At 42.4% G+C, this 72,089-nt stretch overlaps 1 protein-coding gene across 2 annotated transcripts; it reads right to left on the reverse strand.

Annotated features, from left to right (window-relative positions):
* Positions 1–5,620: 5,620 nt before the first annotated feature.
* On the reverse strand, positions 5,621–37,427 carry LOC147627662 (Cytidine/deoxycytidylate deaminase family protein). Of its 2 annotated transcripts, XR_015268287.1 has the most exons (4): positions 36,878–37,427; positions 8,642–8,940; positions 7,399–8,519; positions 5,621–7,194 (listed from the first exon to the last, which is right to left on the reverse strand). XR_015268287.1 is itself a non-coding variant. In XM_086814586.1 (3 exons), exons 1-3 carry the CDS (start codon positions 37,247–37,249, stop codon positions 7,871–7,873), a joined length of 1,320 nt encoding a protein of 439 aa, XP_086670712.1. In that variant the 5' UTR covers positions 37,250–37,427; the 3' UTR covers positions 5,621–7,870. The 2 variants fall into 2 exon arrangements, 1 of the variants encoding a protein (XP_086670712.1); XM_086814586.1 differs by having other exon boundaries at positions 5,621–8,519.
* Positions 37,428–72,089: the final 34,662 nt, after the last annotated feature.

Below are 72,089 nucleotides of genomic sequence, written 5' to 3' on the forward strand. Positions count from 1 at the left end.
GTAATTTCTGCATCATTTATGAAGTCTTCTCGTCCAACATATACTCCTCTTGGATGTCTTCAATCCAATCTTTATGCACTTCCGTGATGGCAAACAATGTACAAACAAGCCCACATTCTTGAGAGTGAATCAGCCGCCATATTATCCTTTCCCTTCGTGTAGATGATTTCAAAATCATAATTTTGAAGGGTTGCCAACCACCGTCTTTACTTGAGTGAGAGATTTAGTTGTGAGAGAAAGTACTTGAGAACCCTATGGTCACTTCTCATATAAAACTTGCTTCCATAGAGATAATGATGCCACTTCTTGATTGCATGTAATATAGCACTCATCTCTTGATCATAGACATGCATCTCCTTCTCTTTGTCATCAAGCTTACGGCTCTCAAATGCAATTACCCCATGATCTCGATACAACACGGCACCAATACCTCTTCCACATGCATCCGCTCTAATAGTAAAAGTCTTGGTGAAATCCAGGAACACCAAAATTGGGACGGAAGTAAGCAACCTTTTCAACTCTTCAAAGCTTTCATGGGTTTTTGCATCCCAAAAGAATACTTCCTTCTTCAACTTATTGATTAATGGAGCCGCTATGTGAGCATACTTCTCAATGACTTCCATAGAATGAATAAATCCCCAAGAATCCCCTTAGTTGAGTGATGTTCTTAGGTATGGGCCAATTCTTCACACATTCCACCTTATTTAAGTCCACTCTTATGCCATTTTCACCCACAATGTGACCAAGATACTTCACTTGCCATGAATGTACATTTACTCTCCTTTGCACAAAATTGGTTGACTCTAAGCACATCAAAAACCTAGCGTACATGAACCAAGTTCTCCCCTTCACTCTTGCTATACACCAAAATGTCATCGAAGAAAACCAAAACAAACTTGAAGAGGTATGGCTGAAGCACTTTGTTCATTAAGGCTTGAAAAGTGGTCGGTGCATTGCATAACCCAAATGGCATCACCATGTAATGATACAATCCCCTTTCGGTTCTAAATGTTGTCTTGAACTCATCACCACTCTTCATCCTTATTTGATGGTAACCGAACTTCAAGTCAATCTTTGTGACGAACTTGGCACCCTTCAACTCATCCAATAGATCATCAATCCTTGGAATAGGATATCTATTTTTTATTGTGATCTTATTCACATCCCTATAGTCAATGCACATTCGAAAGGTACCATCCTCCTTCTTTACCAACAACATCGGTGATGCAAATGGTGATTGACTTGGTTCCACCCATCCCATATCCATTAGTTCTTGAACTTTCTTAGCCACCTCATCTTTCTCCATTTTTGACAATCTATATGGTGGCTTGTTAATGGCAGGCCTAGAGTTAAGTTAAGCTGAAGCTGTATCCCATGATAAATCTCTCGCATAGGTGGTAAACAATTTAGCATTTGGAATACATCCTTGTACTCTTCCAACAACTTTTGCATGCCATCATGTGTGACTTTGCCTTCATTGCCAATGTCAACTTCCTTGCAAAGCTGTAACACATATACCATACTTAACTTCTTGAGTTTTCTTTTGAATTGAGTGTAGTTAATAAGGTTTAGCTTTGGTATATGATTGCCCCACAAGGTGACACTTCTTCCTTCATGCATAAACTCCATGTAACCACGTTGCAAGTTCATGGTTATGCATCCAAGAGTAGAGAGCCAATCATAACCCAAGATTATATCAATTGGACTCAAGCTTTCTCTTCGATCCAAAAGCTATTGCTACATCAGTTTTACAGATTTGGCGATATATATGTATGTATACACACACATACATACATACATACATACATATATATCTATATATATGTAGATATAGCTAAAGGTACAATTAGCCAAAACTAGGGCCTTCTTAGAATTCCATGTTGGAGGTTAATTTGGACACTTGGCCAAAACTAGAAACTTGTTAGAATTCCATGTTAGAGGTTGATTTGGACACTTGGCCAAAACTAGGGACTTATTAGAAATCCATATTAGCCATTGATTTGGACACTTGGCCAAAACTAGAACCTTGTTAGAAATCCGGATTAGCCCCATTGATTTGGACACGCTAAAACTAGGGCCTTGTTAGAAATCCATGTTAGAGGTAGATTTGGACACCACCAAAACTAGTGCAGCCTTACAAACGGTTAGTTCTATAAAACTAGGAGGTGATAGAAATCAAATTTTGAGGTGGATTTGGACACTTGTCAAAAACTAAGGCCCTAGGAGATTCGGACACTTGGTCAAAACTTTGCAGAGAATTAGCATTAGAGGGAGATGTATATATGGATGGTTAGGTCCTAAAAAGTAGGGTATGATGTGTGCCCATATCAGATATAGATTTGGACACCTAGGTAAAAACTAAAGAAGTAGCATTAGATGGGAGAGGGTATGTAGAAATGGCTAGTTCACATGAGATGTTTATGAGGCAATTCATATTGTATATAGATTTGGACAATTGGCCAAATGTAGAATGAGTGGTATTGGGTGGGAGGATATATATATTCAAATGACTATGTTCATAAAACTAGGATGTGATAGAATTTCATATTAGAGAAAGATTTGGACACCTTACTATTTTTTTAGAGAGTTATGGAATTTGGAAGCAGGAATGGGATATATATAAATGTTTGGGTAATAATCCCACAAAAATGGAGTAGTCCATGTATTCGGTGGAGTTGAAGGATTTGGATACTTGGTAATGACCTTAAAAATATTCATATTGTATATAGATTTGGACAATTGACCAATTCTATATTAAGTGGTAAGTGAAAGAAGATGATATTAACGATAGATTATAATATATATTCTATTAACTAAATTTGGACACGATCTAATTTGGAAAACTAAAGTAATGTATTTTCCAATGTGTAGGGCAAATGGCATCTGAGTTTTCTCATGGAGAATGTGCCAAGTTGATCATTAATATGTGATGGTCGTTATAGGGAAGATACATGCAACCCATGAGGAAGATATGTGCCATGGAGAAACGATTTCACAATAGGTTCTCATGCCTTGTGTCTTAGAAACCTTGAGAGGTGTGATAGACATGAGTATGGAGATCTTTCCAATGATGGTAAGCCCAGATCTACTAGCACATTGTTGAATGCTTTAAAGTCTAGAAAGGCTCTTGGTCAGCATTATTCGCATGACGAATACATGGGTGTTTGTTTAACTACATTTAATGATGTTGGGATAGCAACATAAGTGTTGAACACAAATCCTGGTTCAAAATTTAAGAAGTTGCCAGAGAATTTGATGTTGCAATTGGACAATTGTGCCTCAGAGAACAAGAATCGATATTTGTTCGCCTATCTATCATTGTTGGTTACAAAATGTTAGTTACAAAAGGAGTATTTAAGATGGTCTAGTTAGGATTTATGATGGTTGGTCATTACACATGAGGATATTGATCCAATGTTTAGTAGGTTTTCTAAGAAACTAAGGACTAGCTAGACATTCACCTTTCCACATTTAATGAAAATATTCAAGAAGGATAGCCAACTACTACTCCAATCCCATTCTTGATGACAAATGTCCCATACTTCAAGGAATAAGATGTGCTAGTGGGGCAATCAAGACCATTACAATTCAGATTCTTCATGTAAGAAAAGGTTCCATTCATGCAATATAAAGTGCATCCTAAATCCATTGAATGGTTGCTAAAGGATGTTGGTATTGAATTATGAAAGAAGGATAGTGATGGTGACACAATACTATCGATAGAGATTTTATGTGTTGTTCCAATGTTTAAGTACATTAAAGATCACTTAGAGATGATAAAAGGAATTAAGGATTACATACAATATTGGAAAGTGTCCATGGTGGGGACTTCTATTAAAATCTTTGGCCAAGAACTCTAGGCACATGCAAATGATATAACTATTGATATTGATGATGAATTCTTAGGATTGGAAGAATTTGATAATCATTATTTTGCAAACCACAAAGTAAAGGACCAAAGCAAGCTTTTCAACCCGTGGTTGATGTTAGAAAGGGAGACTTTGCTCTTATTCGACCATTGAAACTAATATATCCTATATGGTTGGGTGTAGCTCAAAGTAACATAGATGTCAAATAGATCATCTGAAAGCTACAAGAGGATTTTAATAAAATATTGGACACCTGTATACAAAAAGAGAAATGTTAATGATGTTGAACTTTATAGAGATTGTTGGAACAGATTATTGATGTGTAATAAAAATGATCGTGTGCGTTGGAAACTATTAGACACGATAGTTTTTGCGTGGGTCACCAAGAAGCAAAATGTGTCACAAAAGATTAAGATTCTAGCAAATGTGTGTGCTAAGACAAAGGAGAGTTTGGCAACATCTAAGGACTGTGATGAAGACCAATGAGTTTAGATTATTAGAGTACTGGTTGGATCTATGTTGGTCACTTTTTGTTTATGAATTAGTACATATTAGTCTCCCAATATTTAGAATTTAATTATTTTTTATACTTTTCCTTTAAATTTTATGGATATTTTCTTGGCTACAGTAGAGCTTTAACGATGTTCGTAAACACTCCATATGTGTTATCATCAACCTTGAGTAACTACCATTCTCTTTCAAAATTAGTGAAATTACCAAAATTAATTTAAAGATATTAATTTGATTTTTCCAAATTCCCTATAATATAGACTTATTTGGGTGCGAAATGAAAAATGTCATTTTTTGGCTGTATCAAGTAGGTACATCAAAATACATTTTGGAAGGTGAACTTTTAGCTCCCTAGAAGTTAGGAAAATTTGTCAGAAAAAGGGATGTCCTTTCAACGCTTTGCTATATGCTATTGCTACACATCCAATGCTCCTCTATATGGATAAGTTATCATAGGATGACTTGCTACATGGAATTTCCATGGGAAATGTGGCTCAAGCCTATGCTAATGATTCTTTCTTTTTTCCTCGAAACACAATGTGGTGTGAGGGTAATTATGCAAGCTGTCACTATATGGGTTGACTACTGGACTGAACATCAACTTTATGAAATCAAAGTTGTTCTAAAAATTTATGATTGGCATAGATTACTATGGCCAGGACAAATTTTGCCACCTAATCAGATAGTCAGACATCTTGGATAACCCATTGGATGGAAGATGTCCCTCGCAGAAGAGACTCAATGAGTAATGCATCACAAAAATTGAATATCAGAAGCTGTCTACATGGCCATTGCATATACATCTTCGAATAGTGCAATCTCCCTTTGTTGCCTTGGTCTTGCAAGACGTTGACATTTTCATGTGTAAAGCCCTAGAATGCTCGTGGAAAACAAAAAAAAGACAAAAAACCCTTCGTCCTAATGAAGAAATATTTGGTTTGCTCAGCTAAGATGCATGGTGGTCTTAATATTTGCAATATCCATTATTATGTCCTCAAGGAAGGTGATGCTTCTACCTGATTTTGTGGCACCATGGGCTTGCATGTTGGGCAATATGTGTGTCTCCATGCGTATAGAAGCATATGGAATTTGGGTCACCCGTTATGATGATATAGTTCTTGGACATTTTAATGACAAAATCACAAGTTCTTCCTATGCCATTGCACTCATTCAAGACTAGAAAGCTTTGTTACATCACTTACATTGGTCAGGCACTCTGGACTATCTTCACAAGACCAAAATTGGACCATGAGAAAAAATAAAACATAATGGGTAGTACAACAATGGTAGAAGAAGTACAAGGCATCTCCAAAAACGCAAATAAGTGAAGTATACCAATGTGTGGAGTCAGGAACCTTGTCACCCCTCATACACTAATGGGGTTACATAATCATTTAACTATCACATTTGGTGATCCTATGAGATCAAACAGGGTCCACTATGCCATTGGGTGTATTTCACTGGCTTGATGTAGCAAGCAATCACGATGCCTTGTTATCATTGCTGCTGTAGTCCCAATCTACTACTTTTACCTTTGCATGGCCTGCTTTTCCGAAAAAGAATGTTTTGTGTCTCCATATGCCTCATAAATTTTAAATGTCTCTATCCCTACATATCTCATATTAAGAAGAGGGCCACACATTTCAAATCCTCACACTCCACGATAATTTTGCAGAGAGGACCAAATCCCTGTCAAAACAAGCAATGAAACACCCCCGTCTCGTAGTAAGCAGGACATCATATGGCCACACACTCCCGTTTCAATCTCATGCATATCTGTCATTATGTGGATGTATAGCTCACTGTTTTCTCGCATCACACCTACCTCCCTCCCTGTCAAAACAAGCAATGAAACATCCCTCTGTCTCGTATTAAGCTGGGCATGTATGACCACAGACTACCATTTCAATCTCATGCATATCCGTCATTATGCGTACGCATAGCTCACTGTTTCGCACATCACATCTACATCCCTCCTTGTCTCAATGTGAAGCCAATGTGACAAGACCATTAACTACCCCATGAAGATCCTTAGTATATGTGATGTGTACAGATCTTTACAAGAAGCCCTTCTTTGTCAATCTGGGGAAGAAGTCACAATATATGGCTATTATATATAAGAGGGTCTCTTTATACTTGAGTGATGGCAGTGCATCAAGAGGTAAGCTCATCAATGTATACAGTGTGGGAGAAAGTGGGGGATTAATGTACAAGAAAGTGGGCATCCCTGCTTTGCTCCAAATAGTGCCATGCATTACCTCTAAGAATCCTTGCTCTGTGGGTACCAAACTAATAACCTACTCATATACTGTTTTTGTAGAATGACCTCTTTGACCTGTAATTGAGCCTACCGATGAAACTTGCTCATAGGTCTGTGTCAAATGCTTTGCCAAAGTCGACAAAGCAGCATTAACCTCTCCTTCCTATATTTGGTTGCCGCAATAATGAGTAAGGGTGAAGATGTTGTCTTGTGTTGAGTGGGCTTGCCAGAAAGCCTTCCTGGCCCGTGGCTTGTGCCCCTTTTTTCTCTCTGATTAGGTATGCCTCTAAGACTGATCCAAAAATCTTAGCCATCAAATATGGTGCTGTACTTCTGTGAATGCAATGGGTTCCCTGCCTCATGGACAGGTATAATGGTATTCTCTGACCAGGATTTGGGGAATCTTTGCGAGTGGCTTCATTGAAGAGCTCTGCAAGATATGGTGCAAGAGACCGGCAGCCATAAGTTAAGTTCAGATGGTAGTCCTTCATAATCCTTTACCTTCCATTTTTGAGGATGTCTTGGTAACTGACCCTGTGATGAATCGATCCTCGTCTATGTGCAGAAATAAAGAAAATTGGACAAACTCAAGACCAAAAATAGTAAAATGCTAAAAGGTTCATAAAGCAAGGCCATTTGAAGTATACATAGAAAGCCGTGTAAGGGGAGATATCTTGATTGCCCTCAGAAAATAACTCTTGTGCCTGGAGCAACACTTTTAATGCAGTTGCAAAACTAGCTTAAGTAAACATAAGTTACCTCATCAACAAGTGGCTAAAATGCTGCCAGTAGCTGTTGTCGAGACGTGACTTAGAAACCTGACTTGCTAAGGCCAAGACCCAGTTACCCTTCCTGATTCAGCTGCACTTGTGATCACGGAGTCAAATGATTTGGACCCACTGCACAATTTGAATGAGGAAAGGTACTTACTTACAACTCCATCAACCGACGATCATTGTGGATGTCAGTTACATGCAAATATTCCACAGCTCACGCTTAGCTTTTGGCACTGCCCAATTGGAGCCATAAAAGGTAGTATTCCCTACTGCTCATGATTATTGCAAATGCTAAATTCATGCAAAAATGGCATCAATTCACTCTTAACCTGTCCACCAATTAAGCTCAACCGATCTCTGAATATTGGCAGGTTGAAGAGAGTATACATGTAGTAATAGCAACAAAAGCAGTAATCAGCAGTAACCGCCACTCCATGATTGAAGATGCCAGTATATCATTTTCGAAAATAGGCTTCAATTATCACATCATGTCCCGACATCTTTGAGCTTACCCTTTCCAAGGGCAGCATGTCTTTGTCGATGGTAAAACCCGGACCACCTTTAGTATGTCCATAAAGGGTAGGTGAGATATCCACTACGAGTTTCTGTAGCACCTTCTCTTCCAGAGCCTGCCTGCCCAGAGAGTTTCCAAGACCAGACAGATCTCGACCACGGGAATCCAGTAACACAGAGCAAAATCCACGTTGGTAGCAGACATCAAGAATGGAGTCCAAATCAAGCTCCCGCAGTGTCACCACCTCAACCCCTTTTTCCCGCAACAAAGAATCCATAGACTGACCACCCTTCTGGCTGTTACTCTCCAAGTCAGCCACCATGGCCTGCTCGCTAGTTATCACCAATGTTGATGCAAGAGAGGTGTCGAATACGCTTGACTCAAGGGGGAGGTCAAATCTACTTGACAGCACAATCCGGAGGGGTTGCTTTGACCCAGATTCCGCAGAAACTAAAGTTGGATTGTCCAAAAGTGCAGTGTCAGGCACAATAACTGCATCGTTTTCCTGTAGCAATTTTGAAAAGTAGCTGCCTGCACTACAGTCAACTGAATGAGACTCCAGGAATGCTCCATCTAGTGACACTGAAAACCTGCGGAGTGATACCCTTACAATCAGTGTCAATAAGTTTAACCATATGCTCTGATTTTGTTCATGAGCATTATGTGTGCACAAGTACAAGAAATGAACTTGTAGTAGCTAGCTATCACATACCTGAGAGTAGCAAAAGGTTTCTTCTCAAGCATACAGTGAATATAAGCCTCATTCAAGGCTTGGCATGATGGAGTTTCCACTCCTACAATGACTTCTATACCTGCTTTCACTAGTGTGTCTATTCCCTTCCCTGCAACAATAGGATTTGGATCAAGCATTCCCACTATCACTCGGTTTACACGAGCTTGGATCAGTGAAAGAGTACATGGAGGTGTTCTGCCATAGTGATTGCATGGCTCCAAGCTCACATAAGCTGTAGATCCCTTTGCATTTTCTCCAGCCTCTCGTAATGCAAAAACCTGTACAGGCCAGCAACCATATAGTAAAGCAAGAATCTCTCTCTCTCTCTCTCTCTCTTAAAGTTTGAAGTAATAAATTGGATTGCTAAAGACTCGCAAAACTCAAGATAAAGAAGGCAGTGTGAGACTTTGTGTGACAGGATCATAGTCACAAGGGACGGGGGACGGTGACGGGGGATGGGGATGGGGACGGGGACAGGCATAAGTAGGGAACAGGGACGGGGGAGGGAACGGCACTCAAAAAATACTTTAAAAAAAAAAAATTCTACTCTACACTTATTCTACTTTGGAAATACATCAAAATGAGCACAAATTTACACTAAAATGGTAAGCTTTTGAGTCATATTAATAATTAAGTAGATACAAAATGAGTCATGACTCGAGAGTCAAGACTCAGGAGTCAGGACTAAGCCTTAAGGAGGCAAAATACATGTACGGACTCAAATGAGTCAATGACAAAAAAATGCTGAAGACTAGAGGCTAGAGAGACAGTCTATGCAATGTGTTTGAGACAACACCATATAGATAGCATGTTCTTACACTACTCTCTCTACATTTCTGCCACCGGGGGGATCCCCCCGAAGCTTGAAACGAACTCAAAAGCGTGATGATTTTTTCAATGGTCGGCAATAAAACATCCTATTATTTTGTGCGTTGAGCGCACAAATTCATTCAGGCAAAATAGCACAAATTCATGGATGATACCTTTTTGCATCTCTTTGTTGGGGAGAAAGATTGGAGTGGGGAGAGGACCCTGCGCATGAGATCAGCGTTTCTTTGCTGGGGAGACGTATGATGCTTCATGATCGGCTAGAAGAGCCAAGGCCCAACAGCCATAAACGACTAGAAACGGGTAGGCAGGCGCAACGACCAAAAACGGCAGGCGCCACGGAACATGTCTACAGAGGAGAGCACATCAGTAGGAAGACGTCTCCCCCAAAGGAGACCATGCTCTTCCTCCTACTACAGATACCATAGCTCTACTCCGAGCACAGAACCAACTTCTCATGGAGCATCTCCAACTCTTGGAGGATGGAGGCAACAGCAACAAAACCCACTCCTCTAGTTACCCTCCACTTCGTCACCCTCTTCTTTCAGATGGAACAACAAAGACAAGAGGAGACGGCGAGAAGAAAAAGCAAACAGACGGGATTGAGAGAAAGCCCAACGCAAGCTTGAAGACCGGCGTCAGGCTGAACTCGCCGCTCGAGAGCGCCAACGAGAGCTCGATCGAGAGCGCATGTTACTCGAACACCAACGGAAAAAGGAGGCCTTGCATCTGAAATATCAACACCTCTCTTCAGTTTCCCACCCATAGGTGCCACCAACCAACATCCCGTGACATCAACAATCGTCATCTGAACTCAACCAAATTTTAGTAAGTACGATGATAAGTGTGATCATTTAGCTGTCAATCAATTTATTCATCAGTTTAATGTTTATTTTTCACTGGCAAAGCTAACAAATCCTCAAGACAAAGTCCATGTAGCGGCTCTCCACCTCACGGGTGAGGCAATCACTTGGTGGCAACATTGGTCTAGTATCCATACAGACCACATTACAGGTGTCATAGCTTTTCCTTGGGATACCGTGCTCAGATAGCCTCTACCTCCTCGATAGCGGCTATCTTATCTTCATCCCCAGTCCCACAGTTAGCAGACCTCCTGTTTAGACACCAGGACTTTATGCTTACGGACGATCTCTCGCCCAGTCTCCCCTCATCCCGTCCTGAGGTCCATCATATCGATTTGGTCCCTAGATCAGAACCTCCTAGCAGGTTTCCCTATCGTCTTTCCAAGACTTTAGAGGGCAAGCTAGAAAAGCAGTTATCTAAGCTCCTCTGAGCTGAATTCGTTCAGCCATCTTCCTCACCATTTGCTACACCCATCCTATTTGTCCAAAAGAAGGACAAGTCTGCACGCCTTTGTGTAGACTACACGGCATTAAACAAACTCACCATTAAGAATAAGTTTCCTATGCCAAGGATCGAGTACATTTTGGAGCCTTTAGACGGTGCAAATTTTTTCACTGAGATCAATCTCAAGAGTGGTTACCGTCAAGTCCACATTTTTTAAGCCGACATTCCAAAAACAGCTTTCCAAACAAAGCGTGGTCACTACGAGTTCGTAGTCATGTCCTTTGGGTTTACCAATGCACCTGCAACCTTCAATAAAATGATGTCTAGGATTTTCGCAGTCCTCATTGGTAAGCTTGTTTTCATATTTCTTGATGACATACTTATATTCTCAGCCACTACGGAGCAACATGAGAAAGATGTGAAGAAAGTCTTGCAACTTATGCGAGATAATGGACTCTACATAAATGCCAAAAAGTCTATCTTTGGCGTTACATAGGTTTAATACTTGGGCTATATCATCGGTTCTACTGAGATTCGATTGGACCCCTCAAAGGTTCAAGAGATCTTGGATTGGGATATCCCTCGGACCGCCCAAGAGATCCACTCTTTCGTAGGTCTTTGCCAAGCCTACAATACGCATGTTCACCAATTTTGCAACCTTGTAGCACCTCTCACCGAATTGCTCAAGGGAGTGAAAACTCGTAGACAAAAAGTCACAGTTACAAGCAAGGCGCTTGATGCATTCCGTGCACTTTAGAAAGCAGCCTCAAAAGCGCCTGTTATGAAGTTAGCATCTACCTTTCGAGATTATTACCGATGCGAGCAATGTAGCCATAGGTGTTGTTCTTCAATAGGACAATAGACTCGTGGCCTACTACAATAGAAAGTTGGATGTCGTCGAAAAGAATTATTCGGTTTGTGACAAAAAGCCCTTACACACACTTCCACACAAAAAAGAAGAAGAAGAAAAAGATGCACAAGCACATGCTCTCACCAATCGTAGAACTGACCTTCTTCTCATTCTTACGGATATCGACCTCAGCTACTTCTAAACCAGAAGCCGAGGAGACTCCAACAGTAACGAAAATATGATATTTGCAAATCTAAGAAAAATGATTGTTCATTAAATATAAGGCCTTAATAATGATGCTTCCAAATTGCCATGACTATACAATACCAACACTCGTAAAAATATAGTTGTAGATAGACCAATTATTAAAGATAACGCCTTAACAATGACACTTATTTTGGGTGCGATCACAACGTCCAAACATTGGAAGCCTTTTCTTTATGGACAGGTTTTCACAGTCAAAACAGACCACCAAGCACTTAAGATGGAGACAGATCTTTCAACAATTTGGAGGAATGCTCGAGTACATTCCTAGTAAGCATAACCCAGTCGCAGTTGCTTTTAGTTGAAAGGCCAACATCCAGACCATGTAGGAGTCTACCATTCTCGAAATCACTGGGAAAGACTTAGATAGCATGAAAGATAAGTATGTCGATTCCCCTAAGTTTGGTACTCAATACAGTTTGGCCCTCAAACAGACCACCAAGCACTTAAGATGGAGTCAGATCTTTCAACAATTTGGAGGAATGCTCGAGTACATTCCTAGTAAGCATAACCCAGTCACAGTTGCTTTTAGTTGAAAGGCCAACATCCAGACCATGTAGGAGTCTACCATTCTCGAAATCACTGGGAAAGACTTAGATAGCATGAAAGATAAGTATGTCGATTCCCCTAAGTTTGGTACTCAATACAGTTTGGCCCTCAATTCTGATCCTGGCCATTACTCAGTGCAGAACAGTTGGTTGTTCTATAAGAACCGCCTCTGTGTCATTCGGGAAAAGCGAGCAGCTCTTCTCCATGATGCCCATGACTCCTTAGTTGGAGGACATAGAGGTATCAACAGTACCCTCGAGAAATTGAATCGGTCCTTTTATTGACCAAAAATGAGGCGTAATTTTTATCCACACGTTCAAGCATGTAAGATTAATCAAAAAGTTAAGGTTCCACATACGAAAAAGGCTGGGTTACTTCAACCTTTGCCTATCCCCAACGAACCTTTCATCGACATTTCTATGGACTTTGTAGGGCCTCTACCAGTGTCACGTGCACACCCAATGGGTGTACAAGTGACATGGCATTCTTAGCATCCATAAGCATTAATCAAATAGCATTCATGAACATCAAGTATTATCCAAGGCATTTACAGCATATATCACAGCATGAGCATGTGTATGGAACTGTTCCAGCACCAACAGCAGCACATAAGGCATCATGAGTATCTAGGAAATGTAAACATCAAGTCATGGACTGTGGAACCAACCGACAGGGCTTGGTCAGTAGCCAACAGCAACATTAGAGCATTTAATGAAGTCGTGAAGTCCCAAATGACTGGCAGACAGCAGTAGGTACAACCGACCAGCATCATAACTCATATATAAGGCAGTGCATCATTCATTCAGTAGATCATCTCAGTATCATAGATCTCCAGCGTTTCCAGCCTGTGGAGCATAGGGGATCAAAAGCAACATTCAGCATATTCAGCATACAGTTAAGCATTCAGTTCAGTTCAGCCTCCTGCCTCCTACATAGAGGAAAGCTAGCATCCAAAGGGTGGACCTCAGTCACCATCAGCATTCAGCATCTCTCTCATTCTGAGAAGGATATTCATTTAGTACAGCATCATAGATCTATTTATAGATCTTTATTGTAACCATTCATTTAATATAGTTGCATTGCATTGACACCATTGTCTATTTATAGATCTTTATTGTAACCATTCATTTAATATAGTTGCATTGCATTGCATTGACACCATTGTCTATCTCCTCAGTATAATTAAGTGCAGTTTAGTTAAGCCTAAGGTTGTTTTACTACGGTCAATCCCTCGCATGTCAACTCGCATCCACCGGATCTCGTAACACTTAGTGTTTTACCATTGTGGATCGCTTTAGTAAGTTCTCCATGCTTGTCCGATGCAAGCTTACGGCCCCCACAGCTGATGACATAGCCCACCTTTTTCTCTTGCTGATTTTTTCAGCCCCTTTCTTCAGAGAAGTTTCTTGTCAGAGGACATGGCTTCACGAGGTTTCTCTACTACTGCTGCTCCTCCTATTGATTCTCCAGCACCATCATAGCCTAGATCCCTTGCTTCCGCCGCTCTATAGGTGGTTCCTATTCCCAATCTTTCCTCTCTAAGTTTCTCTCATCTAGGTCTTGCTCCCACCCGTACCCACATACCATCCTACAATCCTCCCCAAGTCAGTGACTCCATGAAGCTTACGGCAACCAACTATCATACTTGGTCTTTCTACACCCAGTTGTTGCTGGAAGGAGCCGGTGTGTGGATGGCTATCTCCACACCTCACTTGGTGGACCCTGCTTTGAGAAGCATATTGGATGCTCGGGCTCATCTTATCATCATCCATTGCATGACTCCATCTATACAGGCATAGTTTGTCTCTACCCAGAGTAATGCTCATCAAATGCGGACAGAGATCCAGAGGAGGTATGGGAGAGTTTCGACAGTGAGGATTGCCAAATTGGAGTCAGATCTGGAGAAGCTTACAATCAATGAGTCAGATAACTTGATTGAGAAGATTGGAGAGTTAACCCGTATCAAGCTGCAGCTTGAGGAGTATGGAAGTACCATCAACAATCCCATCCATAAACTTCTTGGTAAGTTGCATGCTTCCTTTGAATCTTTTAGGGATAATATTTATTTCCGTGATCCTCTCCCCCCTTTTGAGGAAGTCACGAACGACAAGTGCATGCTTCGCAGAAAAGGCAAGTCGGAGTCTGCCTTTGTTGCCTCTGACAAGGGCAAAGGCAAAGGCGAAAAAGGAAACTCCAACAACAAAAACAAAAGCAAAGGCAAGGGTAAACAGGATTCTAAGGACTCCAAGGACAAAAGCAATGAATGTGATTATTGTGGCAGGTCATGTCATACTTAGGCTCGCTGCTTTGCTCGTCATGATGATTCTCGAGCAGCCAAAGCCAAGTATAAAGCCCAAGATGCTTCTAAAGCATCTAACAAGGACAACACCAAAGATAAAGGCAAAGTTTCAAAGGAGGGAACTGCCAAAGTTGCATACATGGCAGTCACAAACTCATCCACTTCGTCACAAGATTCATTCCTTGTGATCACAAATATGACTTCTCCTGAAGAAGTTAGTGACACACCTGAAGCGGTGGAATGGGTTGGTGATAGTGGTGCTTCTACCCACATGACCAATCAGGCTCATATCTTGGAGGACTACCAGACTCTCTCTTCTTCAGTTCATATCGGTGACAACTCTTCGCTTCCTCTGACCGGTGTTGGTAATGTTTCTTTGGGTTCTTCTGCCACCTTACATGTACCACAGATTTCCAAAAATCCATTTTTAGTATACAAAGCTTCTCAAAAGGGACTTGGTGTGTACTTTGATGATGAGGTCATCGAAGTAATTGACAAGAAGACTCTCTCGGTTGTTGCCAATGGAGTCCATGATCGGGATCTCCACAAGATCACCAATTTTTCTTCCCAGATCCCTCACACTGATTCCCATATTCATCAGCTTTTCTCCCCCTTGACGGCTTTGGTTTATGAGACAGATACTTCTCTGGCATTCTCACTTCGGCCATGTACCCATTGCTGCCTTACAAAAGTTCCATTCTAAGCAAGTTGTCAGTGGACTACCTCAGCTCGGGTCTCTCTCTCACATCTGCGCATCCTGCATGTTGGGCAAGCATCATCGAGATGCATTTCCAGAGGAGGCCATTCATGAAGCAACCCGAAGACTGGAGCTTATACATGCAAATCTTGCAGGACCTATGGAGGTTGAGTCTCTTGGCGGGGCTCGATATTTTCTTCTTCTTATGGATGATTTCACTCGCAAAGTCTGGGTATATTTTCTAGCTCGCAAGTCAGATGCTTTTGCCAGTTTCAAGACTTAGATCGCGATGATGGAAAGTCTGGAGGTAGAGTTTCATTCCTCCGGACTGATAATGGTGGCGAGTTTGTTCCACTGGATGACTTCCTTGCTTCGAAGGGCATTCACAAGACAGACTACAGTTCCTTACACTCCTCAGCAAAATGGAGTTGTGGAACAGAAGAACCCCTCTATTGAGAGGGATAACACTTGGTCTTTGGTGCCACGGCCTTTACATCGTCGTGTTATTGGTGTGAAATGGATTTTCAAAGTCAAGTTTCATGCAGATGATACTTTGGACAAGTACAAGGCCCGTCTTGTTGCTCGAGTATATGCTCAGAAGGCAAGTGAAGACTTTGATGAGACATTTGCTCCTACAACTAGGTATACCACCATCAGGATTGTTTTGGCTCTGGCTGCACACTTCAGATGGCCCGTGTTCCCGATGGATGTCAAATCCGCTTTTTTGAATGGAGATTTAGAGGAGGAAGTTTATGTTGAGAAGGCTCCTAGTTTTGTGATTCAGGGACAGGACACCCATGTGTATCTTCTACAGAAGGCTCTTTATGGTTTCAAACAGGCACCCCGTGCCTGGTACCAAAAGATTGATGCCTTCTTGTTATCTCTTGGCTTTGAGAGGGCATATGCTGACAGCGATATCTATGTGCTTCTTTTTGATGGAGATATTTGAGTCATTGTTTTGTATGTTGATGACCTCATTCTTTCTGGCTCAGATACTGGTTTCACACAGGTTCAGTCCAAGATTTCAGAGACATTTGAGATGACTGATCTTGGCCTTCTACATTATTTTCTTGGGCTGGAGGTTTGGCAAAAAGACGACTTTATCTTCATTTCTCAGCAAAAGTATGTGAGGAAGCTGCTCTCACTTTATGGGTTGTCAAATTGTACACCTCGCTCGTCCCATGGATCCCAATGCCAAGTTATCCAAGGAGGATGATACACCCCGGCAGATTGTTGACTCATTGCTTTACCTTGCCAATACCCGTCCAAACGTCTCTTGTGCTGTGAGTGTCCTCAGCCAATTCTCATCGGCCGCTCGAGGTCTCATTGGCAGGCAACTTTGAGAGTTCTTCGTTATCTTCGAGGTACTTCAGATTATGATAGCACCTACTCTTGTGGTACTGATTTGGTTGGCTTCACAAATTCTGATTGGGCAAGTTGTATTGATAGTCGGAGGTCTACATTTGGATATTGCTTCATGCTTGGTTCTGGATTGGTTTCTTGGAAGTCTCAAAAGCAGAGAACTGTTTCTGCTTCTTCCACCGAGGCAGAGTATAAATCCTACCTTCTCTCCTCCACTGAGACACTTTGGATTCATCAGATTCTGGAGCATTTGTACTCTGTCCATACTTCCCCAATTACTATCTTCCCGGATTCTCAGAGTGCTATTGCTCTAGCCCAAAATCCTATGATACGGGGACGATCAAACATATTGAAGCACATTATCATTTTGTACGTGACTGGATCGAGTTGGGACTTCTTCGACTGGCCTACTGTTCTACCAAGGACAATGTGGCGGAGGTGTTGGATTATATCATCTCCAAATGGTCTACATCACCATTTTCATGCTTGTATTGGCCATTTATGAGGCCCTGCATTGGCATATCTTAGTAGATATTATTCAGCATTTTTCTACCATTTTTTAGGTATTTTACAACATTTTATGCTACTCTGGGCCTACTACAATTGGCCGAGCTACAATTGGCCGACCAACATTCTGGGGGAGTATATAAGGGTTGACCCCCTTTCCCCTACTTCTGCTTCTTACCATTGTACAACACCTACGGGCTTCCTTCGTACTCAGTTTTCAACAGTAAACATCAGTTTCCAGCATTTACAGGTCTTGTACCTCGGCCTACATCTGTGTTTTCTATTTGCTTCACTTTCTTTCACCATCCATAGATAGATGGCCAGACAGAAATCTATAGGCCGAGCTTCTGAAAGAACTCATCAATCCGCTAGTACCAAGCTGGCGGAGCCTGCTTTAGACCATATAAAGCCTTCTTCAGCGCGTACACATGATCTTGTTTGCCCGGAACAACAAATCCTGGCGGCTGATCAATATAAACCTCCTATGTAAGCTCTCCATTCAAGAAAGCCGACTTGACGTCTATCTGGAAAACAGGCTGTCACCAATTGGCCGACCATTTGGACCATCTCCAGATTTGTGTCTCGTTCACTTGAGGCCAAGTCGGTGTCTCATGTGAAGGGGCCAGTATTTTTGCATAACATGGACAGGAGCCAGACTGGTGCCACCCGTGTATGACCTGGACTGTGTTCTATCCATGGGATTGTCACACCATGGAAGAGCCAGTATTTGTGCCGTGTCTTGCCTATGGGATTGTCACTCCATAGGAAGGCTCGTGCTTGGATCTGTGTCTTACCTATGGGACTGTCACTCCATAGGAAGACCGGGATTTATGTTTTCTGTCGTGCCATTATTGTGCCCGACAAATGTTTAGTACTTATTCCATGAACGGGAGATATGTCCACGATACTGTTTGCACATGCATTCATGTTTTGCATGTTTGAAACTATTTTCGCATGACTTGTATTTTTGTGTTTGCCTGGTTGACGTGCCACTTACTGAGCGGGGACGCCTGCCAGTGAGTCGTGAAGTTTGCTCTCTCTTCTGACGAGTTTGGTTGCGTGTGAACAGGTGGTAAGTGTATTGCACTTGTTTATTTTATAGCATTCTTTTTAACCTTTGTTTTTATAAGGTTGCAGGTTCACACTCATTAAAGAGTGGACACCCTCCCCAAATATTACTTGGTGGGGTGGGCACCCATTTTTGGGCACCCACGCTTGAGTCATGAAGGGTAAAGGGAACCCCTTATGTGTGGGGGTGGGTGCATGGCCACCAACCCACCCCCCACCTTGGAACTGGCCGCCTCCATGCAAGATAGGGGGGGCCGGCCAGCTGTTGGACGTGTGCCCTCTCCAACACCTACATATGGGCAACCACCTCACCAGCTTGGGGATACGACTGTGCAGGGGCGACCATCCCATCAGACTCCTCTCCACAGCGGCTACGCCCACTCCACATGCGGCTGCCCCACTCTGCAAGCAACTGCGCCAGACAACAGGCGGCTGCGCCCAGGCCTCTTCTCCCCCTTGCAGGCGGCTGCCCCACTCCACAGGTGGCTGTGCCAGACAGCTGACGGCTGCGCTTAGATCTCCAGTCGGTTGCGCACCCTTTCCTCTTGCCAGTAGGCTGCCGCGCCCTGGTGTCCATCTCTAGCAGCAGCACTTAGGCGGCTCGGGTATTTGTCTTCCACTAGCGAGCTACAGGTAAGTGGATTGAGATTTAAGCAAAGGACTTTGATGTAAATCTGATAAGGGATACTCTGCTGCTAACACCCGTTCGGTGTCGGGTAGTCCAAGCTTCTGGAGAACCTCGGTCCATGGGTGCCGAGATCGGGAGAGCCAGGTGTTAGGACGGGAGCGCCTGTTTGTGCGTGGTCCTAGAACACCAGTGGAGCGCTCTCTACAGATTCCAGTGGAGACACATGACCGTAGAGACTAAACTACTCAAGTGGATTGCTCTCCTTCGAACGTCTACTTCGAGTTTCTTGTTTGGTAACTGTATTCATCTCAATTGTACATGGACATCATCTGGTTCATTGAATCCATGGAGCATTGTATCTTTTAAATACTCCCAATAATATATCATATATTGAGGGGGGGGGGTCGGCCCGTTCCGGCCCCAGTGCTGGTGTCCATTGATCAACATTTCATTTCGTTTCAGTTTTCAGTTGTTATTAAGTTGTCCATTCAAATTGTGATATTTAAGTTGTGCTATTACGCGTGTGGGTGTCCAACGGAGTCTATTCCCACTTGACGGGATCGGTTTCATGGTATCAAAGCACGGTTATTTTCCTCTTCTTAGTGGGGAAACGAACCTGTGTATTGGACACCCTGCTTCTAGCACACTTAACACAATGGACAGCCAAGGCAACCCTTTGGAAGTGCCTAATTCGAGGGGCCCATCAAGTGCCTCGCGTGGTTCTGATGCTTTACAGGGAAGGCACAAGCCCCTTGAGACATGATTTCTTTTATGCATAGAGGCCGCATGCATTTCATTGATGCCGGCAAGGAAGGGGATTCCATCCCACTTGTATCTCACATCCAGATTAATAAAGCAATGAAAAAGAGTCTTTCTGCGTACTTGGTTTTTGTTCGTGATAGCATTGTACCAAGTCATCAAAATGTGGATACTATGACTTACGATAGGCTGAATTTTCTTCATGCATTCAACGATTGTTTTGCTGATGCATTGCCAGGTGAATTACCTCCCCAAAGGCCCGAGGATCATCGCATAGATCTTGTGCCAGGGAGTTCTCCACCTAACAAACCCGCATACCGTGTGAGTGGCGCACAACGAGAAGAGATCATGAAGCAAGTAAATGAGCTTTTAGAGAAAGGTTTGGTTCAGCCTAGTTCTTCACCTTATTGCTCTCCTGTGCTTCTTGTTCAAAAGAAAGACGGGACATTCCGCATGTGTGTGGACTATAGAGCTTTAAATAAGCTTACCATCAAGAATAGATTCTCAATCCCGCGTATTGATGACATTTTGGATAAGCTTGATGGCTCGAATTGTTTCAGCCGTCTTGATTTGAAGAGTGGTTATCACCAAATACGAGTGGTGCCACAAGATGTCCATAAAACTGCATGCAGGACAGCTTTTGGATTATATGAATTTTTGGTGATGCCTTTTGGTCTCACCAATGCTCCTGCCACATTTAATCGTATGATGGATAGGATATTCCGATCCCATCGCAAATTCAAAGGTGTATTCTTTGATGACATCTTGGTTTTCTCCAAGAATGAGCAGGAACATAGAACTCATTTGGTCACTGGTCGAAGAGTTGCGGAAGCATAAACTTTTCATTAATGCCAAGAAAATTGAATTCTTTCTTTTAGAGATACATTATTTGGGTCACATTGTATCCAAGGATGGAGTAACAATGGATCTTGCAAAGATAGAAACCATTCGGAATTGGCCAGAATTGCAAAACGTACATCAAGTACGTAGTTTTCTGGGATTATGTTCATATTATAGGCGTTTCATAAGGCATTTTGCTATGATAGCCACCTCTCTACATGATCTCACAAAGAAGAAAACCACTTTCAAATGGACTCCAAAAGAACAGGATGCCTTATTGCAGCTCAAGCACGCTATCATATGTGGACCCGTATTGATTGTTCCCAACTTACAAAGGTCATTGATAGTGGAATGTGATGCTTGTGGCGATTGTATACGGGCTGTCCTAAATCAAGAAGGGCATGCAGTTGCATATGAGAGCCGTCGTTTACATGATGCTGAGCTTCATATGGATATCTATGAGAAAGAGCTCTTGGCTGTAATTCATGCCTTAAAGATATGGAAACATTATCTTCTTGGGGCTGAATTTGTAGTCAAGCCAGATCATCAAAGCTTGAGATACTTTCTATCTCAAACAAAGCTTTCGGAGAAGCAGATGAGAATGGCAAACTTTCTTTCCATGTTTCATTTTCAGATTGTGCATACTCAAGGAAAGAAAAATGTGGTGGCAGATGCATTATCCAGGAGGCCTTATGTGGCTGCAATTTCAGTGGCCTCTCATGGGGACTTATCTGCTATGTGAGATTTGTATCATTTGGATGCTGATTTTTGCCATATATGGACTGATTTGATGGCTGGTCACTCACATGCCTCTTATGTTATCAACGAGGGTTATCTTATGAAGGATAACTACCTATGTGTGGTGAAGGATTTGCGTCCAAAGGTTATGGAGGAATGTCACGCTCCACCTTATGTTGGTCATAGAGGTATCATGCCTACTACACGCATGATTGAGAGATATTTCTTTTGGCCAAGCATGCGTAAAGACATTGAGGCATATGTACGTGCATATATTACTTGCCAAAAGGTGAAATTTGACAGGCAAAAACCTCCAGGTTTGCTTCAGCCATTGCCTATTTCCTCACAACCTTGGGAAAGTATTACTATGGATTTTATTATGGACTTGCCTAGATCCCAGCATGGGAATGATGCTATTTGGACCATTGTGGAAAGGTTTAGCAAGCAAGCTCATTCCTTGCCCGTCAGAAAACCATAAGTTGATCATATGGTAAAGCTTTTTCTTGCTAATATTTTCAAACATCATGGTATGCCTAAATCCATTGTTGGGGATAGAGATCCCAAGACTACGAGCCTCTTTTGGAGGGCTTTATTTGATAACATGGGCACTAAACTTGAGTTTTCATCAGCTTATCATCCCCAAACAGATGGCCAAAGTGAAGCTGCAAATTCAGCCGTGTTGGATTTGTTGAAGTGTTATGTGGCAGATCAAAACACTGCATGGGAGAAGTATCTTCCACTTGTTGAGTTTGCCTACAACAATACGATTCATGCCTCCACGGGAAAGGACCCATTTTAGATTATTTATGGCAGAGTGATATTGCCACCCATCCTTCGTACAAAGGATGAGATTTTTGCAACTGATGAGTATGTTCGTGACTTGGATGTAGCCTTTGCTGAGGTACGGACAGCCATTGCAAGGTCACAAGATAAGCTACTGACAAGCATAGAAGGGACATGTAAGTCAAAGAAGGTGATTGGGTTTTGCTGAAATTTATGAAGGCTACGCTTCGGAAGAGGCCAGGACGAGAAGGATCTGTGACATGTGAGGTCTTTGACCGTAGTAATCACAACCTTAGTCTAACTAAACTGCACTTAATGATGTTTAAGAGAGACAAATATGTGTCAATGCAATGCAGCTATATTAGATGATGAATGCGGTTACAATGAGATCTGAATAGATCTATGATGCTGAATATGCTACCTATATGCTGAATATACTGTTATGCTGAATGAACTGCTGTCCCACTGTCTTTCCCTTGTCTCCTGGGAAGGAAACGCTGAAGGGATGGCTTTGGGACTGAAGCAATGCTGATGTGATGCTGAAACACAGATGTTCTCCTGTTACCCGGGAAGGAAACGCTGGGGAGATAGATGCGTTTGCTGAATATGATGGACTGAATGCTGATGCGTGGCTGAATATGCTGCTCCCAAGGCTTCCTGGAGGAGAAACGCTGGAGAACACTTTGCTGAATGCTCTGTTCTGAGATGTGATGATGCGCTTCTATTTATATGAGGGAACAGGTGCTGGTCGGCCAGCTTGGCTGCAGCCGGCCAGATGCAAAAAGCCCATGACTGGGATAAAATACCATAGATGTCCTAAAATGGTACAAACGCTGGTCGGCTGATGTATACATGCTGTCGGCTGCCTCCACAAGCCCCAAATGCTGGTCTATATGGCTAATGTGATGCTACCATGCTGAATCCAACTCATACCATGTGGTACATGCTGAAAACATTCATTTAAATGCCCATAAAATGCATGATAAATCCTGATGATGTTTATGATGCTAGAAATGATGCCATGTCACTGTACACCTGAATGGTGTGCACGTGACAGGATCATACCCCAAGCTTTCTCCTCGCTATTATGGACTCTTCAAGGTGATTCAAAAGATCAATGAAGTGTCATACAGGCTTTCTTTACCTAGTCATTGGAAGATTCACAATGCATTTCATGTGAGTCTTTTTCGGAAATATGTCAGGCCAGATCCTGACGAGCCTGTCTCACAGAAGATCCGCCAGAGATTGATGAGCTTGAGGAGATCCTCAAGCTAGAACAAATTGTCTTTCACAAGGAGAGAAAGCTACCTGCACGAAAGCTTTCCAGGACATACCTTGTGAAGTTCAAGAATTATTTGCCCATTGATGCAAAGTGGGTAAACGAGGATTATTTTGTTGATTACCCACAGCTGTTGCAGGCATATCTTGAGGCTTTTCAGTTGAGGACAACTCTTTAGAAGCCTGGGGGGATGTCACCAATTGGCCGACCATTTGGTCCATCTCCAGATTTGTGTCTCGTTCACGTGAGGCTAAGCCGGTGTCTCATGTGAAGGGGCCAGTATTTTTGCATAACATGGACGGGAGCCAGACTGGTGCCACCCGTGTGTTAGCAGGATGGTGTCGTATGGACGGGAGCCAGACTGGTGCCACCCGTGTGTTAGCAGGACTGTGTTCTATCCATGGGATTGTCACGCCATGGAAGAGCCAATATTTGTGCCGTGTCTTGCCTATGGGATTGTCACTCCATAGGAAGGCTCATGCCTGGATCTATGTCTTACCTATGGGACTGTCACTCCATAGGAAGACCGAGATTTATGTTTTCTGTCGTGCCATCATTGTGCCCGACAGATGTTTAGTACTTGTTCCATGAGCGAGAGATATGTCCATGATACTGTTTGCACATGCATTCATGTTTTGCATGTTTGGAATTGTTTTCGCATGACTTGTATTTTTGTGTTTGCTTGTTTGACATGCCACTTACTGAGCGGGGACGCCTGCCAGTGAGTCGTGAAGTTTGCTCTGTCTTCTGACGAGTTTTGTTGCGTGTGAATAGGTGGTAAGTGTATTGCACTTATTTATTTTATAGCATTCTTTTTAACCTTTGTTTTTATAAGGTTGCAGGTTCACACTCATTAAAGAGTGGACACCCTCCCCAAATATTACTTGGTGGGGTGGGCACCCATTTTTGGGCACCCACGCTTGAGTCATGAAGGGTAAAGGGAACCCCTTATGTGTGGGGGTGGATGCATGGCCACCTACCCACCCCCCACCTTGGAACTGGCCGCCTCCATGCAAGATAGGGGGGGGGGCGGCCAGCTGTTGGACGTGTGCCCTCTCCAACACCTACATATGGGCGACCACCTCACCAGCTTGGGGATACGACTGTGCAGGCGACCATCCCATCAGACTCCTCTCCACAGCAGGCGGCTGCACCCACTCCACAGGCGGCTGCCCCACTCCATAGGCGGCTACGCCCACTCCACAGGCGGCTGCGTGAAACCGGCCTCTGGTAGAAACCAAAGTGCGGTGGACTAGCAGTCACCCTTCCACTTGTAGTCTAGATATGAAAACAAATTGGATTGGAGCTAGAGTGCCCCAAATCTGAAAATAGAACGACACCTGTTGGCCCCAAAGCTTGGCGCCCCTTGCGGTATTTCCTTATTCAATTTCAAAAATATGAAAGGCTGAGTACAACAAAACCAGCCAAGAGAATACACCTGTATGGCCAATCTGGCAGCCCACAATACCTCTTAGCACAGAGGATTCACACACACAGATCTGTGTCTCAAAGCAACACTCTGTGCTTCCCTCTGATCAGCCAAGACTATTCAGCAGGACAGCCTTGAGCATACATCTGGCATATCTCATGCACATGATCCCACAACTCAGCACAAACATACATTCACTGTCCCAATCTCTATTTCCACCCTTTTCAATCTGCCATACCCCTCCTCTCACAAGGGGCCACATAGTACAAATCTGCAGCAGACATAAGCTAATGGAAAGAAAGGTAGATGAACAAATTCAGAGCTTACCAAAATCAGCTCGTGGATCTGCACCGGAGGAAATGACCGTACCAGTCTGTACTTGCAGACAATTGTTTCAACAACCCTGCTTCACACGTGTGAGTGTACCTGTCTGTACCTTCCTCCCTGCATCCACCTCAGGGCTGTACCTGCAGCCCTCTGATGCTGCGCCGACTGTACCAAGAAAACGCCGCCTATATCAAGAAAAGCGCCGCCTGCAGCTGTACGGCTCTGTCTGTACCAGTCTGGACAGAACTGCAGCAGTTCTAGCTGCACGTGCGTCTGTACCTGCTGGACTGGTCTGTGCCTGCAACACAACCTGCACTCGTACTGTCCAGCGCCGCCTGCTCCAGACCCGTCCGTACACTGTACTTGCAGTCGTACAGTACTGTACGACCTGTACCAGCAATTGCAGTCGCCTGCAACAGCCGCCACCAACACCCACAGTATAGATTCTTGTCAGTGCCGCATGTACCTGCAGTCGTACAATTGTACCTGCAGTCGTACAGATTTGTACGGCCTGTTTTCTCACACAGTTTTTAGCAGCCAAAATTCTCTGCAGCAGCCGCCTAGCTTCCTTCTCCTCTCCACGCTTGAGCCTACACGCATGTCTCCCAAAAGCAAGAGAAAGAGTGAAGAGAGAGAGGCATGCACTCCAAAAGTGGAGTTGCCCCCTCTCCAAACTTGTCCTAGGGCCCCAACTTTAATAATAATTAAAGTTCCCTAGGGACCACTAAGGCCTAGGGGCAACCATACATAAAACATTAAAATATTAATGTTCTGGTTCCCCCCTTCACACCTGGAGATGTCCACACATCATTATCTCTGTCCGGGCACCCCAAATGTGAATCATTTAATATTTTGACTCAGCAACCACCATGCCCACACTTGTGCTGTTCCATTTTCACAAGGCCATGACACTGCGCCAGACAGCTGACGGCTGCGCTCGGATCTCCAGTCGGTTGCGCACCCTTTCCTCTTGCCAGTAGGCTGCCGCGCCCTGGTGTCCATCTCTAGCAGCTGCACTTAGGCGCCTCGGGTATTTGTCTTCCACTAGCGAGCTACAGGTAGGTGGATTGAGATTTAAGCAAAGGACTTTGATGTAAATCTGATAAGGGATACTCTCTGCTGCTATCACCCGTTCGGTGCCGGGTAGTCCAAGCTTTTGGAGAACCACGGTCCATGGGTGCCGAGATCGGGAGAGCCAGGCGTTAGTACGGGAGCGCCTGTTTGTGCGTGGTCCTGGAACACCAGTGGGGCGCTCTCTATGGATTCCAGTGAAGGCACAGGACCGTAGAGACTAAACTACTCAAGTGGATTGCTCTCCTTCGAACGTCTACTTCGAGTTTCTTGTTTGGTAACTGTATTCATCTCAGTTGTACATGGACATCATCTGGTTCATTGAACCCATGGAGCATTGTATCTTTTAAATACTCCCAATAATATATCATATATTGAGGGGGGGTCGGCCCGTTCCGGCCCCAGTACTGGTGTCCATTGATCAACATTTCGTTTCGTTTCAGTTTTCAGTTGTTATTAAGTTGTCCATTCAAATTATGATATTTAAGTTGTGCTATTACGCGTGTGGGTGTCCAACGGAGTCTATTCCCACTTGACGGGATCGGTTTCACAGGCCATCTATGATGTCCTGCAAGTGCAAGAACGGTGCGGGAGATAGTCATCCGGGCCATCGGAGCGAAGGTCTCATCGAAGTCGACTCCAGGGCGCTGAGCATAACCCTTGGCAACCAACCTCGCCTTGTGCTTGTCCAAGCTACCATCAGCTCAGAACTTTGATTTGAAGATCCAACGCACACCAATCACCTTACGCTGCAGTGGTCGAGGCACCAAAATCCAAGTGCCATTCCGTTCGATGGCATCCAGCTCTGCCTGCTTAGCACAATGCCAAGGCTCATGTGAAAGAGCCTCGTCTACAGAAGTGGGATCAGAAGGACCATTAATGATAGTAGACATAAGAGCATAATTAACAAACATGTTGCCCTCATGAATTTGTTTCCCTGTAACTCTGGAAGAACGCCGAAGAGAACCAGGCGAAGGAGCAAAAGGAAGCTCACGTAACCCAGAATCACGAACTGTCTGATAATACCAACCAAGTACAGATCTGCTCGAACTCGCCGGAGGAGGAGCAGAGTCATTATCATCTGACTGAGTATCCTCAGCTGGAAGTGTAACAGAAGCACCGGAGCAGGACGAGGAGGAGAAGAAGGCGGAGACGGAGGTGAAGGAAGAAGAAGCTCATCACCCCCTCTGAAGATGTAGGAGTCTCGTCGAACACCACATCACAGCTCAACAACAACTTTACGGGCCTAAGGATCATAAAGACGATATGCCTTGGACACAGTGCTGTATCCGAGAAAAGTCATGCACTGAGACTTCGAGTCCGACTTGGAGCGATGCTCCTTAGGCACATTAACATACACCTTACACCCAAATATCTAGAAATGAACAATGGAGGGCTTCTCAGCATGGAAAGCCTCATATGGAGTCTTATCTGGAAGAGCAACAGTAGGAGACCTGTTCTGAATGTAAACAGCAGTGGAAGCCGTCTCAACCCAGAAACGTCAAGGTAGGAAAGAATGCTCAAGCATAGCACGAGCCATCTCCATAATGGTCCTATTCTTCCTCTCTGCAACTCCATTCTGTGATGGAGTATATGATGTAGTAAGCTGTCTCCGAATGCCATGTGTCTTGCAATATTGCTTAAACTCCTGGGATGTGAACTCACCCCCTCCATCGGTCATGAGAGCCTTGACCGAGTGACCGGTCTCTTTTTCCACCTCAACTCTCCAATCACAGAAGTGCTGGTGAAAAGTCTCATCCTTGGTCTTCAGAAAGAAAACCGAAGTATATCTGGTAAAATCATCCACCATCACGAGCATGTACAACGCCTTACTCAAAGACACGGTACTCATAGGACCACATAAGTCTGCATGAATGAGAGCAAGTGATGTCAAAGATCTGTGTGTCACCTCCTTCGGAAAGGCGGCTCAGTGTTGCTTCCCCTGTAAACAAGAGGAACATGCAGTAGACGGAGCCTTGATGGTCAGTAATCCCTCAACCAATCCATCCTTCGAAGCTCGCTGTGCAGATGTTGATAGCTCAAATGGCCAAACCAAGCATGCCAAAGAGCAGAAGAAGCACCAGAAGAAAGCAGAGCGGTCAACTTGTAGAGACCACTATCTTGGACTCCCTAAGCCAAGATGCTACTAGTCCCCTTATCACGAATGGTAATCTCATAACGAGAAAAGATCACCTCCGCACCCTGAGCTATAAGAGCACTCACTGACAAAAGGTTAAAAGCCAAATCTGGAATATACACAACGTCAGAGAAGTACCTCTTATCCTCGTCAGAACGGAAGATGGGGATAGTGCCATGTCCATGCACTGGCATGGAAGAAGAATCACCCAGAGTGATCTCGCCTGATCTGGCAATGAAGTCCTCGAACCAATCTCGATGGGGTATCATATGAGCAGAAGCACCGCTATCAACAATCCAAGACGTGACTGAGAAGTCACAAGAGCAAGTATATGCCGAGTACCTGCTGAGAGAAGAATGCCATCATCCTTCTTGGGTTGAGACACCGCCGTTGAGGAACAGTTCTTTGTTGCTTCATCACGCTTCTTCTTGTGACATTGGGGTGACTTTGTTAGAATTAATGAGGTCAATCTAATGTGCACAATGCACAATGGACATTAATAAATGTATGGACATGAATAAGTGGTACAAAACCTTTGTAAGTGGTTATGACTTTTTATTGATAATAATAATATATGCATGAAGGGAATCGTGGGATTTCACATCCCTACGGTTTTCATTTCTCAACCTCTCTCTTCCTTCTCTCTCACGTGTGATCCTCATGCACATTTCAGCACTTAATCTTTGCACAATTTCATGGTATCAGAGCAAAACGTGTAGAGGAGAAGAAGGGGGTTCCAGGGATAGCAAAAACGCAGGAAAGAGAGAGCATGGAGAAAAACGATTTCTGTCCAGGGGTGACCAGCATTGATTTAGAGGGTTCAAATCCCTAATTCAAGTCCCATGCAATCCCAGGAAAGAGGCGATTTGAAGGAGCAAGCACCATAGAAGCAAAGCGACCTGTTTTGATGCAAATCGATGGAGAATTGGGCCCCAAATCAGAGGCGATTTCTTGCATGAAGAATTGGAGATGATTCAGCCCTCAAAGGTGTGCAAATCAGTCCCAAAACGAAGCCAATTTGATCAATGGAAGGTATGAAAATCTGAAATTAGGGTTTCAGCCCTGTTTTTCTTCCAAAATTTGATGGAAAACTTGCCCAAATTGGGGCAAATGAATGATTAATTGATGGCCCTATCAATGGGTTTCCAAATCATGGAGAAAGTTGAGGCAAATGTTGCCCAAGTTGCTGTCCAAGAAGAAATTACTGCTCCAGCCATGCATGTGATGTTCAAGGGACCACATACTTGCTGATTTTTCAAGCCAAAGTGGAGCATTTCATGTTTGAAGTGTCAAACTTGAAGTTAGGACCTGATTTTATGTCAAAAATGGAAGTAAAGTGCTGCTGTCCACAACCCATGTGTTTGGGCATGTCAAGGCCCTTGAAGACTTGAAGAATTTTGCATTCAAAGGATTGCCCGGGAAGAGGGCTAATGGCATGTATGACCAGCAAAGAGCAAGGTCAAAGATCAACCATGAAGCTGATGGAAAGCTGCAACATGTTGGTAATGTATGTAGCATTTAAATTATGACAAATTAAAGGTCATTTGTGGAAGAGTGGTGCTGTCCATTGTGTGGTTATTGACCCACATTAATCTCCATTGTGTGGAGAAGATTTCCTCACTAAGTGTGTGCTGTCCAAAAGCCTACATGGCAGAGGCAAAGCTTGATATGCTGATCCTACCGGAGAGTGGGAAGTTGGATGGGAAAAATTATCCCATTTGGAAGTTCAAGTTAAAGAATATTCTCAAGGTGAAGGACTTGTGGGACATCACGAATGGCAAGGAAGAAAGACCAACCGTGAGAAGACCCATGATCACCGAGGTTCTTGAAGAGAATCAAAGACAGCTTGAAGAGGAAAGATATGAAAGAGAACTCCTTCAAAGGGAGAAGTATGATAGGAGAGCACAAATGGCTCTTGTCTACATCAACATGAATGTGAAGGACAGCATTATTCCACAAATAAGTAGTGCTTCAACCTCAAATGAAGCATGGGGCATACTTCAAGGCCTTTATGAATCGGTAAATACAACAAGGTTGCTGTTTTTAAAGCAAAAGTTACACACATTTAAGAAGGAATCTAGTGAGTCAATCACATCTTATTTGACTCGTTTAAAGGATATTACTGATCAGCTTGTGTCGGTGGATGAGATGGTGAGTGATGTAGATATGGTGAGCATTGCAATGAATGGGCTCACAATGAATGAGCCTAACTCCCCATGGCAACAACTAGTTACTTCTCTCATGGTGAGAGAATCTACACCATCATTTGAAGAGCTGAGTGCTTTTCTTCTCCAAGAAGAGCTAAGAAGACAAGGGAATAGCACAAAAAGTGTCAAAGCAAAGGATGAAGCTTTCAATGTCAAAGGCAAACCATGGCGTGGCCGTGGTAGAGGAGGAACTTGGAGAAACAATGAAAGGCAAAATCAGACCAGCAATGAAGAAGGGGGAGATTCAAGCTCTTCCCATGATGATAGAAGAGGCTACACCTCTCGTGGAAGAGGTAATTATAGAGGCAATTCAAGAGGAAACTTTAGAGGAGGCTCAAGAGGAGGCTTCAACAACAATCCAAGAGGTAAAGGTCCCTGTTTTTATTGTGGTAAAGATGGCCATATTGAAAGTGAATGTAGAATCAAACAACATGCACAAAGCATGAGAGGTAGGGGGAGAGGCTTCTCCAACTACTCAAGAAAGCAAAACAGCAATTATGTGGAAGAAGATAGCCCACATGATGGAAGACAAAGCAAAGATGAGTTCCTTTTGATGGCTGAATCAACTCACTCTCATTACAAAGGAGAATGGTATGTTGATTCGGGAGCTACAGCCCATATGACGGGCAATGGTGATTGGTTTTCTTCTTATGTTGATGAAGGCAACAAAAACAAAGTGGTTTTGGGTGATGATAGCACTCAAAGCATTGAAGGACATGGTGATATACCAATCAAGCTCAGAAATGGTGACACAGGTATGCTTAAAGATGTGCTTTGGATTCCTAATCTTGCACGAAATTTGCTTTCCGTTGGCTGTATTACAGACCAGCACATGTCCGTGGAGTTCTTTAAGGACCATTTTATCATAAAAGACCTTGAGAAGCATGGTGAAGAGGTGGCCCGTGGCATACGAAGCAATGACAAGCTGTATAAGCTGATTACAATGGGTGGACAGCAAGTTCTGATGACTCAAAAAGCTGAATTATCTCATTTATGGCATAGGAGGTATGGTCACTTGCATATTGAAGCATTGAAGTATCTTCATGACAAAGGCTTGGTGACGGGCTTACCCAAGATTGAAGGAATACCGGGAGTATGTGAGCCTTGTGTTCTTGGCAAGCATGCAAGGGCTCCATTTCCAAAAGCAAGCTCATTTAGAGCAAGGAGGCCACTTGTATTGGTTCATAGTGACTTATGGGGACCAGCCCAAAGACCTTCATTGGGTGGTTCACGGTATTTCCTCTCCCTTATTGATGATTACTCAAGGAAGTGTTGGCTGTTTTTTCTCAAACATAAGTCAGATGTACTTGAAGTCTTCAAAGAATGGAAAGCTCAAGCTGAAAATGAAGCAAGACAAAGGATAAAGATACTCCGGACTGATCGGGGAGGTGAGTTTAACTCGGAGGCTTTTGATTCTTATTGTATGGAGCATGGCATCTTTAGGCAATTAACCACAGCATATAGTGCACAACAAAATGGAGTGGCTGAGAGAAAGAACCGCACTCTTGTGGAAGCGGCAAGATGCATGTTGAAGGATGCAAATATTGGATCAAATTTTTGGGCCGAAGCTGTCCAAACAGCCGTGTACCTCCAAAATAGATCACCAACTAAAGTGTTGGATGGAAAGACACCCGAAGAGGTATATTCCGGATATAAACCCAATGTTTCTCACTTGAGGGTTTTTGGTTGTGTTGCATATGCACATGTTCCCAAAGAAAGGAGGCAAAAGCTTGATGATAAGTCAAGAAAGTGTATCTTCATAGGATACTCTACACACTCCAAAGCATATAAGTTGTATGATCCGGTTGCAAGGAAGATCATAATCAGCCGGGATGTGATCTTCAATGAAGGTACCTTTGCTGTCCATAATGATGAAATTCATGAAGTTGATGATCAACTAATCTTTTATGAGATTGATGAAGACACAGGTGCTCGTGTTCTTGATGAGAATCAGCAAAAGCATAAGGGACCAGCCACTAATGATGATATGGGACATCCTCAAAGTCCTCAAGGGGCTGTCTCAAACAGTCCAAGGAGAATCTCACATGATGGGGGAGGTGAGACAGCACCTACCCATGTTAAAAAGCTTCCAAAATGGTACATAAAGACCATAGAAGATGGTCAAATGAAGGAGCAGCCAGAATCTAGTATTGAAGGTGAAAGACGAAGCCAAAGATTGAAGAGCAAACATTCAGCCAATGTCAATTTAGCACTCATGGCAAGAGTGTTAAGTGAAGAAGAGCCAGATTCTTTTGAAGAAGCCAACAAGAGCAAAGAGTGGAGGACAGCCATGGAAGAAGAATATAATTCCATTATGAAGAATGATACGTGGAGTCTTGTTGATCTTCCACATGGGAAGAAAGCCATAGGAACAAAATGGGTATATAAGATCAAATACAAAGCTGATGGTACTCTTGAAAAATACAAAGCAAGGCTGGTTGCAAAAGGCTATGTGCAACAAGAAGGTATAGATTATGAAGAAACCTTTGCTCCCGTGGCAAAGATGAATACTATAAGAGTTGTTTTGGCTGTAGCAACTCATCATGATTGGGAGATTGCTCAAATGGATGTCAAGAGTGCCTTCCTTAACGGCATTCTTGAAGAGGAGGTATATGTGTCGCAGCCAAAAGGATTTGAAGTCAAAGGCAAAGAAAAGCTGGTATGCAAGCTCAAGAAAGCATTGTATGGATTAAAGCAAGCTCCACGTGCATGGTACTCAAGGATTGATGAGTATTTGCTGTCCAATGGCTTCATGAGAAGTAAAAGTGATCCAAACTTATATATATTTCAGCATAATGAAGATCTTTTGCTTCTAATAGTGTATGTTGATGATCTAGTTATCACAGGAAGTAATAGCTCTCTTATTGACAAGATAAAGAGGAGCTTATCCATGGAATATGATATGAAAGATTTGGGCCAACTTCATTATTGTCTTGGTATTGAAGTATGGCGTCAAGAGAATAGCATGTTTCTCACACAATCAAAGTATATCAAAGATGTGCTTGAGAAGTTTGATATGGCTGATTCAAAAGCTCTTTCTACTCCAATGGAAGTCAATGAAAAGCTCACATCAAGTGGAGATCAAAGAAAGGTGGATCCTACCGCTTATAGGCAGCTTGTGGGCAGCCTTATATATGCAACAATAACTCGGCCAGATTTATCATATGCAGTTAGTATGCTCAGCCAATACATGGCTGATCCAAGAGAACCTCATTTAAAATCAGCAAAGCGGGTGTTGAGATATCTTAAAGGTACATTCAACTATGGTATTGAATATAATTCAGCATGTACTCTCACTTTGGCTGGCTACTGTGACTCAGATTGGGCCAGCAGTGTTGAAGATAGAAGATCTACTTCAGGTTATTGTTTTTCTCTTGGAAGTGGAGCAATATCATGGAAAAGTAAGAAGCAACCCACCGTTGCTTTATCATCTACTGAAGCTGAGTATATTTCAGCAAAGAGTGCAACATGTGAAGCTATATGGCTGAGAAGAATCATGGAAGAAATCAAAGTGAAGCAGGCTGATCCAACAATAATATATTGTGACAATCAAAGTTGCATACAAATAGCAAAGAATCCAGTGTTTCATGCACGTACAAAGCATATTGAAATACAATATCATTTTGTACGGGAAAAGGTGCAATCAAAGGAGATAGAGCTGATTTATTGCTCTACTGAAGACCAAGCAGCGGATATACTCACAAAAGCTCTCTCAAAGGATAAGTTTGAAAAGTTTAGAAATATGTTGGGTGTAAAAGAAAATAGATTGATCATTAAGGGGGAGTGTTAGAATTAATGAGGTCAATCTAATGTGCACAATGCACAATGGACATTAATAAATGTATGGACATGAATAAGTGGTACAAAACCTTTGTAAGTGGTTATGACTTTTTATTGATAATAATAATATATGCATGAAGGGAATCGTGGGATTTCACATCCCTACGGTTTTCATTTCTCAACCTCTCTCTTCCTTCTCTCTCACGTGTGATCCTCATGCACATTTCAGCACTTAATCTTTGCACAATTTCAGACTTGTGACCCTTCTTGCCACAATAATGACATTCAATGTCCTTATTCTTTGAAGATTTGTTGTCGTTATGCTTGTCGGAATCCTTGGAGTTCTTGTCAGAACCCCCTTTTCCTTTCTTTTGTTGATTCTTCCCTTTATCTCGTGCTACCAAAGTTCCATCAGGGCCACCAGAGGTGCTAGTCCGCTCCTCAAAGCGAGACTCAATCTACATAACGGAGGGGAGAACTTCCTCCCAAGTAACTGGAACAGGACGAGGAGAAGAAACAAGAGACTGAGTATGCATCAAACCTCTCTGGAAGTTTGGAGAGCAACCAAATAGCCATGTCCTCTGTGGAGATGTCCTTGCCACAAACAGCAAGCTCGTCCTGTATCCCACAACACATCTTGGATGAAAGCTAGAAGGAGATCTCCTCCCCGTGGATCAAGGAGGCATCTTCTCGGGGATTGGGAGGTGCTGAAAACAGTGCTAAATCTAGGGCAGCAAAGAGGTTGCTAAACCGGGAGCTCTGATACCATGAAAGAGGCACACAGCGGAAGCAGAGTGGCACTAGAATGTGCTGAACAGAGAGTGCAAGAGAGAGAGAGATATGGAGAAAACTATGCTGAATATACTGAAGCAAAACAGTCCCAAGCAAGAGACACTACAAGTCTCATAAGTGAGGGAGTAAAATATGTACAAGACTGAATGAACAATGAGAAGCCAGCCCCACCTATTTATAGGTGAGGAGGGCTGGCCGACTGGAGCATATGAGCTGGCCGACTGGTAAAATACCAAAAGGGCTAGGAAAAATCCCAGAAAAATATGTAAAATAGGGGTGGCCAGCCCACAATCAAGGGCCATACAAATGGGACCAAAAGGATACCAAAAATGGGCAGAAACTGGGGATGAATGTGCTAACAGGACTCTTGGTGCAGAAGAAGGTTGTGCAACAGTAATGCATCCAATCCGAGTTTCCTGTTAGGCTCTGCAATCATCCACAAAGAGTGTGTATGGTGTCTACGTTCAGACGAAGCGGATGGTCTCCATCGACGGATGAGGGAGCCATCTACGGCCCCATTACATTTGGCCCACTCAATGTGCCAAGTGACAATGCTGCTAATAAGCTCCCACCTCTTGCTCACACCAGCCTTTGGGATCCACTAGGAAACCAATACCAAGCAAGCAAGGATGTTCAAGATTCAAAAGTGTGAGTTGAAGGGTGAGACCCATGCCATCCTCCTAGTAAAGTAGAGCTGCACCCACCTCCAAGAACGCTTTTTCGTGCTCTGAACTCTAAAAACACTACCCACCCCCCCCCCAAAAAAAAAAAACGGTGGGTGAGGATAGTTGGATTTCACAACTACATGTGACACATCAATCCCTCCCCCTTTGGAGCTTGCAGACGACCTAGCATGGCGATTGTGGCTTTGGGAGAAGCACCCCTTGGCATAGCTCTAGCAGGACCCATGGGAGTGGTGCTGGCATGACCCCACCAAGGCCGCAAACAACCCTCCATATTCTCAATTCCTTTGTTTAGTAAGAAGCAAATTACCATACCCTTGTTATCCATAGAGGCTGAGTATATTGCAGCTACAGAAACATGCTGTGAGCCCAACTGGCTTCCAAGGCTACTTGGAAAGCTAACAATTTTCCTTTGAATGATGATGATCAGTTGGTCTTACATTTCAATGGCAAACAATGACAAGAATCATGCCACAAACACATATAACACCACCTTATCAAGGACGGCACTAAACCCCTTAGAAACCTTCATGAGCTATGTTTTGCATAGGACAAAGCTCTACCCAACCACAAGTTTCTTGGTAGAGGAAAAACATACCCTGGGATTGTTGGAATAATTCCTAAAAGGGTCGAGTTGATTATCAAAATAACATAAGAGTTGGTTTGTCTGTTTAAGCTTCTGAATTTTAAGGAAGCATCTCAATGATGAGCACTCTGATATGGTCTTGCCTACACGTGATAAAAGGGAAATATTTGGCAGAACTTGCAAACCCTACAGATGACAAAAATGGAAATATCAACATGACTTGCAAGCCCTACACATGATGAAAAGGGATAACGGGGATGACTTGCACAGTGGGAATAATGGCCATCATTACACGTGTATGTGTGGCATGATGACACGTGTATGTGTCTGAATATGTGTGTGTGCACGTGCGCGCACATGTGCGTATGCGTGTGTGCGTGGATACCCCATTAGGATGACAAATGTGAGGACATTAATAGTAGATTAAAAGTGAAAGAAACTGACCTCAGCATGGGGCTCCCCTGCCTTGGGATGAAACCCTTGGCCAACAATGCGGCCATCTTTGACGATGACACATCCAACCATGGGGTTGGGGGAGGTGAAACCCAAGGCCTTTTTGGCCAGCTGAATGCACATCCTCATGTACTCTGCGTCCATCTCGGTGGCCCCATCGGGAAGAAGCGAGGAAGCAACAGAGCAGACCCCCCACCTCACCCTGTAGTTTGTCCGGGGTGGGCGGCCACGCAGGGTGCTACTGTGTGAAAATATGGCAGCCTTTCGTTGGAATCGGCAGAATGTATGTAAGGAGGGCGACGAAGGTTGGGGGGATGCAGAGGAAGGGCGCCAGATGAAGCCCCGCTGTGTGATGCTGGCCATAATGCCCACACCAGGGTGTGGCTATGGAGAATGCTTGAACACTCGGCCAAGGAATAAAATGATGGGTATGGAGGTCCGGCCCGTGCGGGTTCTCTGTTTCTTTAGTGTACGAGACTATCTCACGTGTCGATATGCATGAGGAGAATGAACTACAAATGCCATTTTCTAGTCACAGGAGTATGGCTATCCTAGGATAAGACCCTAATCTATGGAATGGGAGATCCCTATAGCCATCTGGTTGCTCTCAAGCAAGTCTGTACGGCAAAAAAAGGTGACCTGTGAACAAAGACAGATGATTTTGGCCTAACCTTAAAAAGCAATGCTTTGCTTTGGTTTCAAATGCTAGAAGATTCACATAGAGAAACCATGGAAGACTTTGAGTTAGCACTATGCAATAGGATTCTCCAAGACACGTGTCAAGCATAGCTCTATAACTCAATCTATCAATTTAAGTAGCTTGAACACAAAACAGTGAGAGACTGCATCAATCATCTCAAGAACTTGAACATCATGTGTCCAATTGAGGAAAAAGCAAACCAAACTAGGCTAATTGTGTTGTTCTTATAGAAGGATTGAAAAGCAAGCAATTGATGATGTGTTATATACCAAGAGGCATTGAACGATAGTGGAGTGTTGCTTGGATGCCATAGACTTTGATGATAACTTTATAGGCATCCCATCCATTGATAAGGTTTGAATCATTGACTAAAATCAAGCATAGCATCAAGAGCCAAGATTCAAAGAAGGCGTGCATAGCAAACACTGCAATCAAAGGAATTGAATGAGTATTCAAAGCTGCTCCAAGAGAGACATGGCATCCTTATTTAGCTCCTAGATGCAAAATAATGTGGTGTACTATTTGTAGAAGAAACCACACAGCTCATGAATGTCCAATTCTAAGAGCTAGAGCAAAGAAATGGTGTGGGTATTATAGGAGATATGGAAATCATAAATCCACTAACTGCCTACCATGCCCAAAGAATGATGAGAATGACAAGAGTGCTAGCTTTGCCACCAAGGCATTTTCCTTGCCAGCACCACCTCCTAGTGGTGTGGATGCAGCTTATGCCAAAATAAGAAACCAAGAATCATTGGGAATCCATATAAGGACATGGAGATTCCCCCTCCAGTGTTACATCCTCAACCAACCCCACTAGGGACAACTCCTACAAGGCTAATTGAGACAGAGAAAATCATTGATGAGCCTCCTAACCCACCAGATTTCTTTGTTGAATACCCTAACTCTTGGCGGTTGGAAGTCCACCAACAAGGGGTGAACACCATAGGGGCCAACCATGCCATTTGATGCTAGATACGCACCAATTGACAAAAAGTGTGTCATTGATCATTTCATCCAGTATGATTGCCTTCTGAAGCTAGCAAATTTAAATCCCCAATAAATACATCATCTCCCACCCCCACAGATTTGGGAATTCTTACATAAATGTGTTCGACGATAAAAAGGAAGTTCTATTGAAGATCATGGTGAGTGCTTAAGCTAAGCGATTGAAGGTTATGATGATTGCAAGATGAGGCAACATTGTCCATGGCATCTTTTGCATTAAGGACCTTCTAAGAGCAAAAAAGGGAAAAGAAAAAGTAGGGATTGTTAACAAGGGGAAGGCAATGACGTTACCAAATGAGCTTACAACAGAACCTCCTAGAATAAAGACAAGATGGAAATGGCATTGCCCCTATCAAAACCATATCTTCCGTACTCTAAAAACCAAAAGAGTTTGTATAGTTCGAAAACCGTGGAGTGATGATAGGACACAAAGGTGAAGAAATGTCTCCTAAGGAGACAAAGTCATACCGCTTGAAGGCTTTAATGCAATCTTCGAGCCAACCTATACCTTGATGGGTAGACAAGGGTGAAGAGGATGAGGAGGTGCTAGAAGAACACAAGGCACTCCTCAAAAGTAGAGAGGCTTCTCTAAAAAAGCCAAAAATTAGAGAGGCTTCTCTAAAAAAGCCAAAAAGAGTTCCTCAAAAGTAGAGAGGCTTCTCTAAAAAAGCCAAAAAGGCCAATGCATATTACAACAAGAGACCCACCTAGCCTCAAGGGGACGAAGCACACTATTTGCAATATATCAATGCTTTGAGAGCTTCTGAGGAGTTTTACTTTAATTGTGGAAGGATATAATAGGAAGCCAAGCTTAGATGCCTTGAAAATACATCCCAAAATTCTTAAAACTCTAGTAGATGATGGTAGTCCCATGGATTGTCGGTTCCAAAATGACATCCAAGTCTAGATGGCGAAGAAAAAACAAAGCTATATGTGAGGGATGAATCAAAGAAGAATCCCAAGAGGTTAGTTCTAAGGATAGAAACCAAGAAGAGGATAGTCCCCTCACATTTTAGGAGCTACAAGATCCAAACAGGAAGGTGTGCACACTAACACCAAAAAGAGAGAGAGAGACCAAAAGAACCAAGGGTGTTGTATGATGGACCTCTTGAAGACGCTAAATAAGTTTACCTAGCACAACTTGGGGAAGAGCCTAAAAAGTATTGGATCTTTATAAACTTGATCCCTTGAGGAGGAAACTAAATTAACATAGTTACTCAAGGAATAATGTGTTCACTTGGAGTTACTCATATCTCAAGGGAGTCCCTATAAAAGTCTGCTAGCACACAATTCCACTACTTGTGGATGATGCAATACCAGCTAAACAAAAGCCATACACTTACAATGAAACCTATTTCACTACTCGTGGATGATGCAAGACGTGCTAAATAGAAGCCATACACTTATAATGAAACCTATTCCAAAAACATCAAGGAAGAAGTCCGCTTACTTATTTTGACAGGTTTCATATATGAGATTGAGTACACTAATTAGGTTTCACCAGTGGTCATAGTACCAAAGAAGAATGGTAAGATCCATGTATGTGTAAACACAATGAATGTGAGACCCCTACCCCTCTATCTATGGCAGCAAAATCACACTAAGGATAGAGTGACTCACTCAGAGCCTCATATCACAATGTCCTATGTTAGATACCTGTAACGCCGCTATGGGCGTTACCACAGGAGGGGACGGCCTCTGGCTCACCACCCAGCCATAGAGGAAGAATGAGGATTGCCCCTCATCCCCCAAGCTATATAGTGTGTGGCCTACCGTCCACACTAGCCTGGCCGCCCATGACTCCGCATGGGCGTCCTCTCCCACTGAACCCCGGACATGGCCATCCGGTCTGCCGGGTCTGCCGTCGGTCCACAGGCGTTACAGCCTACGTGACATTACCCCCCCTTAAGAAGAGTTTTCGTCCTCGAAAACAAACTGGGAAAACCTTTTGGAAATTGCACTACGGCGTTCCTAGGTAGCTACCTCCTCCTCATCCCTATCTGTCCATTTAACAAGTACCTCCTGGTACACTTTATGTCGAGTTTGTCTGTCACGATACTGTAGAATCTTTTCAGGTTCATGTGGTATCTTTGATGGCTCTATCAAGTCCACCAAAATCTCTGGAGAAACTGCGTTCTCTAACCCGTGAACTGATTTCTTCAGTTTACTGACATGGAAGACAGGATGGACTTGAGAACTCTCCGGTAACTCAAGTTTATATGCTACGTCCCCAATCTTCTTAAGGATTTTAAAAGGACCACAATATCTCGGAGAAAGTTTATTACACTTTCTCGTTTTCATGATTTCTGACTGCGCAGGAACCTTGAGGAATACAAAGTCACCTTTTGCAAAGGTCACCTTTCTACGTCCTTTATCCGCATAAGTTTTAGCGCGATCCTGAGCGCTACGAATGCTCTCACGTGCGGCTCCGAGCATATCATTCATATCTTCAAGGAAATCTTTGACAGATTGAATCTTCTCCTTTTCTAGGCTTACAGCCATCGGAGATCTCGGCTGGAATCCATACATTAACATGAATGGTATAAATCCAGTCGCTGAGTGTTTGGAGCTGTTATAGGCAAACTCCAATAAGGGCAAGTACTCTTCCCAATTAGATTGCTTCTTACTAACATAAGAACACAACATATCCTCTAGAATTTGGTTAACTCTTTCAGTTTGACCATCAGACTCCGGATGATCTGCCGTACTCATACTCAGAGTAGTATCCAACTTTTTGAAGACTTCCCTCCAAAAATGACTGTTGAACTTTCTATCTCTATCCGACACTATATCTACGAGCAGGCCATATAGCTTGTAGAGATGTTCAATAAAGAGTTTTGCCAACTCTGGCATTTTAATAGTTTTCTTCATGGCGATAAACTTTACCATTTTAGTTAACCTGTCCACTACCACCCACACCGAGTCATTCCCTCGACACGTCTTGGGTAAACCGGTAATGAAATCCATGGAAATGCTTTCCCATTTTCCTTGAGGAATCTCCAGCGGATGGAATAGTCCTCCAACCTTAAGACGTTCATGTTTATTGACCTGGCACTTACTGCATTTCAGCACATAAGTCTGGACGTCCTTAAACAAACTAGGCCAATAAAACTGTCTTTTTACTTCTGAATCCCAGGATGACCCGCACTTGGACTATCATGACTTTCTTTAAGAATTTGGGCCCGAAAGTCACCAATAGTTGGTACACATATTCTACCCTTGTAGAGTAAGTACCCGTCGTCAATGGCGTAATTAGCATATTTCTCCCCCCGACGAAGTTTATCACTCCCCTTTGAAGCCGTGGTGGCAGTCAAAGGTGATGAAGGGCCTACGTCAGAGCTCTCCGGCTCCAAACTATACCCAGAAGACACAGCTAGTCTCTCCGGACTAACTCTCGCTTCCCTTCCCGTTGCACCTTCGGCCAGTCTCTCCGGACTAGCAATTCGTCCCAACGAGGGAGGTGGTCGCGTCTGTGAAGAAGTGCGTACACGTACAGCGCGCCAGACCTATGTAAAAGATGGATCATGCTCACATAAACCACGTAGTGACTCCAAGAAATCATTCTTGAAGACTGTGAAACTAAGTTCATTAATCTGTGGCATGCGACTAAGTGCATCTGCCACCACGTTATACTTACCTTTCTGGTAACGTATCTGAAGGTCAAACTCCTGTAGAATCTCCGCCCACCGAGCTTTTCTACCCTTCAGTTCATTTTGACTTGAAAGCCATTTCAGACTTTCATGGTCCATCTGGACCTCAAAAGTAGCACCATATAAATAGTGTCTCCACTTTTTCAGTGCATGAACTATCACTAGTAACTCTCGCTCGTAAGCCGAGTAGTTACGTGCGCACGATCTAACTTTTTACTCTCAAATGCAATTGGGCGTCCCCTTTGCATAAGTACGGCCCCAATGGCCTCATTACTAGCGTCTGTTTCCAAAACAAACGGCTCATTTGGATCGACAATAGTCAAAACAGGTGCAGCTGCTATGGTCACCTTGAGCTTATCAAAGCTCTTCTGCTGGGCTTCCCCCCAACTAATGTTTTTTGTTTTTGACCGTAACTGGTCAGTCACAACGGGACTGCGATCTTCGCGTAGTCCTTCACATACTGTCGGTAGAACCCCGACATGCCAAGAAAAATCTGGAGTTCCTTGAGATTCTTCGGCGCTGGCCATTTAAGAATAGCCTCTACTCTTTCTGGCTCCATCCGCATACCATCGGCGGATATAATATGGCCAAGGTAGTGAATTTTTGTTTCAAAAAATTCACATTTGCTCTTCTTCGCAAATAGTTTGTGCTCTCGCAACAACTCGAACACTAGACACAAATGCTCTATGTGTTCTTTCTGTGTCTTACTGTACACAAGAATATCATCTAGGAAAACTACTACGAATTTTCCCAGATATGGACGTAAAATATTGTTCATCAGCATCATAAACGTCGCTGGAGCATTGGTTAGCCCAAATGGCATAACCAAAAACTCAAAATACCCGAAACGGGTCCTAAATACTGCCTTCGCAACATCTTCTGCTTTTATTCTAACCTGATGATATCCTGATCTCAGGTCTATTTTTGTAAAGTATCTTGATCCATAGAGTTGATCAAACAACTCATCCATGCGTGGCATTACCCCCCCTTAAGAAGAGTTTTCGTCCTCGAAAACAAACTAGGGAAACCTTTTGGAAATACCAGTGTTAGATACCTGTAACACCGCTCTACGGGCGTTACCACAGGAGGGGACGGCCTCTGGCTCACAACCCCCAGCCATAGAGGAAGAATGAGGATTGCCCCTCGTCCCCCAGGCTATATAGTGTGTGGCCTGTCGTCCACACTAGCCTGGCCGCCCATGACTCTGCATGGGCGTCCTCTCCCACTAAACCCCGGTCTGTCGTCGGTCACAGGCGTTACAGCCTACGTGACATCCTAATGCTGGGCTATTCCATCAGCTTCTCTCAGTCTATTCCACCACATGTTTTCCCTTCATAATTCTTACAAGAAGGTTACATCAAGCGGCTCCTCAAGGATCAACATGAGGTCTTAACTCTTTGATTTATGAAAACTCTTCTATCCTTGTTATGATTTCCTAACTAAACTATTTGTCTCAGATTTTTCTCATTCTAATAACAAAAATTTGTCTCGTTTGGAAAGTATCTATTTCTCGAGTCCACCCGATCACTCACTTTCTAGTGTTTGATCATTTTTCTAATTTGACCAGATCCATAGGCTCAATTTAGCCCCATCCAACCGCATGGGTCTAATCTTTTTCCCACCACTAGAGCAATGGAGCTTGGTGTGAAGTCACATACCCGTAATTAATTGAAAATTGCCACTTTACTCATAGACGTCACTTAAAATTTACTCACACACGCCACTTTTCTATAGCTTCCAAGGTTGTATAAATTGCAAATCCCCACCTCTTACACCTCAATTGACTACTTTAACCCTTGATAATGTAACGTAGGAGTAATGTAGCAAGTACTACACTAAAATCTGTCTAATATAACTTTATTAATTTCTTCCCTTATTTTTAATCTCAATGTACAAGGGGTGCACATATGCACATTAAAATCCCCAACTTAATTTTTGCACATGGTAGCTTAACTATTTTATTAAAATTTTATATTCTAATTTATCAATTTCTCAATCTTTCAAATTTCCATTAAAAATTCTCATCTTATTAAATCTCATATTCTCTCATTAGAAATATACATCCAGAATTTAATTTCTCAACTACACTAGGATAAGGGAAGAGGGATCTTACATTCTCCCCCACTTGAAGATTTGAGATATCCTCATCTCGCAAAAACTGGGGATAATATTTCCTCAACTCTCTCTTCGATATAACATGTTCCCCTTTTCTTCCTCTCTTTGACAACCAGCTTCCCTCTCTCTCTCATCGAGCTGCTCTACTCCCTCTCTTCGACACCTCGTGCCCTTTACTTCTGTGCACACTACCCTACTCTACCTCTTCGACACTTCGTGCCCTTTACTTTTGTGCACATCACCCTACTCTATCCCTCTGATTAACAACCCCATCTTCTCTCTCCTTTACTGCCATATGCCACGTCTTTCCTCTCTCTCTCTCTCTTCCACAACCCCTTCTTGTAATGTCTATACTTTTTGACACAACATAAACCATGGACGACCCTTCTCTTTCATTTGTTATATAGTTCATCTCTGCATCACTAAGTTCTCTTTACTAGCGAACAACCTAGATAATCTAGATTGTATTCCTTAGTTTTGCACCAACACACATTCAATGGCAAATTTTGAAGCGCTAATGTGTACATGAAAGATTAGGTCCCATTTGGGAAGTCTCAAGATGTGGGTGCACTCGCCAAGGTATTCTTTAGTGCATCATAAGCCCTTTGGTACATTGGATTTAGTTTTGAGCTTAGGATCACAAAATCTAAGTTGTTTTGGTTCAAAAATCAAGCAATAAGTGGCTTAGTAGCTTAAAGTAAAAGGACAAGTGGTTAGGATTTGGCAATTCAGCTAATGGGTGGCTAAGGACCCACATAGCATGTTTTGTAAAATGGGTGAGGACTTAACTTTCTTTGCATTTATCATACTAGTAATGTGAATGTTGAAATATACAAGTGAATAGGGTGTGTGTGGGAACAAGCTCTTGGTTAGAGGCTGTAAAAGAGAAGATGTAATTGTGAAAGAACCTGTGAAAAGGTTAGAAGAATCTACTGGGAGAGAATAATGGGTAGCATGAGGGAATTTAGGAGTGTGGAGATATTCTGGGAGATATTCAGGGAAAAGAGAAGAGGTGGAGAGAATCAGGCAAAAGGTGGAGATATTCTGGGAGTGAATCATGGAGAAATCAATGGGATTTGATGCTTGATGTAAACACTATAAATTGAGGCATAGCCCTAATGAGAATTTGCGGGTTTTTGAGTATCCATGCCTACATTAATCTATTTGCTAATTATTCACTAATTACGTCTTAATCATTTGCTAACCACTTTGTTAATGATGTTGATTCTAGTGTCACAGCTCATCATTATGCTCAAATTTCAACAGTGAAAACGTACATTCCTTGAGCTCAAGAGGGCCATGTTTGTCCTTACACGACAATCCATGTGCTAGACTAAAATGCACACTATGACTTTTAGGTTCAAGTAGAACTATGAATTCAAACGTGGTGATTTGTAAAGAGACCTTTGAATGTGATGGAATCGATATGGTCAAGAGTTTGATTTTGTAATATACTAAGATGGTTGGCCAAGATAATGTATACTTTATTCCATTTTTTAAAACTGAGAAGAGATGCAATCTGGTATCACTATGATTTATACATATAAGAATTATGGTATGTCCTAGTACCATAGCAGAGAATGCATACAAGAATTATGGTATTTCCTAATACCATAGCAGAGAATGCATACAAGAATTATGGTATTTCCTAGTACACTGGTACCAAGTGGTATTGGTATATGTCCTAGTACCGCTTGGTATCAAGTGTACTCATTAAAAGTTGCAAATAGCAACAAGCCTTTATGTCTAAAGTAAAAGGAAATTGGAAAGTTTTTTTGGCATATGTTTGTGACAAGTTCATTCCAGTTGAGGACAAGTGTGCTTGAATGGATTTAGTATTGCAAGTGACCTATCTATAATGTAAAAGCGGTACTTTGATAGGATTGTGTCATAATAGGCAAAAGGCAAAGTAAAATGGACTTGAAAGGATCAATTCATCACTTCTACAAGGTTGGGGATAAAAACTCATGATACTTGTATTGATTTTGAAAATCCAAGTAAGCTATTTAATGTAAAATCACTAGGAATGCATAGAGATTCATATTGTGGGATGGACTTATCATTTGTTCAACTGTTGAAAGGAAACAAGTGATTTCAAGGAAACAAGCTTGGAGACATGGAAAGTGATTGGGACTTGGAATTGATTGGCTTTGGAATGTATCAAGCTTATCATGGAATAAAGAGCAAAAACAACCATGATTCTTTAAGATTCCTAGTTGTTTTGTGACACATACCCTTGGGAGATGCAACTTGGAAAGCTTGGCATGTGAGTTATCAACTTGTTCACTATTTTTGATTGAGGACGATGATTCCTAAAAAGGGGTAAGAATGCTATGACCCCAATAAGGTGGCATAGGATGACACTAGCATTCTGTGAATGCTTGTTTGTATTGTCTAGGTTTAAGGAATTAGAAGGATACATGGGGCATGCGAGGGAGGCACCAAGTTGGGCGAGGGAGATTTTGTGAGAATTTAGGAATTCTACACCTTTTCTATTGTGTTTTTCCTAGTTTCAACCATGGTGCCAAGACTTAAGAGAACTAGATCCATCTAATTAGCTATGCAAGATAACATGAAGTGCTTGCATCATGAAGCAAACATGTATGCACAAATTGGTTCGTGGGAGTTGTTGAATCAAGAATTTATAAAATAGTTAAAAAAAATCCTCTTAAAAATTGACACGTGACTCTATCAAAGCACCTTTTTTTGAGGCCCTCTTTATGCTGTTCACAATGGCCCACAAATGCATAAGCACCTGATTCAGCGCTAGAATCGCTTCAAAATGAGATTCTTTTTATGAGCATTTTATGTTTTTTGGAGTTTTTTTAAATGGGTTTTATGGTTTTTTATAATACTTTTGTATTTTTAAGGTTTTTTGACAGTGAAACAATAACCTTACACGCAATTAAATAAAAATATGTGAGATGCATATAAACAATGTAAGTATAAAACATTTTCTTTTCTCGTTTTTCAGCTTTCTAGAAATCCAGTTGGATCGGCGGATCCAAATCTGAGATTGTTAAGTTAACGATATAGATCTTGCGCTGACAATCCAGATCACAAACAATCTGAATATTGAATGATCCCAAACTTGCGGTGATCTAAAAATCAAATGATTCAAAAAACTTGACGACCTGGGAAGTGAGACATTCGGGATCCTAGACGATCTAAAATTGGATAACCGATTCGAGAATTGGATTGACGATCTAAATTTTGGTGGTGATCAGGATCATGGATGATCAAAATTAAGGATCACCGATCAGAAATAGACTACGATCCAGATTCATAACGGTTTGAATTTAGTAGCGCTCTAAATAACTAACAATCTGAAACATGGGACAATATGTAAGTTGAATCGATGATCTGGACTAGTAGTAAGCTAGGATCAACGATTTGAATTTGACAATTTTGGGGTTGATGATCCGCATTTGGGTTTGGTGATCCAACTATGCATTAAGGATGGTGATTGGCACCGTCTTGTGTGTACTTTCCAAATACAGCAAGGGTCTACATAACTTTATATTCTCTTACAGGAGAATATTTGATTGGTACCTTTTACAGTTGAAGTGTGTGGTAAAAAATGAAGATCATTTACCCACAGACAGTCTCTCATTATGCACTTTTAACTTTTGTCAACGATTTGGACATGGATTCAACAATCCAAAAGCTAGACAAACCGAATCCTAGTCTCAACAATCCAAAATTCTAGTGGTAAAAAACACAATTTCTTAAGGATTTTGATTTTTTTGTGTTTTTCTTGATGTTCTTTGTGTTTTCTGACATGATAATGATGCTAAGCAACAATGCTTAGAAACACTCCAATACCATGATTTTGCACTTAAATTTCTAAAAACAATAACTACATGCCTAAATTAAGCTAATCTTGGTTTAAAAATTTTATAAAAATACTAATGTATACTAATTTTCTAATTAATCTAGGGCTTATGCTCACGGTAATGATGAAAGCAACCAAGTGGAGAGATAACCTACCTCAATCACGCCCGTGAGAGCTTGCTTTTTGTTTCATCACTCCCATGAAATAAAGAATAGATCTAATTAATAAATACAAATCACAAAGGATTAAGGTTAGAAAGAAAGCCTACTCTAATCATAGGAATCCACTCACAAACACACAAATCACACACATGATCACTCAAATAAACTCCTACTCTACAACACATTTTCCTAACATTTAACCAAGGATTTTCACACCAAGGGAAAGTTAAAGTGAGAAAAATAAAAGGTTTTTGAGTACATGATAGCTCTACTTCCTTTCCTCGTCCAAGACTAGTTCGATCTCAATAGTGGGCACCATGCACCATTTGTTCCTTTCCTCATCCAAGACTAGTTTGATCCTGGCAGCAAGGCACCATGCACCATTTGTTTATGTCAAGTACCATCTTTCCCTCTTGTAAGGAATCATAGTGCCTAACCACTTATCTTGAATTGCAAAATTCCCAATAGGAGGGGCAAAAAAGGCCAAGTGGTGTGTCAATCCCTCTTGTTTGAGCCCTTCCTATACTCTCAATCCTCTAAGGTAATCCTTCCAATTGCTCTCCACTCTAGCTCAATCACTTCCTTACTCAAGCTACCAAGCATGCACACCACAAGCAAGCAAGAGGTAGGAGCACAAGAGAAGAAGAAAGCTTTATGGTTGAGAAATGATTGATTCCCTCTCTTTACATTATCAAAAGTTGTATATACACATAAGGGCTTTGCTTGGATGTGTCCAACTTAAGTCGGTGCTTATTGCCTTTCTCAATCACTTCCTTACTCAAGCTACCAAGCATGCACACTCAATCACACACAAGCATGCACACAAGCAAGCAAGCAAGAGGTAGGAGCACAAGAGAAGAAGAAAGCTTTATGGTTGAGAAATGATTGATTCCCTCTCTTTACATTATCAAAAGTTGTTTATACACATAAGGGCTTTGCTTGGATGTGTCCAACTTAAGTCGGTGCTTATTGCCTTTCTCTAGTCATATATACAAGGCTTATGGCTGGCTTTTATTACATCAGTAGGCCCATGCCACACGATCATAGATAATGTGAAATGCTCCTATGCTAGAGGTGGGGATTTTAGATGTACAGAACGTGTGAACACATATGAATGATGGAGAATTAATGGATGAATTTCTATAAGAATCAAACATCTTAGAGAGCAACTTGCATCTATTGATGAGGCCTATCCAAATAATTTATGAATGTCTATTATTCTCAATGTTCCTATCCTAGAGGTGGGGATTTTAGATGTACAAAATGTGTGAACATATATGAATGATGGACACTTAATGGACGAGTTTCTATAAGAATTAAACATCTCAGAGAGAAGCTTGCATCTATTGATGAGGCCTATCCAGATAGTTTATTAGCATCTACTATTCTCATAGCTTCATACCAGGGTTTTTCATCCACACTTCAGCTCATGAAGGGTAACCCTAATGCCTTGTGATGAGTTGGCTACAATGCTCTTGCAAGAAGAGAAATCTTGGAAAAACCAAACTAGCATGCATATGGGAGCGCAAGAATTTGATGTGTGTCTACTATTCTTATAGCCTCATAACAGGGCTTTGCATCCACACTTCAGCACATGAAGGGTGACCCCAATGCCCTTATGTTTGATGAGTTGGTTGCAATGCTCTTGCAAGAAGAGAAATCTTAGCAAAACCAAACTAGTATGCATATGGGAGATCAGGAATTTGATGCCATTCAAAAGGGTAAAGACAAAGCCTTTTCTCAAGGCAGATACAAGCTAAAGGTAGAATCAACCATGTCTTTTAGCAAGGATGCCAAGAAGGGTGGTGATAAGTATAAGAAGAAAGGCAAATGCAACTATTGTCAAAAGCCAAACCAGCTAAATAGAAGGAGTGAACCTATGCATAGGATGATTAAGCATTCATTGTGCACTATAGTTATGACCCTTTTATCCATGGTGTATGCATGTCAATGACAAATCAGCACATATTGTACTTTGATAGTGGTGCTAGCAAACAAGCACATTACTTTTCACCATGATTTATTTTCCTTCCTCCAGTCTACTCCTCCAATGATGCATAGTCACATATGCAAAAAAAAAACTCCTCATATCTAGAGAAAGGAGTTGTACTCACTATTGTAAATGGTGGGGTAATCACTCTCGTAGAAGTCTTGTTTATACTAAGCATTAGAAAGAACTTGTTGTCAGGCTCTGCCATTGCTAGGGCATGCCTAGTGGTCAAATTTTTTGATGAGTGATAGGTGTATAGTTTATGACTAGAGTGATGGAGATATTACTGTGGTATATCCGGTACTCTAAGCCATGGGCTTTATAGGTTGGACAGGTATGAGATATTGGCACATAATACTTGTGAGATATTGTGCAATTAAATGCCAAACATGCTATGAGTGACATGGATCTATGGCATGCCTGCATTCATCACTTGAATTTTAGTAATTATTATACCATAAAAGGTAAGAGATGGTGTCAGAGTTTCTAAATCTTGAGGCCCCATTTTAGGCAAGATGCAACAACATGCATCATTCCCAAAGGATGGATCAATAAGGTATGTCCAAAAATTATAGCTTATACATAGTGATGTATGTAGTCCTATGAGGGCATCATCAATTGGGGGATATCTCTACTTTGTTTATTGATGACTAATCCATGCACACTTGGGTGTATTTGTTCAAAGTCAGAGGTTTTTGCATGCTTTAGACACTTTGTTTCTATGGCTAAAAATGTGTCTACATGTAAAGTTAGCACCCTACATATAGATCACCTGGGGGGGGAGTACAAATCGCCTAGGGGGGAGTACACCTCAAAGGAGTCTCATGTATATATGGCTGAAAGAGGTATAAAACTTTGATGCATGGTGCACACCTTAGAAAAATGGTGTGGTTGAGAGGTGTTGGAATCAGCCAAGACCACTACACTTGGAGGATTGAGCTATGGAGGATGAAAGAAATCCATGGCAGTTGTATGTATAGAGAAAGGAAGAAAAGAAGAGGATAACAAAAGTGAGGCAGTGATTGCATGGCGAAATAGTGATTGATCATTGATGGGAAGTGAAAGTACAAAATCTCTTTTATAGGCTTGACTGTACCATATTAAAGGCCACATCAATCACAAGAGATAGCACCGTGTGACTACAGGATAGTGGTTGCAGGATAGTGCTTAGCTAACGACGGACTATGAGAATGAGGAGGAATAATATCTAACATACCCCCCCTTTGGGTCATGGGTGGCAGAATCATGATGCAAAACATGGATGCAATTCCTATGGGAAAGTCTTAGCTGCTGTAAATAGGCAATGTCTAGCCCCGTATAAAAGATTCTTGATTACATAGAAAAAATGTTGAATGGAGAGGATAGCATAATTGAAGCCAAAACATGGCATGTTCTACCATTGGACTCAGAGGTTCAAAGTTGAGCATGAGGTTGTGAGCATGGCTCAGAGGTAGATGCACATGATTCAGAGACCCATACCCCAAACATGGTCCTTGGAATCAACTCATCAAAGGCCATGGGAGCTGGTTATAGTACTCCCCTGAAGAGCAACCCCCCCCTAAATAGAATCCATGATGAAAAAGCACACTAAAAAGAAATACATATTATTTTAGAGTCAAAATCCAAGTACAATATCCCACACAAATTATTAAGTAAATAAAAGAGATTTAGAGAGCGTATTCACCATGTTGTTCATCACCATCAAGAGACAATGAGTTAACAGCGACTACCAGGGCATAATTTTTGGTTGTTGAGGGCATAATAATCTGAGTCAGTGTAAGAGGAAGTGTATACCAGCTTAGCACAATTTATTTCTTATTGTTTGCCCTTCAACTTGTAGCATTCGTCGATAGTGTGACCAAGCTTCTTGCAAAATAGCTACATCTCTTGGGGTTGTTTTTGCTAAAGAAAGCACCTATGGGTAAGTCATCGCACTTGCTCGGTCTTCTTCCATAAGAATAGCGACAACCATTTCTTCATAGGACATTTATCTCCCAATTTTTAAAGCTGTGATGGTCTCTCTCTAGTATTTGTTCTCACTAGCTAGGCTATTCAAGAGTATACTATTCTTGTTTCATCATTGTTCTCTCTGTATTTGTTCTCACTAGCTAGGCTATTCAAGAGGATACTATTCTTGTCATCATTGTTTGGTGGACATGTCAAGGGGATGAGCCTGTTGTTGCTGAAATATGAGGCTGAGGGAGTTCAAATGTTGTTTGAGAGTGTCAAAACCTTTATAGCTCGTGCTATATTATTACATTTTCAAGAAGAGTTTGGAATTATTTAGGTTTGCACCAAAAATCGCATGTAGATTATCCCATACCTCTTTGGCAGTTTTGGTCAAGTCAAGATGCATTTGTGTTTTCCACATAGAGTGAATCCGGTATTGGAGAACTTCTCAATGGAGATGTCATATTTTATGATGCTGATCGAAGCCATTGGTTTGCTTTCTACTACTAACTAAATCTTACACAACTGATTTAAACAACTACTTTGACGGTTGACTCCAATAGCTAAGTTAGAGAGTTGACTCAAACAGCTACTCTGACGGTTGACTTCAACAACTGAGTCACAGAATTGACTCAGATAGCTGAATCACGCAGCTCACTCTGATAGCTAACTCCAACAGTTGACTTTGATAGTGAAGCAGCTCAGCAAACTTTGACAGCACACATGACTCTGACAGCTGAATCAGCTAGTTAACTCCCACAACTGAGTTAGAAAATTGACTCCGATGGCTGAATCTGCCATAACGTGGCATCAATAGGTCGAAAGCTAACGTGGCATCAGGAGGTCATGAAAGCTGACATGGAATCAATAGGTCAAAAATTAACGTGGATCCACGGTTGAAATTAGCAAGGCTGACATGGTTTCAGCCATGTCACTGATATAGAGAGTAGGCACACAACAAGCGATAGTGCCTTTCATCGATTCCTTGCTAGATGCAGTAGTGGAGCATGAAACATTATTTTTTGGATGGATTTAGTGGGTACAATCAAGTGTGAATGGCTCAAGAAGATAAAGAAAAGACTGCTTTTGTGACAGAATGGGGGGCAGTTGCCTCCAATGTGATGACATTTGGGCTGAAAAATGCTCCTGCTACATTCCAAAGGATGGTTTGGGAAATATTCTATGAATATCTAACCACATTCATGAGGGTGTTTGTGGATGACTTTAGTGTGTTCGGGAAGAAAGAAGAACACATCATACACCTCACAATGTGTCTAGAAAAGTGCAGGAGGGTTGGACTAAGTCTAAATCCAACTATGTATGCCTTTGCCTATAACCCATGAATCTCTCTTGGGACATACAGTGTCTGCAAAAGGGCTTGCGGTGGATCCGGCCAAGGTCGCAGTCATTGTGAAGCTGCAGCCCCCCAAGAATACCAAAGAGCTTGTAAGATTCCTGGGGCTAATCAAGTGGCACAGTAGATTCATGAGGTTCCTAGCTAATGCGGCAATGCCCTTGTACAACTTGATGGTGAAGGATGCAGAATACGTTCGGTTCGGATCCTGTCAAGAGACATTTCATTAAGAAGATACTGTCAACAGCTTCCATCCTCAAGAGCCCAACTATGACCTAGTGCTCCATGTGTTTGTCGATGCCTCTAATGTAGCCATTGGTAGTGCTCTGACAATGCAGGAAGCACAAGAAGGATGGTACAAACCAGTGTACTATACAAGCAGAAGGCTGTCCAGACCGTCGGAAAAGAACTAGTCCACCACAAAGAAAGAGTCACTAGGAATGATCTACTCCATCAAGAAGTTTAGGCACTACTTTTGCTGTGGGTAAGATGTTTGAGTTTCTTATAGATCACAACATGAAGCTAACAGAATAGCACATGGTAATACACAAAAAGTCAACAGTCTATTACCCACAAACTAATGGCCAAGCAGAGTGCACCAACAAGATCCTAAAGGAAATCCTGATCAAGACAGTAAACGAGAACATGAATGACTGGGACACAAAGATGCACTTAGCATTATGGACATTTTGAACAGCTTATAAGAATGCAATAGGCCTTATGCCGTTTAGCATGGTATATGGACTTGAAGCAGTAGTGCCCATGGAATTCCTTACATAGAGTCTCAGGATTGCAGTAGCAAAAAGGCTCTCTTCGGAAGAATCAGAGGTGCACAAGATAGAACAACTCGTTAAGTTGGATGGAAGGAGGTTGCACATCGCATGGACATAAGAAATAGTGCAAAAAAGAAGGAAGCTGCAAGTGGACAGGAATACAAAGTTCAAGATCTTTGAGGAAGGAGATGTTGTCCTACTGTTCTCATCAAGAATGGGACCCCACCCTGGAAAATTGAAAATGAGATGGACGGGCCCATTCAGGATTGTCAGGAAACTGGGAACTAGAACTTTTGAATTAGCAAGTTTAGATGGAGAAAAACTCAAAAGTTTGTAAATGGCTATAGGCTAAAGCCTTATTATGGAAAAGAAGGAAACCCAAAAAATAGATATCCCATATGTAAATATGATAACTGTATGCACAGATATCGAGGATCGAGGTGGCAATAGCATGGTGAATATGCGAGAAAAACGAAGTTGCCGCCATGAAAAAGTGTGCATGAATTTAATGGAAACTTATCACCTCGCCATCACCTATTCTCGGCTAGGCCATTAATAACCTTGTAAATAGTGCAAAAGGGACTCATGGCCAGATAACGAGGGAGATCTGGGACATCATGAAAACATGAAGCAATTATGGCTGCCCTTGGGAAGGGTCACGGCAACAACTGAATGCCTCTCCCCATTGAATGCCTAGTTCCCAAATTAGCTTTTGAAAAATTACCCTGCGCGCTTAACTCTCTTCCTGCTAAACCGTGTTCATATCATCACCTTCTTCCAAGTAGCCCTAGCATTCCTGAAGAAGAAGAAATGGTGCTTGAGTTTGAGCCCCTATCATCCACGGTGTACAAAGAGGTGGATAAGCACACACAATGGCTGGAGAAAATGGGACTTAAAGAGTTTGCAAAGCTACCCTGGGAGGAGCTCCATCACAACTATAAGGTCGCAGAGCAACTAGAATAGCTACAGCAAAACTCCAAAACCATCACCCTTCTATCAGGAGAGAAGAGGGTTTTTGTTCCCCTCTATGTGGGCTGAGGTGTTCAAGCTAGCGGTGGAAGGAGGGCAAGATCAAGGCAGCGGATGAAGAAGACCTTGTAAAAGAGTTCGGCCCTCTAGAAGGCAAGGCCAAGGAGTTCAAGATCACAGGAAACCCTAATGAGGATCGGCAAAAGTGTATGCTTTCATGGTGGAGATGATCAATCTCACCTAGAAGCCATACTACATGTCAAGAAAGGCATATGGACTGGTGAAAGCAAGAGAAGCAAGAACGAAGGTGGCCTGAGCAGAGGTGTTGTATAACAACATCAAGGACCAGATTGGTAAGGTCAGCTGTACACTAAGACGAAGATTGCCCCCTATATAACAACTCTATTTAAGGCACATGTAGGAGCTGGGCAAGAGGACAAGAGGCAAGCCACAAAAAGGACATAGAACTAGAAGAATTTGCTGCAAAGCCTCGGGAAGAGGAGAGTTCAAGACAAACATAGTCTAGAAAGAAATGGGCATTTGAGTTTAGAAAAAAGAAGAAGGGAAAGAAAGGAAAGACAGGAGTAGAGGGAAAAAGCAAAAAACAACTCAAGGAGGACTTCGTCGACATCTGAAAGTCCATCCTCTCACATGAGTGTTAATTCCATTCGGATTAACACCATGATCCTCAATTGAGGACATTAATAAGTGTCATGTAAAGGCACTATAAAGGTTATACATTATGAGAGATTGGCCACCCAAGGCCTAGTTAGTTTTGGGCGCCCCAAGTGTGAATAAGGGCGTAAGGTATTTTCTCATAATGAAAAGGACCTTTGTGTCATTGAGAGCTCTTCCCTTGTATCTTGTGAGAGAGTGAGGAGTGAGAGCATTCTAGCATTGTGCTTCTTTCATGCTTGTGTGTTTATGCTTGTATGAGAGAGTGTGATTGGCCTATGCGATGGTGTGAGCGACTCCATGGTGGCAGTGTGGAGGTGGAGCTTGGAGTTTGGAGCATACAAGCGAGATTGGAGGCCTCAAGAGACACGAGCTCGAAGCATTGGTAAGTACCCCACAGCGGTTGTGTTCTACTGCTTGTCCAATAGGTGAATGTGTGTAGAGTTCCCTCTTGGAGGTGTGGTAGCCCATAACATTTTTGGCGTCGTTGCCGGGGAAACACCTTTGTTTCTTCCATACTCTTTGAGTTTCAACTCCCATTGCATAGTATTCATTGTTGCCTTTGCATTTTGGTAATGCATTGTGTGGAAAATGGAAGGATAAGGTGTGTGTGGTTGAGAAAAAAATTATAGTTTTGATGCTGTGAATGTTGTGGAAAGTAGTTTAGGAAAGGATTCATTGGTTACTCTTGATAAGTTTGATGTTAGCACCACCAACGTGAAGAAGCAGGTTGGGTGTTGTTTTTTTCTTTTTTCAAAAAATTTAAAAAATCAAAAACATAAGGGACCATTGATTGAGCCAAGAACTTGCATTTCATTCCTTAGCATTGGCACAATCTAATTTTCATCATTTGGATAAGTATTATGCACCCAAGACTACAAATTGCCGATGCAGAAGACTCCACGTGAAAGTGCAAGAAGTTGTTCACGACGTGAACCATTTTCCTACAATTTCATGCCACCGCGAGTCGCTCACGAAATCAGTACCGAGATTTTTGCCGAAAATCACAAAATTACATTCTAAAAATAGAAACCCTTATCCTGACACCTTTGACATGATTCAGTCTGCCAAAAATTGGATCACGTGAAAGTGCATTAGACTTTCACGACATGAATCATTTTCGAAGCAGTTCACAGTGTGAAACACTTTTTGTTTCACGACGTGAACTAAATCCTGCTGTTTCACGAGAAGACTAAAACCAACGAATTGACAAAACTAAGGCTGTGAGGGTCGGCTAAAGAAGGAATTTAATATTAAGGAGGGAAATTGGATCACGTGAAAGTGCAATAGACTTTCATGACGTGAACCATTTTCGAAGCAGTTTACGGTGTAAAACACTTTTTGTTTCATGATGCGAATCATTTTTTCTGTAGTTTCACGACGTGAACCATTTTTTCATGAGGTGAACTGAGTCCTGCTATTTCATAACATGAAATATTCTCTGCTAATTCATGCCTCCTGAACAGAGCGATCGAACCAGGAATTGAATCAAATTGGGTTGGCTAATAGCCTATCAAATCATACATACATGCACTTACGATCTAGAAAACTCATCATACGATCTTACGCCTGACGATAGTGCATCAAATCATCCAGGAATTTCCTACCAAAGAAGTGTGGGATCGGGACAGGCCGCCAAGCACACACTTGAGTGTCTTGAGAAACCTGACCACCGCAGAAACTAGTAGTGAGGAATCCATGGAAGAAGGGCTGAGATACACTGGGTTTGGGGAAGGTGACAAACCACACTCTCCAACCAAGTCCAGTGGGATCATTGATATAGCCCGAGGATTTTTTGGTCTCCAAACCAGTCATCATGTACACAAAGACGCAGAGAGGCTATTATTGGGGAATCCCACCAGGGTACCATAACCGGATAAGTCCACGAACATGAGATACTAAGAAAAGCCAATATGGGTAGGGGACGAGGTCTAGGAAGGGGGAGCAATTCCCCAGAGACCTAGAAACGATCCAGCCATGGACCTTAATGGAGCCACAAGGGTAGACTTGTTAAATATTGTAACTGAGATGGGTAGGGGGATGGTCAGGGAGTTAGGTTCTACTATAGAACCCCGACCTTCCCAGATGAAGCCCCATATCATCTCAAAACTTGTCCAAAAATTCTCTAGGGAGATGGAGATCCTATCCAACATGGAGAGATTTTTTAATCTACATGTGAAACCTGCGGGCCGGTCAGTGATGTGACCATGATACATGCTTTTTCGCTGACCTTAGAAGGAAAAGCTCATCAGAACCCTTAAGCCTGAGGACAAGGTTAACTTCACCAGGTTAAAAAATGTTTTTGTGCCTAGCTTTGCACATAGTGGTGACAGATGGAGCCTTGTGGCCCAACTACATAACATTAAACAGAAGGAAGATGAGTCTATGAGAGACTATGTTTCTCGCCTGAAACACTTGAATTCAAGATGCAAACTTTGAGAAAGATTGACAGATGATTAATCGTTACCTTGTTTCAGGAGAGGGGTTAGAGACCATAAAATGCATGATTACTTGGTACTAGCCTGCCAGCTACCCTTGATGCATGCTGCAAATCGGCAATCAAATACGAAGATAACATGTTAGAATTGCACAACCTGAGGATGTCGGCAGCAACCCCACGACTTTTCATGTCTCGAGTCATCAAGAAATTAGAACTCAAAGCAAGCAAGTTGGACATATGACTATGGTGGATGAGCTTAGCAATGCTATATCGGAGAAATTAAAGGTAAGGGAAGGAAGAGAGATGTCAGGCCATGGGCATGGGCCATGGGCATAGTCACCTTTACCCCCGCACAGGGAATTGGTGTGGTGTTCCATGTGAGACTGAATCATACCACCACTGAATGTCCATAGTTAAGGGCAAGACCATTACTGTATTGTCCACATTGTGTAAAATTGGGCAATCATGACACATCATCGTGTAGATTTCCAAGGTTTCAAAATATAGCACAACTACAAACAAATAGAGCCCCATTGGCCTTGCCGTCCGCGGCACCACCTATGCAAACCACTACTGTACAACCCAACTCTTCTTACTTACCTAGGGGATGTTCCGAGTACAAGACGCTTTGCCCTTGCCACCACCAGTTCTACCGCTACAACCACCACATGCCAAGATCAATCAAGTAGTGATTGAAGAGCCATCTGAAGATGTTGAACCGGAGCGGGAACTAGAATTTAGTGGGGAATACTATGAGGATATGGGTGAGGTCATGCCAAAGTATTATATGTCCTATAGAATAACACGCCAGTACCTATGTTTCAAACCACGGTACAATGGAAGGGCAAGGAAATCAACTCAGATCTGAGAAGAGGACCTTTACAATGCTATGGTGGCTATGGTGGGCCACATCAAGTCGCTGAATGCCCAAATAAGAATATGACTCATACACACCAGCCATAATAAGTGGTGACCATGCCCAATGGCATGCCCAATGACATGCCAATGCTCACTTGCACTAAGTGTGGAATCGATCATCTGATCAAAGATTGTCCCTACCGAGCAAGTGGTTTCGCTTCAATTGCCAATCAGGCCACCATTCGTACCATTAGTGTACAATCTAGGAAGATCACACCGCTCAATGTCCTAACACGAGCTCAAGCTCAATTAGGTGACAAAGGAAGGAACAGGGCGGATGCTACTATTTCCAGATCGGGTCGTAGGAGAAGAGTGAAGAAATTAGGAAAGGGAGACACACGGGTTACAATCCAAGACGGATGTGAAGAAGAAGATACAATTGACACCGAATCCACACAATCAAAGGAAGAGGGGGGTCAAGGGATCAATCTAGAAGGATTAGACCTGGGGAAACAAGGAGAACAACCGGCAACTCCAAAGGGGGTTGGTGAATACCCTAATGCCGAACGAAGAAATAAGGAAGTTAGAGGATGCTAAAGCTTTAGTTGAAAAGTCCCAACAAATTCATGAAACTAAGCCAAGGGCTAGCCGAGTAAGGGATACCATCTATCCACAAGATGAACCACCCCGCAATAGGACTTTGAACCTACCCACCCCGATTCTGGAGGGAACTGAAGAGAAGACTCTCAAACAAACACAATGACTAGAATGTTTGAGGAAAATGAGTTGGGGGGCTCCATTCACTCCTTCCCCATGGAAGAATATGAGACACCTTGATGGGAAGAACACTCTATATCCAAGGAACCTAGGGATGTAGGAAGCCTAGCTGCTGTATTATCCATGCGTGTCCAGATGCCCTTGGATCAATTATTATGCAGTTCACCCACCTTATGGGGTGGACAGATATAAAAGAATGGGTCAAAGGAGGTCTAAGGCTAGCTGATAATATTGATGATGCTCTGCTGCCCTTGGCAGAAAGACCCTTGAGGCTTACAAAGGAAATGCGAGTAGTTAAGATACCAGTTAACCAACTGGGATGCTACTATGAGAGTGATGACACAAATGCTACCATCATGATTCATCATAATGGATACAAGGCATTGGCAATCCTGGAGCATCATTACCAAACATTGCTGGGAAAATTGGGGGAAGCTGGATATAAAAAAGAGCAGATCTTATCGTCCAAGATGGCTAATGGAACATCGGGCTCTTGGAAAATGTGAAGTTCAGACTCTTCATGTTCCGCTATCATCATACATTTGTGGTCATGGACTTTCTATGCCAACCTGATACATGACATAATATTGGGAGGACTCTTCATGAGGACTTTCTATGCCAACCTGATACATGACATAATATTGGGAGGACTCTTCATGAGGGAATCTAAGTTGGTGCATGATTGGGCCTTAGATTATGTATATGTACACAGGGACTCACAAATATTGAAGATTGATCTAAGAGCATGGAAGGCACACCCCATGGAAGGGTAATTGTTTGGTAATGACTCAGTCAACGGAGCGAACCACATCCCTACTACAGATATGCCAGCCCATAGAGGGGGAGACCAAGGATGAGGAGGATACGGAGATGTATGCATCACTACCTCCCCTGGACTTCAGTGAGTCAGTGAGAATTGGATGCATGTGTTGGCCACAATTGATGTGATGCAACCTAAGGGAACCCAGTATTTGGAATCTAGAAACATCCCTATGACTTCTATCTGCATGGTTGATTGGCAAACCATAGATGGGAAGTCAATGGAGGAGACATCAAGTACACAAGGTACCGTGGCACAATTTCGTACTAGTAATCAACACATGGCGGAGACAAAAACAATACCTAGGCCGATGAAAAGCATTGCTATACGAAGCAGACCTATGGATGCCCAATGGTTGAGATACCTTGAGGCTACAAGGGTACATGATGAATTCTCCAAGGATTGGGGCAAAGAGTTGAGTAAAACATCGTTGGAAGGGAGGGATTTAGAGAAAATCACCCTTAAGGAAACCGATACACCCAAACTTACAAAATCAGGATGCCGAAAACGCAGCAAAGCCTTGGGGCAGAGGCAGAACATGAGGCCAAGAAAATTATGGAAAAAACCAAAAAGGATAATGAGGACAAAATGGATGTACTCTCTGTCCCTAACCATTTCAAGAACTATACAATTAATGATCAGAGAGTGGTCTGATTAACAGCCACCACTAGGGTAAAAAAAGAAGGGTTGTTGGCATCATATATGATGGCCCGACAGAAGTCAAGGAGGCTGATATTGCAGGATCAGGGGAAGAAGCAAGGCCTATATATTGCCAAAGATTTGACCTCTGTAGAGGAAGAAGAGCTCATTGCTCTCCTCAAGGAATACAAGGATTGTTTCATGCTAGAACTATAGGGAAATGAAAGGGGTACCACTCGAGCTCATTGCTCTCCTCAAGGAATACAAGGATTGTTTCACGCTAGAACTATAAGGAAATGAAAGGGGTACCACTCGAGGTGGTACAACATACAATTCCAATTATGGAAGGATCACGACTTGCCATGCAGAAACCATACCAGATGAATCCAAAGTATGCAGCAATTGTAGGAGGAAATTGATAAGCTCATTGTTGCTGCTGACTTTATCTATGAAATCAAACATACGGATTGGTTGTCACCTATTGTGATAGTACCTAAAAAGAATGGGAAACTGAGAGTATGTGTCGATCTTAAGAAAGTGAATGTAGCCACTCGGAAGGACTATTACCCATTACCGTATACCGAACATGTCTTGGAAAGAGTGGCTGGAAGGGAAGCGTACAACTTCTTGGATGGGTTTTTAGGATACAATCAGGTGTCCATAGCACCAGAAGACCAACATAAGACTGCATTCAATACCATGTGGGGAACATTCACTTACAAGGTTATGCCGTTCGGTCTCACAAATGCCTCGGCAACCTTTCAAAGGTTAATGTGCACAGCTTTTAAGGACTACTTTTGCAGAAGTGGTTGGAAGTGTTTATTGATGATCTATGTGCACATTCTCGATGGGAAGATCATTTAAATTGTTTAAGGAAGGTGTTTGAATGTTGTTGATTATATCGGATATCACTACTAAACCCTTTGAAGTGCTAGTCCTGGGTCAAGCATAGTGTGATACTGGGACACATAGTCTCAAAAAATGGCATATCCACTGATGATAGCAAGGTCAAGTTGATCTTAGAACTACCACCGCCTACCAACTCTACAAAGGTGTGCAAAGGTTTATGGGTCATGTGGGTTATTATCGATGATTCATCGTATTTTATGTAGAGATAGCCAGGCCCTTGTATAAACTACTCATTATCTTTGAGTGGACCAAAGAGTGTCAAGAGGCTTATGATCGTCTGAAGCAAGCCTTGGCAAGCGCACCCATTTTGTAGCCTCCCAATTGGGATCTTATATTCCACGTACACATCGATGCGTCAAATTTTACAATTGGTTGCGTGCTAGCCCAACCTCGTGAGTTCAAATTTTACAATTGGTTGCGTGCTAGCCCAACCTAGTGGTCTACACAGTCAAGAAATATCGACATTATCTCTTGGCTAACAAGTTCATATTTTTTGTAGACCATTAAGCTTTGCTATATCTAGTGAATAAACCTTGCACCATAGCAAGAATCACACGTTGGCTACTATTGTTGTTGGAATTTGACTTTACTGTTACTCACGGTAAGGAAGGGAACACAGCATGTATTGAGGAGAACCAGCAACTCGTGTTGACGATGACCTTCCTAATGCTTGCCTATTCAAATTGGATATGGTACCTGAGTGGAGTGATGAGATCTCAGAGTATTTGGCTTATGGCTTCCTGCAGGATGTACCCTTAAACAAAGATAAGATGCGGAGGCTTATAAAGCTTGTGGCACCATATCAATTGATTGCCAAAGAATTGTATAAACTGGGCAAAGACAATGTGCTCAGGCGGTGCGTAAGAGAGCATGAATTTGTGACCATACTAGAAGAGTCTCATTCTGGGATCGTAAGCAGGCATTTTGCTAGAGAGATTACAGCTCGAAAGGTGCTCCAAGCTGGACTGTGGTGGCCTACGTTATTTAGGGACGCCATAGAGTTCGTCAAAAGATGCAAAGAATGCCAACTTTTCATTATTTATCCCACAAACAGGACAAGATGCCACTAACCCCCATCATTGTCAGGCAACCATTTGAGAAATAGGGAATAGATTTTGTGGGGCCGATTAGTCCAATGGCTCATCCATCACAAGCCTGCTATATAATCATAGCCATAGATTATTTCACAAAGTGGGCAGAAGCCAGAACTTCAAAGAAAGCTGATGTGTGAACAACTATGAAATTTGTATATAAGCAAATCATATCATGATTCGGCTGCCCATTGGAATTGGTGAGTGATCGCGGCTCGCATTTCATTAATGAGGTGATTAATTAATTGCTTGCAGGATGTCACCATACTACCCACAAGCAAATGGTTAAGCAAAAAGTACCAGCAAAAAGTACCAATAAGATTTTGTGTACCATCTTGATGAAAACTGTGGAAGCAAATCGAATAGATTGGGAGCATAAGCTTACAGCAGCCCTTTGGGCCTACCGCACATCATATAAGGTGGTAACAAGATATACTCCTTTTCGTCTAGATTATGGTGTTGAAGTGGTTATGCCCATGGAATACCTAGTCCGAAGCTTAAGAATTGCTATACAAGAACGTCTAACTGAAAATGCATTAGTTGAAAGGCTAATTGACTTGGAAAATCTGGATGAGACCCAGTTGATAGCATCACACGGACTCATGGTTGAAAAGTTGCACAGAAAACATTGGTTTGATAGAAACCTCAAGCAAAAAGAGTTTAAAACGGGGGACCTTGTCCTCATGTATGGTGTGGGAAGCACTAGGAAAAAGAAACTGAAATACCGAGGTCTAGGACCATTCCGCGTATCAGAAATCACACCTCAATGGTCTGTCCAAATAGAGACAATTGACGGCATCCAAATGGAGGGCTATGTCAATGGGAGTAAACTAAAAAAATACTTTGGACCATTAACCCAGGAGATGCTTTTCCAAGAACACCTCTTAAAACAACAGAAACAATTAGCAAAAGAAAAGATCCAGCAAGCGCAAGACAAGGCTAAAGCTAGGCAAGCAAAAGCTAAAATGAAGAAGGGCCTGATTCATGTCAACATGGTGTCCATAACCCTTGTGGATGAAGAGGATCTAAACATTGAACCAGCAAGACTCAAGTTGGGACGACTCACAACAAACAAGGGCATTGCAACAAGTGTTGCATTGATAGATATAGGTTCGAGCCACAACCTAATCTCATATGATACTTGGATAGCCTTAGGGAGACCAAACATTGAACACACGGATGCAAAATTTTGTAGTGTGCACTTAACAACCACAAAGGCCGTTGGGTATTTAAATGTTAACATTTCTATCAGTAATAATCCCTTGGTTGGAAAGGTGTTTGTAATGCCTGCAGGCAGTACAATGGAAGAGGAGATGATCTTAGGATGATCCTGGATCTGTGCCAACAAGTACAATATCCAATGGAAAGACAGAACATCATCGCTAACCATCGATGAAAGGGTCATGTCCATAACATTATGGACCTCGACAAATCAAGGCAAACAAATCATTGCAAAAGCAGTACCTCAGAAAACATAATCTAAACCCACCATGTTCAGATTGCCTACACAAAACCCAACATACAAGAGTACATATAACTGGGTACCCAAGATTCACCCCCCAAGGGTCAACCTGCGGGGAAAGAACGAATGAATGATGAACGTTCTCATGAGAGAACCCAATTCAAAAGTCAACCATTGCCACCACCGATAAAGTGGCAGAAGGTCAAGCACTTGTAGAAGCCTCATGACTGTCGTCAACAATGGATCCAAAAGGACCTACTGTTTGTTGCGAGCACAAGGCTACTATCAAGGCAATACAACAATATGGCTACCCAAAAGAAAATCTATGACAAATGCCACAACGTGTTCGAATCAATATACAAAAGATGGTGAGCGCTTTCAGCATCAACTCCCCACAAAAGGGCAAACCCCACACCTGCACTTGTGTGGAGAAGGAAGCAAATTCAACAACCTGAGTTGAAAATGACTCAAGCAACAACAATACCTACAATGAATACAAAATTGAACAAGATATGTGAAAGAAAAAGCAAGGGTGTCCCAAGTATAAGCAATACACAACCATACACCGCAACAAAAATATTTAATTGGGTGGAAGGAACACTAAAAACCTCCTAATTAGAATTAAAAAGATTTCATCAAAAAATGCCTAAAAGTGCTAAGGAAAACCTTTGGTTTCCATGGTCAAATTAAAAGAAAAAAAGAAAAGCAATGCATCATCATGTGCATGTGGGAGTGTTTGAGCACGAAAGTTAAAACTTTATGTGAAACTATGCAGAAAAATGTTTCATGCCATGAAGTACTTCAAACTGTTTCACGACGTGAACCATTTTTTAGTGTTTCACGTCGTGAAGTGCCTCAAACTGTTTCGCAATGTGAGCCATTTTTAGTGTTTCACACCTAAAAGATTGCAAAGAAGTTCACGCCATGAAACGGTAAGAACGACACCAATCACAAAATGACACGTTGATTGTTCATTTAACATAGCTGCCCTATCCGACGGCTACGCTATAAAATCAATTTTCTTCCTTTATTTTGTCACTTTACATTCGCACGTTTTCCTTCTTTAATTGCTTGCGCCCATTCGCCTTCTTGCTCCCGACATCGCCTACCCAACTTATCAAGGTGGGAGTTTTTTCTTTTATTTTTTTTCCCTTTTTCTTTCTTTTGTATGTATATATATTTGTGATCCGAAAAGGACGTGTATTGAGAATAAATCTTTTGCCTTATAATACATGTTCATGGATTGATCAAAGATTGACATGCATTATCAATAAAATGAAAAAACCATAAAATGATCATCTTTCTAAGTAAAATCTACATCCACACATAGTTGGAAAACGAAAAAGACAAGCCTGCATTTTCACGAAAAGTTTGTCATGTTTGCTATTTCATGTGAGATATTCATGTTCCCAAATTTCACGAGAGATCTTCACGTACCCAGATTTCACGTGAGACATTCACGTCCCCAAACTTTATGAGAGACATTCACATCCCCAAACTTCATGTGGGACATTCACATCTATTGTTTCACGCAAGACATTCATGTCCCCAAACTTTACGTTTGACACTTACGTCTGCTGTTTCATGCAAGACATTCATGTCCCCAAACTTCACGTGAGACATTCACGTCCCCAAACTTCACATCGTGAGACATTCACGTCTGTTGTTTCACACAAGATCTTCACGTCCCCAAACTTCACGTGAGACATTCACGCCTGCTGTTTCATGGCCACACTTTCACGTCTTTAATTTCACGTCACATTTTCATGACCCTAAACTTCACATGAAGTCTTTCATGCCTGCATTTTCACGAAAGACTTTCACGTCTTCAAGTTCACGTGACTGCTACTTCATGGGAAGACCCTCACAAACCTTTTCCTCACATACTACCACTAAATTTTTTTTAAAAAAAGAAAAAGAAAAAAGATAACTTCCACCAGTCATTCGACTGACCATGTCTGGTTACACAGATATCTATTTCAGAATCTGAGTCTCGGGATCAACCACGTCCAACATAAGCTAGTAGTGCCACAGGGTCCCAGAGTGCCAGCGGACCAACTTCTTGGGCCCTTACGCCCAATCCTTCCAGAGTACTCTCATCATAAAATAGGCCACTACACCACATGGGAAAATCACTCTGCAATGCCACAATAAGGAGTGCCTCCATCTATTGGAAGATGTGGAAGTAAAAGAAAAGCTGAAAAATGTTGGCCTCCCGGCAGAATGGCTGCAGTGCTACCCCAGAGGGATTGACACCGATCTCTATGTAGAGTATCTCCGTACTTATGACAAGCAGACAAAAAGAGGCAAAATTACAAAGGCAGATGGCACCACGAAAGAACTACTAATTATAGAAGACCTCATCAGAGAAACTCTACAGCTCCCTGCGGGGGGGATAAAGGCCCACAGACACACAATAGATACAATGCCCATCAAGGAGATGCTAAAGAGAGATTCTTATAACTCTAATGTGGCAGAATACGAGAACATCAAGGATGAAGCCACGGAAAAAGCCTGCAGAGCAATGTCGTTAATGATGTAGATCAAACCAATTGACAGGTATAACAAGGTCAGCCTTAACAGGATAACAAAAGCTCATGAAGAGAAGGAGGACGATTTGGCCTTTTTCATGCATAAAGAAATGGAAAATTACCTCAAGGCATATTAGTCCAAGGTCAGCAACCCATACCTGTTAACACAAATTCTTAACCATGTGGCACAGAGGCCAATAGAAGATGAACCAGAGGAAAGCCAGCCCTAATCCCCAGTCAACCTATAGAATCTACTGGAAGGGAGGAAGAAGGACAAGCAGTGTTAATGGAGACACAACAGCTCATAAAGTCAATAAAGAAGGATAAAAAAAAGAAGACTGACAAAAGGATGAGAGGGCTACTAGTGGATGTCACCACAGAATCTCAGCAATTGGAAGCAGCTGTGGCATCGAAGATCAAGACATACTAAGAGGCTCTCCAAGAAAAACTACAAAGCCCTACTCTGCAGGAACAACACCAACAGCTCTCCCCTCCAACGAGCCCTGCACAACTAATATTCAAAGACCTCTCCCCATTCCAAGGATTCACAACTCGAGGGTGTACCAACAAAAGGAGCTGAAGAACAACTACAAAAGGGCCATACCTTGGAAGGACCAGAACACGAGGAAGCATTAGTGCACCACTAGAATCTAGTTAGAGGCCGCATTTACCAAATACATCCGGTCCAAGCAAACGAAGCAGGTTGGATGACGATGTGCCACTATTGCATCTTGGCTCTGTCAAAGATGCGGATTCTCAACAGTTCCTCCAGGAGGATACATTGGAAGGCCTTGATGCACTACTCCATGATCCCCTCACAGAAATAGGTGCTGCCACTAGTACCAACTGGGAACAGGAACAGAAGGTATTTATTAACAACACACATGCTGCACGACCGGAATGCTAGCCTATGGATGTAGCTGAAAAAAGCCAATGCGCAAGTACAAAGTGTAAAAGATAATTTGGCGGCAACAGAAGAAACACATAGAGAAGTAATCATGAAAAGTTTAAAGGTTGCAGAAGAACAGGACATAAGATACAACGCATTGGAGAGTAATAACTTAGTTTTGAGTCAAACCATTGTACAAAAAATCAATGAGAATGTTGACTTGAATGCAAGGCTGGAGCAAGCAAAGAAACAACTACAAAAGGAGATAACTCACACACAGAACCTAGGTAACAACTGGGCATGCCAAGGAAATGCAAGAGTACTAGGAGGGCGCAAAGCATAACGAGGATATGCTTTGACAACAAATAGAGCTCCTCACAGCTAACCTCAAAGTAGAACAAGAAAGAGTACAAGGATTGCAACAAGAACAAGAGCAAGCTAACAAAGCGCATGCAGAAAAAATCAAGGCTCTTAATGAGATAATCATCACACCAACCAAACAGAGGTGCAAAGAAGCCAAGAGACAATATCACAACTACAAACACAATTACAGGATACACAAAGATTGGCAGCACAACAAGTAACTCAAATTACTGAGGCCCATCAAAGAGAAGCTACTGCCAACAGAGCACAAGAAGCGGCAACAAAAAGATTCGAAGAACTGGATGTTGAGTGGATGATTAGAGAGACAACCATTTCCAACTAGCTTAGCAACGCTGATATCCGCATGCAAGAACTAGCCCGCCAATTGGCCAACAAGAAAGGAGTCAAAAGTCAGAGCCCACAGATGATTTGCGTACCCTCCTTGAGCGCACCTTGGAATTGGGATAGTTGCCAATAACTCTTACCTTGTTTTTATCTACACACTAACACTCTCATTACTTCAATATGACATCAACTTAGCTGAAGATATTAACTTAGAAGAATTGACCCTTATTAAACAAAATACTGAACGAGATGCTGACCCAAAAGTCATTATGGGCATTTTAAGGGGGGATCTTATATTAACTATCCTGCAAGATATCTTCTTTTATCCCTTGCATCCTATAGTTCTCAACCTCCGAGTTGGTGTCGTGTATTACAACATTTAGACATCCTGGACAATAGTGTCGACAAGATATCTTCTTTTATCCCTTGCATCCTATAGTTCTCAACCTCTGAGTTGGTGTTGTGTATTACAAAATTCAGACATCCTGGACAATAGTGTCGACAAACTCGATCTGTTTATTTTCCAGATGGCATACCAACGACACCAGCCAACTACGAGGTCGTGTGGCTAACACTTATCAATGGGTGATTAGTCAAACGGGGGTGGCTAGAAGTATATAATACTCACCAATATTTAAATCTTTGTGAGTCTACCTTATATCACCCGGTGGGCATACTCAAGCTGTATACTAATATACACAAGCATTTAGAGGCTATGGTCACCAACGTCAGCTATAATTTTGATGCCACTCACATAAATTACCCATATATTGATAACGAAGAAATCCCTGAAATTCAAAACTTTTTCAAAGGGCATAAACCTAGCCACCCACCCCCTAGTTCGGGTCAAGGCGATGATGAGGGTCCATCTTCCTTTTTCAAAAACATTTACCTTGTAAGTTCTAATATCGCAAGTAGGCTTCTTAACCCTTATCCTAGCGCGCCACCTACTACCTCTTCCCAAGCTGAATGTATATACTCTTCCTTCTCTTTGCCACAATTAGATTTTCCCACTAACACTCTCGCCCCGAGGAGATATTGGCACCTATCCCAACTCCAATACGGCAACCTTAGGAGATACGTAATCTGCCGCCAGTTGATAATGTGGTGCCTTACACCACTAACAATAATGTTTGGATTCCTTGACAGCTGCAGAATATGAAGAATTTATACAACTAGGCAATCAACTATTAAAGCCAAAGCTTATGTTCAAGGTGCTAATGTAGATTACTCCGTTCGATCCTACTATCAAGATTCTTCCAGAGGCATATTCTGCACTCGCACCCACACGGCAACACTATGTACCATACCCTCTCCATGCCACCCGTCCAAAATTAGAAGAATTACTTCCATTAGCAAGAGAGGGAACATTGTGGGCAAATGTCGCCAAACACACAAGGCTTGCAAACCCCCATCTCTCAAACTTGCTGGAGATTTGCATGGTCACTTTTATGATCAGTTATAGTTTATAGAAGATGGAGGAGGCGACATCCGCGGTGCACACCAGAGGAGGATACACCACCATCCACACAAATGAAGAAGCACCACAGCTACTGGATTTTGGAGTGCAACCTGCATGGAGAAAGGAATTCTTAACAGTGCCTAAATACAGCAACATTTCCATAAGTGCGCCGCCAACACTACAAGTGGATCCACTCTACATGCCTATCAAGAGGAGATGGACACTGCTAGAGTTTAAAGATGCCAAAGACATGGATTCTCATATCTGCTACAACTTTCCTATATTCAATCCAGCAACATTTGTTAGTATTCAAGCACAAAGACAGCAACTACTAAATTGGATTAGGGCTTGGCAAAAAATCCTGTAATCGTAGTAGCCAGTGTAAGATTCATGAAATTATTAGTGGTTCTCATTGACCAACCTAAAGAACCTTATGATGGATTTGAGGCTCAGCACCTACAGTTCGACGAACCAAGGGCCATCAGACAGGGGTATCATGCTGTATTACAACTGTCTAAGATGTCTTCCAGCATATACGCACCTAACATTTGAAGACATGATCGACACAGGATTCTAGAAGTCCCATTCGGCATTCCACTGCACACTCCGAAAACTCCAGTCCTGTTGCAATTTCTACCGACAAGTTCGGTGATCGACCTCGATAACATGTTCTAAGGACAGAACCTACATCAGGAAGGGGGGAATGTTAATTCCATTCAGATTAACACCATGATCCTCAATTGAGGACATTAATAAGTGTCATGTAAAGGCACCATAAAAGTTGTACATTATGAGAGATTGGCCACCCAAGGCCTAGTTAGTAAGTTTTAGGTATCCAAGTGTGAATAAGGGCCAATTGTATATAAGGTATTTTCTCATAATGAAAAGGACACAATCCCCTTTGTGCTATTGAGAGCTCTTCCCTTGTACCTTGTGAGAGAGTGAGGAGTGAGAGCATTCTAGCATTGTGCCTCTTTCATGCTTGTGTGTTTATGCTTGTATGAGAGAGTGAGAGAGAGTGTGATTGGCCTATGCGATGGTGTGAGCGACTCCACGGTGACAGTGTGGAGGTGGAGCTTAGAGTTTGGAGCATACAAGCGAGCTTGGAGGCCTCAAGAGACACGAGCTCAAAACATTGGTAAGTACCCCACGACAGTTGTGTTCTACTGCTTGTCCAATAGGTGAATGTGTGTAGAGTTCCCTCTTGGAGTTGTGGTAGCCCATAACAATAAGCTCGAGGAACAGCAACAGGAAGCCCCCTCAACGCAGTGCCTGCAGACATAGCAGAAACCGCCACCACAGAACACCTGCACCTCGGGTAAGAACAGAAGGGAATTGTAATCACAGAACCCATCCACCTCGAGCAACCACAGGCCAAGCCCTCTAAACCCTGCCCTACAAATTTTCTAGAAACCATCAAAGTAGGCTGGGTATAGG

This window comes from Cibotium barometz, chromosome 20, assembly GCF_041138505.1.
Source record: "Cibotium barometz isolate CiBa-2024 chromosome 20, ASM4113850v1, whole genome shotgun sequence".
NCBI lineage: Eukaryota > Viridiplantae > Streptophyta > Polypodiopsida > Cyatheales > Cibotiaceae > Cibotium > Cibotium barometz.

Bases quoted from the DNA above. Each gene is read 5' to 3' on its own strand.
- LOC147627662 (XM_086814586.1), bottom strand. From the start codon at position 37,249: ATGGCCAGCATCACACAGCGGGGCTTCATCTGGCGCCCTTCCTCTGCA. The intron at 8,941-36,877 runs GTCAGTTTCTTT...TGGCCTGTACAG, and splicing joins CAGGGGAGCCCCATGCTGAG to GTTTTTGCATTACGAGAGGC. The intron at 8,520-8,641 runs GTATGTGATAGC...ATCACTCCGCAG, and splicing joins AAACCTTTTGCTACTCTCAG to GTTTTCAGTGTCACTAGATG.